The sequence below is a fragment of the Mobula hypostoma genome, chromosome 11 (assembly GCF_963921235.1).
Source record: "Mobula hypostoma chromosome 11, sMobHyp1.1, whole genome shotgun sequence".
Lineage (NCBI taxonomy): Eukaryota > Metazoa > Chordata > Chondrichthyes > Myliobatiformes > Myliobatidae > Mobula > Mobula hypostoma.
Genome location: NC_086107.1, coordinates 59,969,111 through 60,030,058, shown reverse-complemented (window position 1 = coordinate 60,030,058; position 60,948 = coordinate 59,969,111). Strand labels below are relative to the sequence as shown.

Here is a 60,948-nt window from a genome sequence, read left to right as displayed (position 1 = left end):
AAGATAACTTTGCAAATCTTATTTAAATATTCCCTCTCTCACTTTAAATGTATGCCTTTTAGAATTTATACACTGGGAGAGAGACCCTGACTACCTTCTCTATGCCTCTTCAGTCACCTTTTATCTTCTGACCTTCCAGAGAAAACAATCCCATTTTGTCTAACCTCACCTTATTGCTAATGCTCTCTAACCTAGGCAGAATCCCAGTGAACCTATTTTGCACCCACTCCAAAGCCTCTGCATCCTTCCTGTAATGTGGTGAGCACGGCATGCAGTTTTCCAACAGTGGTTCAACCAAAGCTTTGTGGAGCTGCAAGGTGACTTGTCAGGTCAGTGTAAAGTCAATGGGAAGAAAGAAGGATTTACGACATTATTATACCTGAATTTATATCAGGAAGTCCCATTTACCACCATTCATTAACTTGAAAAATATTTTTTAAAAATTTGCTGCTGCTAATTTGTGCAGCTCCTTAAGTAAACTCCTTAAATTAGCATGGCAAAAACAACAGGTAATGTATTTTCAATGATCTTGATATAAGGGTCATCTAACTTCCTTAATTGTGATGATAACTAGCCTTCTCTTTGACTTAGTGCCTAAAGTCCAAAGGGACTTGGTTGGGGGTGGGGGGAGGTAATACATGCAAAATTCCTAAAGATTAATTTGAAGGGTGACATACATCAAAGTTGCTGGTGAACGCAGCAGGCCAAGCAGCATCTATAGGAAGAGGCGCAGTGGACGTTTCAGGCCGAGACCCTTCGTCAGGACGGGTGAGTTGGTAGTGAAGAAGGCAAACGCAATGTTAGCATTCATTTCGAGAGGACGAGAATATAAAAGCAAGGATGTAACGTTGAGGCTTTGTAAGGCACCTGTGAGGCCTCACTTGGAGTATTGTGGGCAGTTATTTAAGAAAGGATGTGCTGACATTGGAGAGGGTTCAAAGGTTCACAAAAATGATTCAGAGATTGAAAGGCTTCTCATATGAGGAGTGTTTGATGACTCTGGGCCTGTACTCAATAGAATTAAGAAGAATGAGGGGGATCTTATTGAAACTTATTGAATGTTGAAAGGCCTTGATAGAGTTGACGTGGAGAGGATCTTTCCAATGGTGGTGTAGTCTAAGACCAGAAGACACAGAGATGAGATGGAATTTCTTTACCCAGAGAGTGGTGAATCTGTAGAATTCGTTGCAACAAGTGGCTTTAGAGGCCAAGTCATTGGGTGTGTTTAAGGCAGAGGTTGATAGATTCTTGATTAGTCAGAGCATGAAGGGATATGGTGAGAAGGTAGGAGATTGCTGTTGAGAGGGAAAATGGATCAGCCATGAGGAAATGGCGGAACAGACTCGATGGGCCAGATTACCTAATTCTGCTGCTATACCTTATGGTCTTATCATATTTTATCCAAGAGAAGACCTTCATAGTTTAACCTTTCAGGTGAAAGGCAATTATTGAGATAATGGGCGGTTTTAATATAATGGATCTTCAGTAAACTAATGAGATTGGATGCAACACTAGTTTTATTATCTGCCAATTTCACTTTCCATTGAAGTTAGTAGAGACTAACATTAAGTGTGGTGCAGAACAAAATTCTGTGGCTTTCTACTCAACAAGTTAAAGTAAAATTATTCTCTTTGTTAGTCCAAAAAGCAAATTACTACAAGTAGTGAACTGTTAACTGGGGTCACGAACAGGCTGCTGATTAAAATTACAGCTTTTAGTATTTCAGACCTTTATTGATTTATTTTTTTTTACTGCAAACCCTTCTCTACCTCAGGAACTCAATCTTTGGTGTCAGTTTTTTTCAACTTCCTTTGAGAATGTTTTTGCTTCCCTTCTAAAATTCCTTAATTGGTTCCATAAGCGAAAAGACCACTTCAGGTAAGTATTGTGAAGGAAAAGTCCAGCATGCCAAATGTTGTATAACTTGTTTTTGGAAAAGACATTTTTTCACATTGGTTTGGATGAATGACGAATGTGTTTTGGCAAGAATTATTTGTTATGCCAGAAAAGTAAATGGCTGGTTTTATTACCTAAACATATAATGAGATTTTATTTTTTTGCCTTTCTGTTTTATAAGAAGTACATTTTGTATTTAAAGATATGGTCTTCACTTTACACAAGCAAGTTGAATATCATAATGAGGGTTTTCTAAAATTGTGATTCTCTCTGCCAGTTGAAAATTGAGCTTGAAAAGATTAATATGTAATTCTATGGAACTAGCTTGCATGTTCCTTTTTAAGATGTGCTATCCCTGTGGCTAAAGTTCATGATCTGTATGTATTGGCCTTGAGACCACATACTAATGTCCTGATGTCTGATGCATTGGAACCAAATGTTTTAAAATGTAATGCTGTATTTGGTTCTGGCTAGTGAAGTAATTCATTATTCTATTGGTTATTGTGAAGAGACCATTAAGTAATGCGGTTGTGTTTACTGCTGCCTATTATTGCACAACATTTCCTGGGTGATTCGAGACTTGCAGGACATATCCTAAATGGTGAATCTTTTTAACAATATCAATATCACTCAATATTGCTGATTAGCTTCTCCTACTGAAGGTTTTATGTATCTTCACCTAACTCTTCCTTTTCATTGTGTGCATGTGATCTAATCTTGATGGAGAATGAAAGAGATTGTGTGCATATAACTTGAGTGACACAGCAAGGAGTGCTGGTGTCTTGCAGTGTTGTATCTTCATCCCCACATTCTAGAGGTGTGTTGGTTGTAGATTGATTACCCAGTGTAAATTAGCTATAAATTGCCTAGTGGTGAAATCTGGGGTGGGTGGGGATGGTTGATGAGAACAAAAACAAGAGAGATGAATGTAGTATTTTTGTAAGTGGGTGATTCATGGTCAATGTGTGCTGAAGAGATTATTCATGTGTTGTGTTTCTCTGTGGCTAACATCGTTCTTCTCTTCAGGAAAACCTAGAGTGTTAACAAATATGCGAGCCAATTTTTGCTGTTTTTTTTGTTACATTGGGTAGGTGAATGCCTTTGGACTATGCCACATTATAGTAATCTTATAGCCAGGCATGAGCATTGAGTCTTAATTCTATAATCTCATGTGAAAGATGAGCCCCTTGGCAAGTTAGTAGTTTCACTGAGGTGTTAGCCTTGGTTGTGAGTCCAAGGCCTTAAGTGAGGTTTTAATCCACAAACAATTGTATTGAAACAAGAATTCTGCCACCACTCTGACGCTGCTACTTGAAAGGATATAACCTACAGAGCACCATGCCCTCTCTGGTCATGGTAATTGTTTATATGGGCCTCAAAAGTTAATGCATCTGTTCACTGCTGCGGCAGTTAATGGGAGTTTGGATCTGAGACATGTAATGGGGAAGTTAACCGATTTTGTCAAAGAATATAAAGTTCTAAAGTCTGAAATGCAACAGACACCCCACCATTCTCTTCCAACAATGAAATGATTGGTAATTTAATTTTTAGGTTTTGTTGACTGAGGGAACCAGGAGTGAATTTTGATCATCAAATGGTGCCAGTGTATCTTTGATGAGTTGCATATGATGCTTGCATGTATTTAGAAAACTGAACCTTCAATAAATGCAGATAAATTCTGGTATTTCAAGAAAAATGAACATAATATAAGATGCTTCATACTATCAATTTGGTGGTGAAAGTAAATATGATAGAATATTCCAAGGGACGTAAATAGTATGGTAAGAACATTTGATGCAAGGGGAGCCAGTGTTACATAACTCTTCTTGCATTTCAGTTATATACTCTAAACTTATTTCACATTAATCAGTCAAAGACCCTTCAAAGTAGCTTAAACCTGTTCTGTGCGACTGTTAACCCAGAAGATGGTTCGAATGTTAATCATCATGAATTGAGACACTGTCTGGTTCTGAAAACCTGTCATTCAGAACATACCATTCCCAGCAAGGCCAAATAAGGCAGGTGAAATGCTAATACAATTCAAAGAACAATTCTGGTTGGCAGATGCAAGATGCAAGAACTGCTACACCAACTACCATAATAGTCAAACAATAACTGAGAAAAATTCAGAAGTATTCTGTGGATCTGGATGTTGGATGTATTTCAATCAATTGAGTCTTTACTTATATTTCAACAAATAATTAATAAAGATTTAACAGTCTCGGATAATTTAATGTTTTTTTAAAGCTCCTGGAATGGAACTATGTATTAAACAATCAGAGAAAGGAGCTTGATGACTTGAATATATGATGTTATCTTGTAAGGTTCAGCTTCCAAGAATGGCAATAAACCAGGACATTTACAAGAATCAAAGCTGACATTGAAAGTTTGCACTGACATGTGCAATGCCAGTGAATTGCCATGAAAGCAGCTGAAAGAATTAAACTTCCAGGAAAGGAACTCAGTGTTTGGGAGAAAACATGGTATCATAAGAACAGATGTAAAAGCTAAGACATTTGGAAGGCTGCTGAACTATACTGTCCACAGCATGGGGGGTGCCAGGTAGAATCAAAATAGCTGGGCTGGGCTCATGTCAGAGATTAAAATGCATAAAATCTGGAACAGGACTCAAACACCCCCCAAACAAATTTTCTGGTTCTGGCCAATCCTCTATGAAGTGAATTGGATACTTAAACTTTATAATGAGGTTATTTGCCCTGATTTTAAAATACAGCACCAGTTTCCACATGTGCAGTGGTGCCATCTCCTCCTCTTTGCTCAACCCCTTTCATAGTATTGACATTATTTATCTAATTGCCTCGTTGGGCAGGTGGGGCCTTTCCAGCCCAAAGAGCCAATGCCACCCCATTACACCCATGTGACCAATTAATGTATGTCTTTTAGATTGTAGAAGGAAACCAGAGGACCGGGAGGAAATCCACACAGTCATGGGAAGGATGTACAAGCTCCTTACAGACAGCGGTGGAACTGAAGCTAGGTCATTGGCACTGTAATAGCCCATTCCTCTGACATTGACGGGTGGATAAGAAATCTAGGTAATAGGGACATAATTTTCCCACCACAAAATCAGTAACCTATATAACTCCATTTTGCTCCTAGGCAATGGTACAAGATGGAGTTTGGGCTTTCATATTTGCTTCATGCACAGTGTTGTTTCCATGACTGGTATTGGGTAACTCTGCTCCCTCACAGTGGTACTGGGCATCCTGCTCCCTCACTGTGGTACTGGGCATCCTGCTCCCTCACTGTGGTACTGGGCATTCTGCTCCCTCACTGTGGTACTGGGCATCCTGCCCCCTCACTGTGGTACTGGGCATCCTGCCCCCTCACTGTGGTACTGGGCATCCTGCCCCCTCACTGTGGTATTGGGTATCCTGCCCCCTCACTGTGGTACTGGGCATTGCTGCTCCCTCACTGTGGTACTGGGCATACCTGCTCCCTCACTGTGGTACTGGGTATCCTGCTCCCTCACTGTGGTACTGGGTATCCTGCTCCCTCACTGTGGTACTGGGCATTCTGCTCCCTCACTGTGGTACTAGGTATACCTGCTCGCTCGCTGTGGTATTGGGTATCCTGCTCCCTCGCTGTGGTACTGGGCATACCTGCTCCCTCACTGTGGTACTGGGCCTCCTGCTCCCTCACTGTGGTACTGGGCATACCTGCTCCCTCACTGTGGTATTGGGTATCCTGCTGCCTCACTGTGGTATTGGGTAACTCTGCTCCCTCACTGTGGTACTGGGTATCCTGCTCCCTCACTGTGGTATTGGGCATTCTGCTCCCTCACTGTGGTACTGGGTATCCTGCTCCCTCACTGTGGTACTGGGCATAACTGCTCCCTCACTGTGATTCTGGGCATTCTGCTCCCTCACGGTGGTATTGGGCATATCTGCTCCCTCACTGTGGTTCTGGGCATACCTGCTACTTCACTGTGGTACTGGGCATATCTGCTCCCTCACTGTGGTACTGGGCATACCTGCAACCTGTCCTGAGAAGGGTCTCGGCCCAAAACGTTGACTGTACCTCTTCCTAGAGATGCTGCCTGGCCTGCTGCGTTCACCAGCAACTTTTATGTGTGTCCCTCACTGTGGTATTGGTCATATCTGCTCCCTCACTGTGGTACTGGGCATTTTGCTCCCTCACTGTGGTACTGGGTATACCTGCCCCCTCACTGTGGTACTGGACATCCTGCCCCCTCACTGTGGTATTGGATATCCTGCTCCCTCAATGTGGTACTGGGCATTCTGCTCCCTCACTGTGGTACTGGGCATTGCTGCTCCCTCACTGTGGTACTGGGCATTGCTGCTCCCTCACTGTGGTACTGGGTATCCTGCTCCCTCAATGTGGTACTGGGCATTCTGCTCCCTCGCTGTGGTACTGGGCATACCTGCTCCCTCACTGTGGTACTGGGCATCCTGCTCCCTCACTGTGGTACTGGGCATACCTGCTCCCTCACTGTGGTATTGGGTATCCTGCTCCCTCACTGTGGTATTGGGTAACTCTGCTCCCTCACTGTGGTACTGGGTATCCTGCTCCCTCACTGTGGTATTGGGCATTCTGCTCCCTCACTGTGGTACTGGGTATCCTGCTCCCTCACTGTGGTACTGGGCATATCTGCTCCCTCACTGTGATTCTGGGCATTCTGCTCCCTCACGGTGGTATTGGGCATATCTGCTCCCTCACTGTGGTACTGGGCATACCTGCAACCTGTCCTGAGAAGGGTCTCGGCCCAAAACGTTGACTGTACCTCTTCCTAGAGATGCTGCCTGGCATGCTGCGTTCACCAGCAACTTTATGTGTGTCCCTCACTGTGGTATTGGTCATATCTGCTCCCTCACTGTGGTACTGGGCGTCCTGCTCCCCCACTGTGGTACTGGGCATTTTGCTCCCTCACTGTGGTACTGGGTATACCTGCTCCCTCACTGTGGTATTGGGCATCCTGCTCCCTCACAGTGGTATTGGGCATCCTGCTCCCTCACAGTGGTATTGGGCATCCTGCTCCCTCACTGTGGTATTGGGTATCCTGCTCCCTCACTGTGGTATTGGGCATACCTGTCCCTCACTGTGGTACTGGGCATACCTGCTCCCTCACTGTGTTACTGGGCATCCTGCTCCCTCACTGTGGTACTGGGCATTCTGTCCCCTCAATGTGGTACTGGGCATTCTGTCCCCTCACTGTGGTAGTGGGCATACTTGTCCCTCACTGTGGTACTGGGCATACTTGTCCCTCACTGTGGTACTGGGTATTCTGTCCCCTCACTGTGGTACTGGGTATACCTGCTCCCTCACAGTGGTATTGGGCATCCTGCTCCCTCACAGTGGTATTGGGCATCCTGCTCCCTCACTGTGGTATTGGGTATCCTGCTCCCTCACTGTGGTATTGGGCATACCTGTCCCTCACTGTGGTACTGGGCATACCTGCTCCCTCACTGTGTTACTGGGCATCCTGCTCCCTCACTGTGGTACTGGGCATTCTGTCCCCTCAATGTGGTACTGGGCATTCTGTCCCCTCACTGTGGTATTGGGCATACTTGTCCCTCACTGTGGTACTGGGCATACTTGTCCCTCACTGTGGTACTGGGTATTCTGTCCCCTCACTGTGGTACTGGGTATACCTGCTTCCTTACTGTGGTACTGGGTATCCTGCTCCCTCACTGTGGTACTGGGCATACTGGCTCCCTCACTGTGGTACTGGGTATTCATGCTCCCTCACAGTGGTAATGGGCATTCTGCTCTCTCACTGTGGTACTGGGCATCCTGCTCCCTCACTGTGGTACTGTGCATACCTGCACCCTGTCCTGAGAAGGGTCTCGGCCCAAAACGTCGACTGTACCAATGTTGCCTGGCCTGCTGCGTTCACCAGCAAATTTTATGCGGTCTCTCACTGTGGTACTGGGCATATCTGCTCCCTCACTGTGGTACTGGGCATTCTGCTCCCTCACTGTGGTACTGGGCATATCTGCTCCCTCACTGTGGTATTGGGTATCCTGCTCCCTCACTGTGGTATTGGGTAACTCTTCTCCCTCACAGTGGTATTGGGCATTCTGTCCCCTCACTGTGGTATTCGGCATACCTGTCACTCACTGTGGTACTGGGCATACCTGCTCTCTCACTGTGTTACTGGGCATCCTGCTCCCTCACTGTGGTACTAGGCATTCTGTCCCCTCAATGTGGTACTGGGCATTCTGTCCCCTCACTGTCGTATTGGGCATACTTGTCCCTCACTGTGGTACTGGGTATACCTGCTCCCTCACTGTGGTACTGGGTATCCTGCTCCCTCACTGTGGTACTGGGCATACTGGCTCCCTCACTGTGGTACTGGGTATTCATGCTCCCTCACAGTGGTACTGGGCATTCTGCTCTCTCTCTGTGGTACTGGGCATACCTGCTCCCTCACTGTGTTACTGGGCATCCTGCTCCCTCACTGTGGTACTGGGCATTCTGTCCCCTCACTGTGGTATTGGGCATACTTGTCCCTCACTGTGGTACTGGGCATATCTGCTCCCTCACTGTGGTACTGGGTATACCTGCTCCCTCACTGTAGTACTGGGTACACCTGCTCCCTCACTGTGGTACTGGGCATATCTGCTCCCTCACTGTGATACTGGGCATTCCTGCTCTGTCACTGTGGTACTGGGTATCCTGCTCCCTCACTGTGGTACTGGGCATATCTGCTCCCTCACTGTGATTCTGGGCATTCTGCTCCCTCACGGTGGTATTGGGCATATCTGCTCCCTCACTGTGGTACTGGGCATACCTGCAACCTGTCCTGAGAAGGGTCTCGGCCCAAAACGTTGACTGTACCTCTTCCTAGAGATGCTGCCTGGCATGCTGCGTTCACCAGCAACTTTATGTGTGTCCCTCACTGTGGTATTGGTCATATCTGCTCCCTCACTGTGGTACTGGGCGTCCTGCTCCCCCACTGTGGTACTGGGCATTTTGCTCCCTCACTGTGGTACTGGGTATACCTGCTCCCTCACTGTGGTATTGGGCATCCTGCTCCCTCACAGTGGTATTGGGCATCCTGCTCCCTCACAGTGGTATTGGGCATCCTGCTCCCTCACTGTGGTATTGGGTATCCTGCTCCCTCACTGTGGTATTGGGCATACCTGTCCCTCACTGTGGTACTGGGCATACCTGCTCCCTCACTGTGTTACTGGGCATCCTGCTCCCTCACTGTGGTACTGGGCATTCTGTCCCCTCAATGTGGTACTGGGCATTCTGTCCCCTCACTGTGGTAGTGGGCATACTTGTCCCTCACTGTGGTACTGGGCATACTTGTCCCTCACTGTGGTACTGGGTATTCTGTCCCCTCACTGTGGTACTGGGTATACCTGCTCCCTCACAGTGGTATTGGGCATCCTGCTCCCTCACAGTGGTATTGGGCATCCTGCTCCCTCACTGTGGTATTGGGTATCCTGCTCCCTCACTGTGGTATTGGGCATACCTGTCCCTCACTGTGGTACTGGGCATACCTGCTCCCTCACTGTGTTACTGGGCATCCTGCTCCCTCACTGTGGTACTGGGCATTCTGTCCCCTCAATGTGGTACTGGGCATTCTGTCCCCTCACTGTGGTATTGGGCATACTTGTCCCTCACTGTGGTACTGGGCATACTTGTCCCTCACTGTGGTACTGGGTATTCTGTCCCCTCACTGTGGTACTGGGTATACCTGCTTCCTTACTGTGGTACTGGGTATCCTGCTCCCTCACTGTGGTACTGGGCATACTGGCTCCCTCACTGTGGTACTGGGTATTCATGCTCCCTCACAGTGGTAATGGGCATTCTGCTCTCTCACTGTGGTACTGGGCATCCTGCTCCCTCACTGTGGTACTGTGCATACCTGCACCCTGTCCTGAGAAGGGTCTCGGCCCAAAACGTCGACTGTACCAATGTTGCCTGGCCTGCTGCGTTCACCAGCAAATTTTATGCGGTCTCTCACTGTGGTACTGGGCATATCTGCTCCCTCACTGTGGTACTGGGCATTCTGCTCCCTCACTGTGGTACTGGGCATATCTGCTCCCTCACTGTGGTATTGGGTATCCTGCTCCCTCACTGTGGTATTGGGTAACTCTTCTCCCTCACAGTGGTATTGGGCATTCTGTCCCCTCACTGTGGTATTCGGCATACCTGTCACTCACTGTGGTACTGGGCATACCTGCTCTCTCACTGTGTTACTGGGCATCCTGCTCCCTCACTGTGGTACTAGGCATTCTGTCCCCTCAATGTGGTACTGGGCATTCTGTCCCCTCACTGTCGTATTGGGCATACTTGTCCCTCACTGTGGTACTGGGTATACCTGCTCCCTCACTGTGGTACTGGGTATCCTGCTCCCTCACTGTGGTACTGGGCATACTGGCTCCCTCACTGTGGTACTGGGTATTCATGCTCCCTCACAGTGGTACTGGGCATTCGCTCTCTCTCTGTGGTACTGGGCATACCTGCTCCCTCACTGTGTTACTGGGCATCCTGCTCCCTCACTGTGGTACTGGGCATTCTGTCCCCTCACTGTGGTATTGGGCATACTTGTCCCTCACTGTGGTACTGGGCATATCTGCTCCCTCACTGTGGTACTGGGTATACCTGCTCCCTCACTGTAGTACTGGGTACACCTGCTCCCTCACTGTGGTACTGGGCATATCTGCTCCCTCACTGTGATACTGGGCATTCCTGCTCTGTCACTGTGGTACTGGGTATACCTGCTCCCTCACTGTGGTACTGGGTATACCTGCTCCCTCACTGTGGTACTGGGCATATCTGCTCCCTCACTGTGATACTGGGCATTCCTGCTCTGTCACTGTGGTACTGGGTATACCTGCTCCCTCACTGTGGTACTGGGTATACCTGCTCCCTCACTGTGGTACTGGGTATACCTGCTCCCTCACTGTGGTACTGGGCATATCTGCTCCCTCACTGTGATACTAGGCATTCCTGCTCTGTCACTGTGGTACTGGGCATACGTGCTCCCTCACTGTGGTACTGGGCATATCTGCTCACTCACTGTGGTACTGGGCATATCTGCTCCCTCACTGTGGTACTGGGCATATCTGCTCCCTCACAGTGGTACTGGGCATATCTGCTCCCTCACAGTGGTATTGGGTAACTCTTCTCCCTCACAGTGGTATTGCGCATACATGTCCCTCACTGTGGTACTGGGCATTCTGCTCCCTCACTGTGGTACTGGGCATATCTGCTCCCTCACTGTGGTACTGAGTATCCTGCTCCCTCACAGTGGTATTGGGCATTCTGCTCCCTCACTGTGGTACTGGGTATCCTGCTCCCTCACTGTGGTACTGGGCATATCTGCTCCCTCACTGTGATTCTGGGCATTCTGCTCCCTCACGGTGGTATTGGTCATATCTGCTCCCTCACTGTGGTACTGAGCATTCTGCTCCCTCACGGTGGTATTGGGCATTCCTGCTATCTCACTGTGGTACTGGGCCTACCAGCTCCCTCACTGTGGTACTGGGCATGCCTGCTACCTCACTGTAGTACTGGCCATACCTGCACCCTGCCTGAGAAGGGTCTTGGCCCAAAACGTCGACTGTACCTCTTCCTGGAGATGCTGCCTGGCCTGCTGCGTTCACCAGCAACTTTTATGTGTGTCCCTCACTGTGGTATTGGTCATATCTGCTCCCTCACTGTGGTACTGGGCATTTTGCTCCCTCACTGTGGTACTGGGTATACCTGTTCCCTCACAGTGGTACTGGGCATCCTGCTCCCTCACTGTGGTACTGGGCATTCTGTCCCCTCACTGTGGTATTGGGCATACCTGTCCCTCACTGTGGTACTGGGTATACCTGCTTCCTCACTGTGGTACTGGGTATCCTGCTCCCTCACTGTGGTACTGGGCATACCGGCTCCCTCACTGTGGTACTGGGCATACCTGCTCCCTCACTGTGGTACTGGGCATACCTGCACCCTGTCCTGAGAAGGGTCTCGGCCCAAAAAGTCGACTGTACCTCTTCCCAGAGATGTTGCCTGGCCTGCTGTGTTCTCCAGCAACTTTTATGTGTGTTTCTCATTGTGGTATTGGGCATTCTGCTCCCTCACTGTGGTACTGGGTATCCTGCTCCCTCACTGTGGTACTGGGCATATCTGCTCCCTCACTGTGATTCCGGGCATTCTGCTCCCTCACGGTGGTATTGGTCATATCTGCTCCCTCACTGTGGTACTGGGCATATCTGCTCCCTCACTGTGGTACTGGGTATACCTGCTCCCTCACTGTAGTACTGGGTACACCTGCTCCCTCACTGTGGTACTGGGCATATCTGCTCCCTCACTGTGGTACTGGGTATACCTGCTCCCTCACTGTGGTACTGGGCATATCTGCTCCCTCACTGTGATACTGGGCATTCCTGCTCTGTCACTGTGGTACTGGGTATACCTGCTCCCTCACTGTGGTACTGGGTATACCTGCTCCCTCACTGTGGTACTGGGTATACCTGCTCCCTCACTGTGGTACTGGGCATATCTGCTCCCTCACTGTGATACTAGGCATTCCTGCTCTGTCACTGTGGTACTGGGCATACGTGCTCCCTCACTGTGGTACTGGGCATATCTGCTCCCTCACTGTGGTACTGGGCATATCTGCTCCCTCACTGTGGTACTGGGCATATCTGCTCCCTCACAGTGGTACTGGGCATATCTGCTCCCTCACACTGGTACTGGGCATATCTGCTCCCTCACACTGGTACTGGGCATATCTGCTCCCTCACAGTGGTATTGGGTAACTCTTCTCCCTCACAGTGGTATTGCGCATACATGTCCCTCACTGTGGTACTGGGCATTCTGCTCCCTCACTGTGGTACTGGGCATATCTGCTCCCTCACTGTGGTACTGAGTATCCTGCTCCCTCACAGTGGTATTGGGCATTCTGCTCCCTCACTGTGGTACTGGGTATCCTGCTCCCTCACTGTGGTACTGGGCATATCTGCTCCCTCACTGTGATTCTGGGCATTCTGCTCCCTCACGGTGGTATTGGTCATATCTGCTCCCTCACTGTGGTACTGAGCATTCTGCTCCCTCACGGTGGTATTGGGCATTCCTGCTATCTCACTATGGTACTGGGCCTACCAGCTCCCTCACTGTGGTACTGGGCATGCCTGCTACCTCACTGTAGTACTGGCCATACATGCTCCCTTACTGTGGTACTGGGCATACCTGTCCCTCACGGTGGTACTGGGCATACCTGCACCCTGCCTGAGAAGGGTCTTGGCCCAAAACGTCGACTGTACCTCTTCCTGGAGATGCTGCCTGGCCTGCTGCGTTCACCAGCAACTTTTATGTGTGTCCCTCACTGTGGTATTGGTCATATCTGCTCCCTCACTGTGGTACTGGGCATTTTGCTCCCTCACTGTGGTACTGGGTATACCTGCTCCCTCACTGTGGTACTGGGCATTCTGCTCCCTCACTGTGGTACTGGGCATCCTGCTCCCTCACTGTGGTACTGGGCATACCTGTCCCTCACTGTGGTACTGGGTATACCTGCTTCCTCACTGTGGTACTGGGTATCCTGCTCCCTCACTGTGGTACTGGGCATACCGGCTCCCTCACTGTGGTACTGGGCATACCTGCTCCCTCACTGTGGTACTGGGCATACCTGCACCCTGTCCTGAGAAGGGTCTCGGCCCAAAAAGTCGACTGTACCTCTTCCCAGAGATGTTGCCTGGCCTGCTGTGTTCTCCAGCAACTTTTATGTGTGTTTCTCATTGTGGTATTGGGCATTCTGCTCCCTCACTGTGGTACTGGGTATCCTGCTCCCTCACTGTGGTACTGGGCATATCTGCTCCCTCACTGTGATTCTGGGCATTCTGCTCCCTCACGGTGGTATTGGTCATATCTGCTCCCTCACTGTGGTACTGGGCATATCTGCTCCCTCACTGTGGTACTGGGTATACCTGCTCCCTCACTGTAGTACTGGGTACACCTGCTCCCTCACTGTGGTACTGGGCATATCTGCTCCCTCACTGTGATACTGGGCATTCCTGCTCTGTCACTGTGGTACTGGGTATACCTGCTCCCTCACTGTGGTACTGGGTATACCTGCTCCCTCACTGTGGTACTGGGCATATCTGCTCCCTCACTGTGATACTGGGCATTCCTGCTCTGTCACTGTGGTACTGGGTATACCTGCTCCCTCACTGTGGTACTGGGTATACCTGCTCCCTCACTGTGGTACTGGGTATACCTGCTCCCTCACTGTGGTACTGGGCATATCTGCTCCCTCACTGTGATACTAGGCATTCCTGCTCTGTCACTGTGGTACTGGGCATACGTGCTCCCTCACTGTGGTACTGGGTATACCTGCTCCCTCACTGTGGTACTGGGCATATCTGCTCCCTCACTGTGGTACTGGGCATATCTGCTCCCTCACAGTGGTACTGGGCATATCTGCTCCCTCACACTGGTACTGGGCATATCTGCTCCCTCACAGTGGTACTGGGCATATCTGCTCCCTCACGGTGGTATTGGGTAACTCTTCTCCCTCACAGTGGTATTGAGCATTCTGTCCCCTCACTGTGGTATTGGGCATACATGTCCCTCACTGTGGTACTGGGCATTCTGCTCCCTCACTGTGGTACTGGGCATATCTGCTCCCTCACTGTGGTACTGAGTATCCTGCTCCCTCACAGTGGTATTGGGCATTCTGCTCCCTCACTGTGGTACTGGGTATCCTGCTCCCTCACTGTGGTACTGGGCATATCTGCTCCCTCACTGTGATTCTGGGCATTCTGCTCCCTCACGGTGGTATTGGTCATATCTGCTCCCTCACTGTGGTACTGAGCATTCTGCTCCCTCACGGTGGTATTGGGCATTCCTGCTATCTCACTGTGGTACTGGGCCTACCAGCTCCCTCACTGTGGTACTGGGCATGCCTGCTACCTCACTGTAGTACTGGCCATACCTGCTCCCTTACTGTGGTACTGGGCATACCTGTCCCTCACGGTGGTACTGTGCATACCTGCACCCTGCCTGAGAAGGGTCTTGGCCCAAAACGTCGACTGTACCTCTTCCTGGATATGCTGCCTGGCCTGCTGCGTTCACCAGCAACTTTTATGTGTGTCCCTCACTGTGGTATTGGTCATATCTGCTTCCTCACTGTGGTACTGGGCATTTTGCTCCCTCACTGTGGTACTGGGTATACCTGTTCCCTCACAGTGGTACTGGGCATCCTGCTCCCTCACTGTGGTACTGGGCATTCTGTCCCCTCACTGTGGTATTGGGCATACCTGTCCCTCACTGTGGTACTGGGTATACCTGCTTCCTCACTGTGGTACTGGGTATCCTGCTCCCTCACTGTGGTACTGGGCATACCGGCTCCCTCACTGTGGTACTGGGCATACCTGCTCCCTCACTGTGGTACTGGGCATACCTGCACCCTGTCCTGAGAAGGGTCTCGGCCCAAAAAGTCGACTGTACCTCTTCCCAGAGATGTTGCCTGGCCTGCTGTGTTCGCCAGCAACTTTTATGTGTGTTTCTCATTGTGGTATTGGGCATATCTGGTCCCTCACTGTGGTACTGGGCATATTTGCTCCCTCACTGTGGTACTGGGCATATCTGCTCCCTCACTGTGGTGCTGGGCATATCTGCTCCCTCACTGTGATCTGGGCATATCTGCTCTCTCACTGTGATACTGGGCATACCTGCTCCCTCACTGTGGTGCTGGGTATACCTGCTCCCTCACTGTGGTACTGGGCATCCTGCTCTCTCACTCTGGTACTGGGCATACCTGCTCCCTCACCGTGATCTGGGCATATCTGCTCCCTCACCGTGATACTGGGTATACCTGCTCCGTCACTGTGGTGCTGGGCATACCTGCTCCCTCACTGTGGCACTGGGCATACCTGCTCCCTCACTGTGGCACTGGGCATACCTGCTCCCTCACTGTGGTACTGGGCATACCTATTCCCTCACTGTGGTACTGGGCATACCTGCACCCTGTCCTGAGAAGGGTCTCGGCCCAAAACATCAACGGTACCTCTTCCTAGAGATGCTGCCTGGCCTGCTGCGTTCACCAGCAACTTTTATGTGTGTCCCTCACTGTGGTACTGGGCATCCTACTCCCTCACTGTGGTACTGGGCATTCTGCTTCCTCACTGTGGTACTGGGTATACCTGCTCCCTCACTGTGGTACTGGGCATACCTGCTCCCTCACTGCGGTACTGGAGATCCTGCTCCCTCACTGTGGTACTGAGCCTATCTGCCCCACTGCAGTACAGTCGTAAATGACACGTTCATCAACAATTTTATTATCTCGATTGTAGGCCTCCTTCTAAATTCTGTGCTCTACACACCTACTATATGCTTGAGACTTTCTTATAACCAGAGGATAATGCTGTTTTTGGAGGAGCTGACAAACAAGTGTGATTGTCTTCTGCATTGTTCTTGCAGAATATGAAGTAAGTTCTTCTCTCTCCCCCCCCCCCCACCCCAAGTTCCGTAATATAGAGCAGTCAGAGTGTGAGCTTCCGAAGGAAATGGCAAGAGATTCGTAGGAGGAAGGGGAGGATGATGGTGACCAGCAGTGTTCTATAGAACCACTTCAGAGATAGGCACAACAAGGATAAACAAATTAGCTGAGAGCGATGCACTCGGGAGTTACCCAGGCACTGGCAGACTAGTGCAGTACTTAGCAAATGCTAGATCTGTCCTGTTTCGGAGGACCGCCATGATTGGAGTGCTTTCCGAATGTTACAAAATTGTTGCACGGCAAGATGGTTAGTAAGCTGTTAGGCGTGACTGCTCAAATAGTGTAAGGATTTGCAGGAGGTTGTGTGGAGACAGGAGACCATGGTGCACACACCAGGGGATCAGCAGCATCCACATCGGACCACTTACTGATTCAGGTGACAGTTCAACTGATTCAAGTGAGGGCATTGATGGGTCTCACAAATTCTTTCCCCTAGTTTGCCGTCTCACCCTGATCTAGCTGAACGCCCAGCAGATGAGAGAAATTTCAAGGAGCAGTGATACGTTGCCTGGGAGCAATTTGATGTCTTTGAGGGGCACAAATTCTAGCCATAAGCAGAATAGTCTTTTCCACATCCTCTTTGAGCAACAGGGGGATACTTGTGAACAGTTTGCTCTGCTCAATAGACGCAGGAGCTGTTTTTGGTTCTCCAGAAGCCAAAGGAGTCTTGCTCCAGGGAAGCTGGCTGTTCATCACTAATATAGAGGTGCCATATGCAGCACATTACACACTTATTCCTCTTCTGGACCCCAACCCTGCAGGGCGTTAGGGGTTCCCCAACCCTCCACAACACACTTGCACATTTCACTGGGAATCAAGTTCATTGAAGGGACTATATTTACCATCTTAGCCACTCCCGGCTGACAATTGATGCACTTTGTTGGTGATAATCATTATAGCATGGGATAGTCATGTACATTGGAGAACTTTTATTTTGCAGGTTTCTTACAAAATTGATCTCCATTAGATCTGTGCAGCCAATGTCTGTTTCTCTCTTATGCACTGTGCTGTCAATGTCTACCTCTCCCATGTGTCCTGTGCAGTCAATGTCTACCTCTCCTGCATGTCCTATTTAGTCAATGCCTACCTCTCCTACATGTCCTGTTCAGTCAATACCAACCTATAAGGCCATAAGAGAGAAGTGCAGAATTAAGCCATTTGGCCCGCCAAGTCTGCTCTGTCATTCAATCATGGCTGATCCTTTTTACCCCTTCCTTAGCCCCACTCCCCGGCCTTCTCCCCTTAGCCTTTGATGTCCAATCAAGAACCTATCAAGCTCTGCCTTAAATGTACCCAATGACCAGGCCTCCATAGCCCATAGTAATAAATTCCACAAATTCACCACCCTCTGGCTAAAGAAATTTCTTCTCATCACTCTTTGAAATGGATGCCCCTCTATCCTGAGGCTGTGCCCTCTTGTCCTAGACTCCCCCACCATGGGAAATATTCTTTCCACATCTACTCTGTCTAGGCCTTTCAACATTCAAAAGATGAAGAGCCCAAAACTGCACAATATTCAAGGTGAGGCCTCGCCAGTGCCTTATAAACCCCCAGCATCACATCCCTGCTCTTGTATTCTAGACCTCTTGAAATGAATACTAACCTCTCCCATATGTCCTGTGCAGTCAATGCCTACCTCTTCCTTTTGTCTTATGCAGTCAATGCCTACCACTTCCACTTCACCTTGGTTGCTTTCCACTTCATTCTGCTCCCCTTGCCCCTACCCTTTTCCCAGCTCTGCCCCCTGGCCTCAGGCTTTTTCTGTCTGTGTGCCCCTAAGGCTTCCATCATTGCTAATTTTTATTAAGAAGAATATGCTTCATGCACCAACTGAAATGGAGTTTCTAAATCCGCAGGTTTGAACTGCAAGCAAAGGGGATGAATTTAAACCAGGGAAGCTGCAAGAATGTGGACAGGTGGAGATTTAAAATGGCCATAGGTACCTGGTTTCAGCAATCCAATTGGCTTCCATCTCCGAACTTGTTCAGGAGGTACCTGTTTTTAAAATACAGCTCGGGTTTCAAAGACCGTGCTAATGAGTGACAAAGGGCATTGCAAAGAAATATACCTTCCCTTTCCAGATTTTCCTGCCCACTGCAGTCCTCCCACCACACTCTCCACGTGCCACCTTTCCGATATCTCCACCTTTGAACCTCGGTGTATTTTTACAGGAGTCCAGTTCACTCTGTTTCCTACAGCAAGAGATCCTGCATCTGTCTGTCAGACTCCCAAACCTCCATTGCACTTGTGCAGATGAATTAAAGGTACTTCTAAAATATAAATTGATGGTTGATAACAATTAAACTTTTGACAGTCCATAGAAAATGTTTGTAATCGAGTCTTACCCTTGTGTAATGGCTGCAAAACTTTCCCAGTATCCAGACTTGCACAGCTGCTGAAAAGTGCTTCAGTCCTCTGACAGAACCTTCTTACTATCAGAGATGAAAACCTACTTAGAGAGAACCAAATATGGTATTGAGGAAAGATGGCAGCAACTTTAGAGGTCAACAATACTTCTAAAAACTTTGCAAACCAGTAAGAATTTGGAGGTGGGATACGTGTTTTCAAGGCTTGAAGGAACCATGTTAAAGCTGAAGGCGAAGGGAAAAGTAGAGAGGAGAGAAAACCAGGTTGAATGGTGAGCAATTTTGTGGGAGTAATCCAGGGAGCACGAGCAAAGATAGGATAGTCAGCTGAAACTGGAGGAAGAGTTGCGACAGAGGGCAATAGAAAAAGTTAAGCCATGTGCAGTAGAGAGAGGAGGCAATTAGTAAAGGTCCCATAACTATGACAATCCATCATTTTCTCACTCTTTTTGATGAGACATTAAATTGAGGCCAAACTTGCTCTGTTAAATGAATACCAAATATCCCATGGCACGTCTCAAGAAGAGTGGGTATATTGTAATTAGTGGTCTGGAAAATATTTATTCCTCCATCACTACCACTAAACAAATGATCTAGTTGCTGTTTGTTGGAACTGGTTATGGACTTTATCTGCATTTCCTGCATCACAGCAATAAAGTATTCCATTGGCTGTAAAGCACTTCAGGATGCCTTGAAGGGGCAGTGGAATGCCTTATATTAGTACAAGGTCTTATTTTTGGATGTGAGGGTGAAGGAGCTGGAGAGAGTGATTTAAGATGATGGTATGTACTGGGCAGTCTTCTACTGCCCTCTGTCTCAGCTCTTTCTTTAGTTTCAGCTGACTATCCATCTTCACTTCTGCTCCTGGATTACTCCCACAAAATTGCTCACCACTTATCGGGGCATAGGATCAAGAACTAATTTTGGCAGATGAGAATGTGCTTTATGTGGTCCTACCAGACATGGAGGTGAATAGATAAACAAATTGCTCACCATATCTTTTCAAATTACCAGTTCTTGGGCTGAAGAGCACAAAAATAGGGACCGTCACAGGGGGAGCAGCCACTGAAATAGTTTTGATTCAGATCAGGGCACTGAAGATGAAAGTGTAATTGGCATTGAGGAGATGGGTAGCGATGGAAATGCTGTGGTGAATGGGAGAATAAATTAAAACAAGAGAGCAGGACCTTGGCAAGATTATTGCAAAGATGCTAACCAATGTTGTGCATCATCTTGGTCCTGAATGGCCAAACCCTGATTCTACACATCAACCAAAGAAAATTCCATGTCATTTCAGTCATGCTGCTCCACTTATCTAGTGACCTAAATCCTACTCTGTTTGGGCTACCATATTGCATTACATAAGCCTTTATACCAACTATAATAACATGCAGAATCTCACTATGTAACATTTAATATGTCCACATTTAATCAGCTCACTGCAATTCAACCCTAAGTAATTATCCTGTGTTTTCTTTGCATCTTGTGCCTGCCATGTTCCAATCACAAGTTAGCAACTTGTTGAACTACAAGGAGCAATGTCAAACTGACTCTACTGCAGTAGGGGTATAACTTTGGCCACAGATATGGCACTATAGTTGGATTTACAAGCTTCTCTGTGGGTTTGCTCATCAGCCTTCATTTATAAGTTGCCCTGACAAAGTACTCTGGGAAGTCTGATTTATAATCCTGGGGAGTTGGACCATGAGCTTGAAGGCCAGTTGACTCACCACATGTAAAGCATGTAAAGATCCGGAATCTAAATTGGAGGGTGTAAGTCTCAAATGTCACATTCTCTCCTGAATGAGCAGGCACAACGGCTGAGGCCCGTGCAGGTAGACTGGATCTGAAAATGGAGGGCCGGGTGGCAATTGGCGAGTACTCACAACAGCAGGGCTCTTGACAAATGTGTTGTTTACGTAAAACGTTGAAGGTGTCTGAAGGTACCATTAGGTGTGGAAGGTACCATTGGCTTGATGTGATGGATCGTCAAACTTCATTTAGCGACCAGGATTACATCTTTGGGAAATAGTATTAGGTAAAACACTAACCCAAGAACCTTCACCATTGCCATACTTACTTACTTACTTATTTATTGAACTGCATCGTGGAATGGGCCCTTCCAGCCCCCCAGAAATCCTTCGATTTAATCCTGGCCTAATCACAGGACAATTTACAATGGCCAATTAACCTACCGACAGAGACGTCTTTGGACTGTGGGAGAAAGCGGAGCACCTGGAGAAAACCCACGAGGTCACCGGAGAATGTATAAATGCCTTACAGGCAGCAGCAGGAATTGAACGCCATGTCATTGGTACTAGAAACCATTGTGCTAGCCACTATGCTAGCATGTCACCATCATAGTACCATGTCACAACTTGGTACACTGTTGAACTCCATTACACTGGAGTGCTGCTTAGTATACCGTATCAAGTGACATTGTTAATAAATAATACTCCATAAAAAAATATACTATACCACAACATACTTAACAGTATTGTAGCACACAGTCTCAATTTTTGACCACAATATTTTATGGTACATTGCTGCCATACACCACACTTTAGATTAACACATCATCGCGTACTAAATACTGTTTTGATTTTTGAGAAGAGTGGATGAACCCACGAGTACATTGAAAACTTAAATTGAAGAAAAATTCCTTTCATATAATCCTTAGCTAGCAATCATGTGTGCAATCACACCCTGTTTTTAAGGCAATGATCCAGATTGGTGCCCTTACTCACAAATAATACTTTGTAGGTACTCAAACTATTTATTGAATTCCGTACAGTTTTGAACAGGGGCCTTTGTCCTTCAGATACAAGTCTATGAAAATTATAAAATATTTATCCTGAAACTTCGATGCCTAAGTTTTGCTATCCCTCTAACTCATGAAAGGCTCGTCAGGAATTTTTCAGTATACTCTGATATTCAAATAGAAATCCCTGTTACCTCACACATACACAACACACATATAAACACAATTGTGAAATTGATAACACTGCTATTTTGGAATGCTGGTTACTGGAAGAGAGAGATTTGCAGGAGAGCACACTTGGTAACCTGCTTTTCCTACCGTACCTAGAGAAGCTGAAAGCAGACCACTATGCTTTGTTTTATTTCCTTCTCGGAGTGCAGTTACATAATTGTTTTCTTTACTTCATCCAGCTGGTGAAAGATCTATTGGCTTTCTGGGGCACAGAAAGCAGCCAGCTCGAGTAACTCATTGATTCTGAAGAAACACTAAACTGATTGTGCCAGGAAACACTGAGTTAATTTGATGGTTATATAAAAAACTATTCCCTTTCAACTAAAAATGTTACAATATGTGATGTCACGGATTTTCCAGTTAGCAATATGAACCGTGATCCTTGAAATTAACGCAAGAGGGCTTTCCCATATTAAATCTGCTAAACATTTTTTATGAATGCCTTGTACTGTGGTTATTCCAAGACTTTACTTAGAAACAAGCTCAACACATAATTGTGTTTCTGAAAACACTCGCTGTTGACTCCTCTCCCAGAGTAGTATAAAGAATGTATCTGTTAATGTTTAAGATTTTTTCTCGTAAGTGGTCACATTTTTAAAGGCACCACAAATATTTATGGAATAATAATATTTAAAAAAGTCCAGTCCTGCTCACTTGAAAACCATTGCATTGGCCGCTGTTAACATTTCCATTTTGATTGGCAGAGGTTTGTTCTGTGTTGTTTGTGTCCTTGACATAGATAAACAAATGTAGAATTAAATGAGATGTGAAAATGGAAGAAAATTGAAGTTTGTGGGATGTATCTTAATATTAACCACTGTAAATTTGCAGATCACCCTCCTGTTTTATACCTCTGATCATAGTTCTTCCAATTTACTTCAGCAGGTATAAAATATGGGGCAGTGTGATCCATCACTGAAAAGTGATTACGCAGAAAATAATGTTCCTTCTCTGATCCCTATGCTCCCTATCTGTCACTGTCTGTTGGCACAGCTGGTAGTGATGTCGACATTGTCTTCAGACAGTTACAGATCCTTTTAGTCTAATCAACCTTACACAATCCTCATCACGAGCATTTGGTCAGTAATGCCTATGTCGGGAGAACTGTCCCACAGACTGATGTACAGTTGTTGTACTTTGAAGGGATATGGGCTTCGCAAGTTGAGCCAGAATTTTTATCGACCATCCCTAATTGCAAGAGGTGATGAGCTGCCTTCTTGAATTGATGCATCCTTGAGGAGTGTATGCCTGCTATGCTGTAAGGGAGAAAGTTCCAGGATATTGACAGTGACAATGAGGAACAGCGATATATTACAAAGTTGGAATTGTGTGCGACTTGGAGAGCCACTTCCAGCTGCTGACGTTGCCATGCTTTTGCTGCCATTGTCCTAGCTGAGAGAGGTTGTGGGTTTGGAAGATGTTTTGATGAATTGCCGTAGCTGGTGCAACTGTGGTCAGTGATGGAGTGAGCAAGTAGGTACCCGTCAAGCAGGCTGCTATGTCCCACATTGCGTCGTGTTTCCTGAGTGTTGTTGAAGCTGCACTCATCCAGTCAAGTGGGGAATATTCCATCACACACCCGACTTGACTTGATGGTGCACATATTTGGGGAGGTAGAAGATGATTTATCTGCCACTAGATTCCTTCCCTCTGGCCTGAGTTTGTGGCCACATTGTGCATATGATTACTCTGGTTAAGTTTCTGGTCAAGGGAAACCCTCAGGATATTGACAGAGATGGATTTGGTGATGCCAATGACTGCCAGGGGATGATGCTGGATTTTTCTCATTGGATAGACATTGACTAGCACTTGGTGAATGTTACTTCCTACCTATCATCTTAGACCTGGATAATGACCAGGATATGGCCTTGACAGTAAGGCAGCATTTAACTGAGTATGCTATCACAGAACCCTGGCTAAACTGGAGTCAAAAGGAATCATAGAGAAAACCTTCTGTTGGTTGGAATCATACCTGGCACAAAGGAAGATGGTTGTGTTGGTTGGAGGACATCTTTGCAGGAGTTCCTCAAGGTAGTGCTGTGGGCCCAGACATCTTCAACAGTTTCCTTCAGTTGTCAGGAATGTTCACTGATAATGCACCATTCATGATTCCTCCAAAAATGAGGCAGTCTCCATATCCAAATGAGCAAGTCCTCCTCACAATTTCACCCAGTTGTAGCATCATGGGCAGACTTGAAAATATTACATTTGGTTTCCTTTTCCAAATCATTGATAGAAGTTATGGAACAGCTGAGGCCTAAACACTAATCCTTGCTGTTTCTCACTAATCGCCTCATGCCTTCCTGAAACAGACTCACCTGCAACTCCCCTCTGTCAACCAACTTTCAATCTATGCCAGTGTATTACCCCAATACCATATGCTTTAATTTTTCATAAGTCTTTGTCAAAGGCTTTCTGAAAATCAAAGTACAACATTACCACTGGTTCTTCCTTTATCTATACCACTTGCTATATCTTAATAAAACAGTATGTTTGTCAAGCACATCCATCCTGACTTTGATTCTTTTAATACATTCCAAGTGTCTGTTATTCCCAACCTTAATAATAGTCCCTAGTATTTTCCCCACTACTGATGTTGGGCTGACCCTGTCTGTATTTGCCTGTATTTGCCTTAGTCCTCTTAGGCTGAGTGAGACTAGAACTAGAGGGTGAAAAGTGAAATGTTTAAGGGGAATTGGGGGTGGGGGGTACCTTCTTCACTCAAAGGGTGGTGTGAGTGTGGAACAAGCTGCCAATGGAAGTAGTAGAGATGGACAATTGTAACATTTGGAGAAGTTTGGATAACTACATGGATGAGAGAGGTATGGTGGGCTCTGGTCTATGTGCAGGCAAATAGGACTAGGCAAAAGACCATTCTGGAACAGACTAGATGGGCCGAAGGACTTGTTTCTGTGCTGTGGTGCTCTATGAATCTGTGTGTTTGTAGGTCATGTCTGCAGTGGTAGAACAGCTGACAGTGTAAGCAATCTGTAAAGTGTGGCTATGAGGGCATGATGGAGCACAATAATTTTTGTTCACTCTATCTTTTCAACCACATTTTAGTGCTACCAGACTAAAAGACCTCTTTTTATTAAGTCTGATGATGGGCCTCTCATCTGAAACACTATTTCTTGTTCTATGGATGCTGCCTGTGCTGGTTATTTTTTTAAAGTATTTTCTAGTTTCGGTTTTTTTTGTTCTTATTCTACATACTCAAGTCTAATCTTCCAGGCAAACCCACCATATTTCCATTAGTAACTCATTACACACAGAATATCTTAATGTGCTTATAACTGCCCTCGATATCCTATCATGGATGTCTCTTTTGTTCTACACACCTCTTCCCCATCTCCCCTCCTACTGAAAACCCCACTTGCATCTCTCTTCCAGTTCTAGGACAGGTCCTGGTCCTGAAACATTGCATGTTTCTTTTTCCATCAATGCTGCCCGAATTGCTGATCTTTTCCAGAATTTTTTGTTTTTGTTTTATATCATTAAATTTGTTTGATTGATGGTGATTACTTGCATTTGTTACATGCCTTGGGTGGCTGAAAGAGAAGGTACGGCTTCGTTGAACATTGTGTCGTACTCCCACTCAGAAGGCGGTGAATCTCTGGGATTCTCTAACCTGGCGGGTAGCGGAGGCTCGATCATTGCAGGGGAGGTACATACCACTTAGAAAGATTGGGGAATTGGGGGCAATGGATTTTGCATAAAAGAAGATATGAGAGCAGGGGCAGCTATGATCATAGTGAGTGATGCGGTAGACTTGAGGATCCAGGCAGTCATCTCTTTTTTCTAAATTCTTATGTCTGCTTGTCTATTTTCTGCGCATGTTTGTCCCCATCAATTGCACTCTACTTAAAAAGTAAACCTACTCTGTATAGTGTTACCCTTAGAAAATAAAGTAATTCTGGCAATGAATTATAGTTCTATGGCTTGGTGGGTTTGTAGAGTTCAAGAAACGCTCATTTGTTACTTGTGATTAAAAAGTGTGGGCTATATTTATTATAAGTTCTGGTGGCCTCTGCAGTCTTTCTGAACAGCATATTCTGCTATTGAATTAGGCTATGAGAAAATCTAAAAGTTATACTTTGTAGTTTTTTAAGAATTTCCATGATTTACTTGCTAGTTGTGTGAACCAACGTAATCACATTTAAGTCCATGCCAGATAATACATCTCCATTGTGTAAATATTATATATCTGTTGATCTAAAGTATTGCTTCAGTTCACACTGTAGTAGTTAAATTCAATGGGGCCTGTTTCGGGTAGCAATTATTCTGGTACGTTCTCAGTTCTTGTTCATTTGGCTACTTCACACAAAGCAAAGCATTGTTTGAGGCCTGAAACACTCTATTTGCAAATCTGGTTTGGAAATGTGACCATTGACGGCCAGTTTTGCAGGTAGGATACAACTTGGAAGTGTTTGTATTTTCTTTCTAGGTGCCTTAGGAAGCTACATGTTGCCTTAAAGGAAGAGCACAAGTAGCCTCAGTGAAATCCCCTATGCTCATCACATGTCATGCCTTTCTTTCACGCAAGTTTCCATTCAGCAAATCAGGGTTATATTTCCTTTGACTAAGCAGTACAAAAAAAAGTCATTTGACCAGTGAGAGGTCCTACTAAAACCGAAAAAAAATACAAACTAAGCATTCTTCTTCTGACACAATCTCTTGGCATTGAGGATTATCTGCTTCCATTCCAATACTATGGGTCCTCAGGTGGTTCATTAGCCCCAGACTAATATTCGATCTTTAGACCCTGTCATAGATAGGACAGGATGCTATTCAGGCAAGTAGCTTGGGAGATGCTGCACTCCTACATTTTACATGGAGTTTCTTTGTGCCTCTGGACATTTTCATCAGCATGTAGAATACTTCTTTTCCACTTTGAGCAGCCATGGGCCAGGGGATTCTCAGGAGTTCATACATTTTCAATGAGGCTTTTAGAACATCTTTGTATTGCTTCCTCTATCCGTGCTTCCATGGAGCTTGGAGTTGGGTGGTTTGGGAGTCTTGTGTCAGGTATTTGACTGACGTGACCTGCTGACTGGAGCCAACTCAATAGACTGGGAGAGGATGCTAATAGTGGTTTGCTGCTCCTGCCAGTGGACTTGGAAGATACCATTGGCATTTCCTCTTCAAGACTTTGAGGTGAACTACAGAAGGTTGTTCATGTCTCATAAGCAAACAGTGTGGCAGAGATCAGCACTGCCTCATAGTCAATGAAGGGGTTTTAGTTCTTGACCCTCACAATGCTCTTTCACCAATGGCCAAAAACAAAGAAGATATTTCCTATTGTTGAGTGGTGGTTTTGTAGCTGTGGAAATGATCCACATTTGCCGGGGTCTCGTTGGGAACTTCATTGTCTGAGGCTGCTGTAGTGTAGTGATCTCAGGATAGTAGACAAGATTTATTTTATGGAAGAGTGAGGTCTATTCCTTTATATTCCTTTGAGTCAATAGTGTCTTGGAACTCAGCCTCTGAATGTGTCTATTTGTAAGTGTCATCTGTGTACTGGATACTGCAGCTCCATGATAAAAGTTGGAATGACCTTTGTTCTGGAATGAAGGTGATGTGGGATGAATGTGGGTTCAGATTCTATAACACTAATCATTACTTCTCATTGCTGTGTCTAACTTCTGGAACTGCGATGAGCTTTACTGCACAGACAATAGAAAGTTACAAAGTGTACTCAACACTATTTCTCAAGGCAATTAAGGGATAGGCAGTAAATTCCAGTCAAGGCACTGAAACCTTCTTCCTGAGAGTGAAATGAATAATAAAAATGATTGTTAACGCAACACACATGTATCATGCTAGACAAAACTTTCAGAATTTGCCAGTAAGCAATTTAATCACCAAGTATGTCTAGGCTTGGGAACACTTCATCTGATTCTAATAAGCACCATCATATTTTGGAGCAGTTTCAACTAAATACAAACTTCCTAACCTCCTTTCCCCATCACCACAACCTTATAACCTCTTGGGACAGAACTGAGCAACCCCATGTTCAGTTAAGGTAAAATAAAAGTACTTAGAAATAATCCTTTCTAATCCTTACAAGTATTTAAAATCATTCCAGGAAAACATTTGGCCCAAGTATAATTTGTAAAGAAAATTGAAAAACTGCAGATGCTGGAAACCTGAAATAAAAACCGAAAACGCAGGAAACACTCAGCAGGAAACAATATCTGTGGCAAGAGAAACATTTAACATTTTTGGCCATTAACACTTCATCAGAACTGGGAAAGAGAGAAAGTAAGTTTGTTTTCATTGGTAGAGCCAATGGAGGAGGGATGGGTAGAACAAAGGAAATATCACTGATAGGGTGAGACCAAATACATGCATGTAGCAGTTATGAAACAGTTAGTATCAGATTCTGCTGCTTTGTCTGTGTAATGTTTTGCTAATTGTAGGGCTGTGCAACACGCCCAGGAAGCCATATGACAAGACAAATAGGGAAAGAAAATCTGAGTCGAAATGGTGGCAGGCAGAAAGAAAGAGTGAGTTATTTGAAGTTACGAAATTGAGTATTGTCAGAAAGGCTGCTACATGCCTTTCAGGTGGATGAGGTGGTGTCCACCACTGTTACATTGTGCTTCAATACAATAACAGAGCAGGAGACCACAGCAGGAAAGTCAGAGTGGGATGGTGAGTTTAAGTGATATGCTCAGGGTCACCCTTGTGGATTGAGTATAAGTGCTCTGCAAAACAATCATCCAACCTGTGATTTTTCTCTCTAATATAGAGGAAGCCAGTGTCCCTTGCATTTGCGGGATGTGCAGCATCCCTTCCCACAATCCAGGGACCTAAATTGACTTTCAAGTGAAGTAGCATCCTAATCTGTTTCTGAGCATCCTGAGTTCACAGTGTGATCTCATTTTATCCTTTGTGAGTTAAATCGCAGACACTTGAAATGAACCTGGGACCAAAAGCATCGTCACCATGTCATTGATTTTCATTCACAAATGGTTTTTTTCATAGAGATTGAACTGCATTGCACACAAAAAGGTGGCATTGTGCATTCTGATTTCTTGCCAGTTAACCCTTATATGCTGTGCTGTACTGTCTGTCTCAGTCATGAACTCAGCCACCCCCCCCCCCCAGTTGAAAGGGTGAAGATACCAGCACCAGTGACAAGATTGCTGCTGGCTGGAAAAAGAATTTCCTGCATTTTCACTCTTTAATTTCAGATTTCCAGCAGTTGTTTTTGATTTTCACACATTTAATCTGTTCTTATTCTTGTTTAATTAAAAATCTTGTCTTTGGGTTCTTTCCATTCTGATAAAATATGAATAGGTGAGCTTTTTAAGCCTTTCATTATTGATTATTGATTGATGAGTGATCAAGTTGTACAGTGCAGACAGAAAGGCTATAGCCCACTAAATCCACATCGCCCATTAAGTATACTTCCACATTTATCTGCACTTGGTCCACAGCCTTCTCTGTGTTGAAGTTCAAGCATTCATCAAGGTATTTCTTGTTTTGAGAGTATCTACTCCAACCATCCCCTTGAACAGTGTGTTCCAGATTCAAACCGCACTCTAGGTCAGCGGTCCCCAACCACCGGGCCGCAAAGCATGTGCTACCGGGCCGTGAGGAAACGATATGACTTGGCGATGTAAGTCAGCTGCGCCTTTCCTCATTCTCTGTCACGGCCACAGTTGAGCTTGAACGCACACGAGGTCATTACGCATGCGTCATCCATGTCAGCGCGGGAAGAAGATCAACTCCTCGAGCTTGCAATTGACGGCGGGCTGAAAAATATGTTTGACATAACATCTCTGCCGGCAGTCTGGATCAAAGTCAAGGCTAAATATCCTGAGATAGCCACGAAAGCACCGAAAACGTTGCTTCCATTTCCAACATATCTCTGCAATGAATGCAACGAAAACTAAATTACGGAATAGACTGGACATAAGGAACCCCCTTCGAGTATCGCTGTCTCCCATCAACCGTCGATAGGACTGTCTTGTTGCAGGGAAACAAGCCCAGGGCTCCCACTGATTCAGCAATATTGGTGTGTAGCAATGATTTTATATGTTCATACGGGGAAAATATGTGCTGTGTGTTAATATCCAAACGTTACTTAGAATATTATGATTCTATTGACTTATAAGTGACTTGTAATTGACTTATCACTATATTCCTGCGAGGAAAACATGCACTGTGTGTTTAATATTAAATTTGTTTGATAAACCCTTTCAGAAACGAAATTGAGTGTATTAGCCACTTATCACCTATATTCCGGTCGTGATTAACAACCCCCCGCCCCCCCCCCACTGCCGAACAGAATTACCAAAACGATTTGTAGAAAAAATTTGGCACGTACACGCATGCGCACTGGTGCCCGTGCCCGTGCAAGACCTCATGGTCATGGTAGTCCTGGGACAAACTCAACATATTTGACTGCTACTCTTGTCCGTTGGCAACCCTACCCCCTGTCCCCCCCCACCCCCGGTTGGCCGGTCCGCAAGAATATTGTCAGTAATAAACCATTCCGCGGTGCAAAAGAGGTTGGGGACCCCTGCTCTAAGTGAAAGATGACCCCCTCTGAACCCTTTACCCAAGACCTATGCTTCTCGCATTATACATGTTTCCTACTATCTACCCAATCTATACCCATCATTATTTTGTGTAATCCTCTCCTTTCCAAGGAAGACAAGTACAGCTTATCTAAACTCTCCCGATAATTGAAATCCCTCATTCTGGGCAACTTCCAGGTAAATCCCATTTGCATTTTCTCCTGTCCAGTCGCTTCGTTTTGATGACCTTGTCAGATTGTTACGAGTCTGTGCTGCTCTGAAGTAAACAGATGAAGCCAAACTCGGATGCTAAGTTGCTTCATAACTATAACAGTCGATAGGGTAACAAGGCTGAGATTGTATCTTGTAGTCAAGCTAATACTCGTCAGATGCTTGAACTGGAAGTCACGTTTTTATAAATTATAGTCATCAACAAAGTCCATGATTAATTACAGCTTCCAAACTGGCCATTTTTCTCCTCTTATTATGAAGCAGGACTAGAAAATTTGGTTATCCTTCCTAGAAAGAAGATGATTGATAGTGATGAATGATTCCAACAGTCCACTTATGGAAGGGATTGTTAAGGAGATCTTTGCTCAGTTCAGTTTTATGTTGTTTCTAGTCATTTGTATATAATAACAGCTGGTGAGCTCCGTGAAGTAAACTATGTGAAGTTAAATGAGTTTATATTTTATGCTCACACAGCTTTAACACTGGAGACTGTATATGGGGACAGCAAGAGCACGCTGACCTTGTGGACGTCTCTAGCCCATGATAACTTTCTGCTGGTTTGCGTGATTTATTATTGGAGGGACAAATGTATGGGAACTAGGATAATGAAAAGAAAATGCCAAGAGCTGAGGAAACAGCATTTCCAATATTTCTAGCTGTATGTTCTGTATATTTCTAGCTTCTTAGTTTTTCGGCAGCCTGACTTCCATGTTCAATTCTTGCTGCTGCCTGTATGCATGCCCCATGACCACGTGGATTTCCTCAGGGTGCTCTAGTTTCCCCCCATAGTCCAAAAGTATACAGGTTGGTAGGTTAATTATACGGTCATTAGGCTAGGTTTGAATCGGGGGATTGCTGGGCAGCATGGCTTAAAGGGCTGGAAGGGCCTATTTTGTGGTGTATGTCAATAAATAAATAAATATTTCATAGGCTACCTCTTACATTGGAATATGATTTATCTCAATAGTGAGCTGATCTTAGTATGAGATGACCACGACTTCGTTTCACAAACACGAGAAAATCTGCAGATGTTTCTTTTCTTTGTTCTCTTCCTTCACTTTCTCTCACTCCTTTACAATAGAGTGAGGTAGTTAAGGGACTGAGTTAGTTACTATTATATTTTATTAATATGAACACCTAATAAAATGGCTATAATTACAAGATTCATGCCTCATTCTGGACTTCAGAAGAACCTCTAGGTCACAACATCCCCGAATCCAATAATAGCCAATTAACTTACCAGCCTATACGTCTTTGGGATGGGGAAAGGAAACTCATGGAGAACATGCAGACTCCACTCAGACAGCACTGGAAATCAGAACTCAACTAGGGTCTCTGATGCTGTGAAACAGTCATACTACGAACAGGCCACTCGATATATTGAGAAAAGTACTCGCTTTACATATAGCATGAAATCAGAAGGCACAAGGAATGTGTGGATTGAAAAATATCGTTGTGGTGTAGCAAGTAAAATGACAATAGTGAAAACAAATTATTTTCAAACAAAGTTGACCTACTTCCAATTTGTATCTCCCTTTGAATTTGTGACTCTAAAATTAGTTGGCAGTCAATTTAACCAGTGGTAGATTAAGTCTTAGACATGGTATGTCACCAAAGACACTCACAAATTTGTACAGATGTACTGTGGAGAGCATTCTAACTGGCTGGATCACCGCCTGGTACAGGGGAGGGGGCTTATGCACAGTATTGAAATAAGCTGCTGAGAGTTGTAAACTTAGTAAGCTCCAACATGGGCACTAGCCTCCATAATATCCAGGCCATCCTCAAGGAGTGATGGCTCAAAAAAGCAGTATCCACCGTGAAGGACTCCCATCACCCAGGACATGCTCTCTTCTCATTGCTACCATTTTTGCATTACTTATGTAATTTAATTATTTATTAAATGAAGGTTTAAGTTATCTTGGAAAATTCAATGCCCATGCCATTGGGTTGTAGACGACCCAAGAGGAACATAAAAATGCAAACACGAGGAAATCTGCAGATGCTGGAATTTCAAGCAACACACACAAAAGTTGCTGGTGAACGCAGCAGGCCAGGCAGCTTCTCTAGGAAGAGGAACAGTCGACGTTTTGGGCCGAGACCCTTCGACAGGACTAACGCCCTGACGAAGGGTCTTGGCCCGAAACGTTGACTGTACCTCTTCCTAGGGATGCTGCCTGGCCTGCTGCGTTCACCAGCAACTTTTATGTGTGTTGCTCCAAGAGGAACATGAAGTGTTGTTCCTCCAGTTTGCATAGTGGCTCAACATAAGTTACCTGAACAAAATCACAATGAAGGCAGTGCCAAGTGTTGTGGTATAGTTTTATATTTTTAGCATCCGCAGTCTTGCTGCAACTGAAGTTGGCTTGTACTTTTTGTGATTCTGTGATTTTCCCCTTTATTGATGTACTGTAGGGACCGAACAGACTGTCACATCAACCTTAGGGGAGGTTTGTCAGGAACTGCAGAAGTGACTGGTGCCCTCTCAGTCAGAACAGCCAGTCAGGAAACACCAGCTCCTGATAACTCAGGTGTGCTCATGTGAAGCATAGGCATTTAGTAAGTTACTAAAGAATATTCCAGGATAAGCCTATCACAGCTAACTTGCTGAAGTCATGCTGCTATAGTTATCACTGAGAATAGAAATCTTCACCAGCAATATCTGCCAGTGTGAGGTTTGTTACCTTCCCCTGAGAATGTTGGAGTAGCTCTGTGGGGAGAAAGAGCCAGTGTGTCTCTCAGGCAACCTGATCTCCTTGTTGTCGGTCTGTTGCCCACCTTTCGCTGAAAGCATGCCACTTCTTGAAAGCTTCTTAAGGATGTGTTCACTTATTGGACTTTAGGTATAATAGGGAAAACCACCTTTTAACTGCCTTTAAGAAGGTGGTGATGAATCACCTTCTCAAACCATTACAGACTTTCTGGTGAAGTATTTTCGCAGTGCTGTTGGATTGGGAGGTTCCAGGAGTTAGACCAAGTAATAATGAAGGAACAACAAGACTTTTCCGGGTCAGGATTGCGCATGGCTTGGAGGTGCGCTGCTTTCCACATTGACAGCAGATGTTGTGGGATTGAGGGATGCTGCTGAGATAGCCTAGCTGAGTATGACTACATGATGCACACTGCAACCACGGCGTGCTTGTGGGTTTGGGAGGGGAATGAATATTTAGAATGGTAGATGAGATCTTCTGACGAGTTGGAAATGGAATTGACCCTTGTGCCATCATCAGCATCTCCATCTTTATGATGCATGGCGTTTGGGCTTGGGACTGCCCTGTGAAACTCCCCCAGTAATGTCCTGTAACTGGGTTGGTCTCCTATTGTCCATATAATGAGTTTAGGATGAATAACAATAATAAATATCCACAGTTGTTATTGAGATTTATGAATGGCCAAGTGCTGGCAGAAGCTAAATGAAATGACTTTGAAAGGTCCTAATGCAAATTCTTTAAAAGTTATTCAATCCACGAGCTGTCTAAGTCCTACCCTTAGCCCTGTGCCACAGGAGTAGAAGGAGCTCCACATCGAACATGCCTTCGGAACTAAGGCCGTTTTTCATTTAACTTGTTATTTATACTCCGTTCAGTTTTGTGTGGGTGCATCAAACATCCATCAGTGAGCCCCATTCTGGTTATGTAGTGTGAGTGTAGCTAATTGATAGCTGGTGAAGCAGGTCGCTATCACTTTTAGGTGCCTCGCCTTCGGATCTGAAACTGGGGCTGCTCCATCTCCTGACCTTTCAGGTGAGTAACTGCAGAGTTTGTTGACCCAGTAAAAACAGGATTAAATGTAGTGTGTGGGAGTTGGGGTGAGGATGATGCCAAGAAGACATAGATCAGAAGAATGACTCAGATCTGCCTGTATTTATTGACTAATACAGTTAACAATAATAAACTAACAGATATGAGTCAGAGACAATGTGGGAACCACGCAAACAAAAATGGAAGAGAGTTTCAGAAAGACAGGTTTAGTTTTCTCTTTAAGGGCGTTTACTCTTGCCAGCTAAGTGGGATAGCCATCTCTCCATAATAATTATTTCATTGTGTAACAATTCATTATTGAACAAATGCATTTTTAGCTAAGATATTAGCAGGAAAAAATACAAGACCAAGTTATACAGTTTAAAAAAAAGAATCCCACTGGCAGGGTCACTAACTGTGGCTGAAGCAGGCCTGTTTTATCAAACAGCTCTAGTATTTTTATAACTATTAGTTTTGTGAAACAAAATAAAAAGGCAAACAAGCAAAATTTTTCTGCCCCAACCATGTTTTACAGAGATGTCCTGGAGATGAGATTAGATTCAACTTTATTGTCATTGTGCCGAGTACAGATACCAAGCCAATGGAATGCATTTAGCATCTAACCAGAAATGCAAAGAATAGTGTTATTTACAAAATAACTGAATAAAAAGTAAGTGCTACAGCACACAAATATAAAAGTACTGAGACAGTACAATACGGGTGCAATACTGCTTAGCGCTGTGATGTGAGGTTCAACAGGGTCACAGCCTCAGGGAAGAAGCTCTTCCTGTGCCTGCTGGTGCGGGAGCGGAGGCTCCTGTAGCGCCTACTGGATGGGAGGAGAGTAAAAAGTCCATGGTTAGGGTGAGATGCATCCTTGATAATGCTTTTCACCCTACCCAGGCAGTGTTTATGGTAGATGTTCTCAATGGTGGGCAATTGGGTGCCGATAATCCGCTGGGCAGTTTTCATCACATGCTGGAGTGCTTTGCGGTCTGATACGGGACAATTGCCATACCACACTGAGATGCAGTTGGTGAGTATGCTCTGAGTGGTACAGTGGTGAAAGTCCGACAGTATCCTGGGACAGAGGTGAGCTTTCTTGATGCTCCATAGGAAATAAAGGCGCTATTGCGCCTTTTTGATCAGGATGGAGGAGTTCAGGGACCAGGTGAGATCCTCGGAAATGTAGACACCAGGGAAATAAAGCTTGATACACACTCCACTATAGCTCCGTTGATGTAGATGGGGACGTGAGTGCGGCTCCTAGCATGCCTGAAGTCCACAATGATCTCCTTGGTTTTCTGGGTGTTACGGGCCAGGTTGTTGTTGGCACACCACGCGGCCAGGTGCTGGACCTCGTCCCTGTAGACCTTCTCATCATCCCAATAAGTTGGTAATACAGCTTTGCAAGCTTAACATTACGGCAAGCAGATCTCAAGCTTGTCCTGTCTTAGTGAAGGGAGCATGCTGTGGCAGCAATTCACTCCATTCTGTTCGGAAGAAGATAACACCGGTGAACAATGCAGCCAAAGGTGATATCTTCCTGTTGGTTCATGAAACTACTTCTTTCACTCCTTTTACATCTTCTTTTCTTTCAAATGTGGTCCTTCCACTGTTGGGGCCCGTGATCTACATTTTGGTGGTGGTGCTTTCAGACCGATTGAGCGATCCGGCAATTTGCTATCTCTGAGGGTGTTCTGAGAGGCTTTGAGTAAAGTGTGGCGGCCTCGAGGCTAAGAAGCCTGGAGCCTGGGGTGTGGGCCTATGATTGACTCCATTTCTTGCTGATTAAAGTGCTGAGGAAGATTGAAATCATCGAGGCGAATGCAGAAGGCGAGCGGGTGTTCTTCGCCGTCTACCAGCCTCTTGCTCATTGCTGCAACTCACAACAGTCCGCGTCTGTGTATCACCAGCAGGATGAAATACCAGCATGAGGACACAGACATTCATTGGGAATTTACTCTCGCAGGTGAATGGCACTATTACCTGGTTCAGTGAACAGCAAATTCTAAGGGCAATGTTGAACAGCTGATATGGCAGTGAAATGGTGGGTGTAAAACACAAGAGTTTATGACGGTTTTCTGTTCAAAGCCTGCCAGATTATCCTGTTGCATCAGACTTATTTCCGCATTGGCAAAGGCAGGGCAAAGTATTATCCCCAGCATTTTCTTAGCTCTATACTGGGTTGTCTCCACATGTTTCAGCTGTCCTGCAAGTTTACAATGGAACTTAATTTAATTTGTGTATATTTATTTTTGAACTGGCATTGCTTTGTCCGGATATACTTGCACAAGAGCAGAGTCACTTGGGTTAGGGCACAGCTGCATCTTCAATCTCATGGAAAATCCAGCACTTAACTTCTGAGTCAGATCAAATACAGTCTTAAGTCTGCTTCCTTCAACTTGTTTTGAATATCCAACTTAATTGCTTGAAAGGGGTCAAGTGATTAAATAGGGTATTCAAAACAAGTTGAGGGCAGAATATATGTGACTAGGCGATGAAAAAACTGAATCCACAAAGCGATAAAATAAATATTATTGCAGGAGTGAAGGTTTGCTGAGGCCTCCTGTCTTGACAAAACTTATCACCAGTGACCAGTGACAGTGACAGTCTTCCTTGCAATGATCAGTGATTATTGTTCTTCATGGATATGGTGATCTGTAACTATTGTTCTCCATGCAGTGAGTATTCAGTGTTTGATTGGTGTATGTACCGTAACATAAGATAATATCATTGATTATACTTCTAAAATTCAAAGTACATTTATTATCATAGTATGTATATGTTACACAACCTTGAGATTAGTCTCCTTACAGCCAGCCAGAAAACAAGGAAGCCCAAAAGAACCCAATTAAAAAACAAAGACTGACAAACACCCAATGTGCAGCGGGGAAAATAAAATTATTCAAACAATATTGGCAAGTAGATAGTGTCCTGAACTGAGGTCCACAAAGAGTGTCTGTGCACAGACCCTTAGTTAAGTGCAGAGCGGAGTAGCGAGCTGAGCTGGCCTGCCCCTCGCCTTGGGCCCTGACACCCTGATCTTTTCAAAATGGCCTGGTGGTCTACATATGGTAATTGGAGATGGTATTTCATGCATTGACCTGTGACATCTCCTTGCTGTGATTGGTGAGCATGTGGTGTTCATTGACAGTTGTCTAGATGGTGATTGGTGACTAACCTTCTCCAGACAATTATTAGTGACCATCTTCCATGGGGTAAGTGGTAATCAGTGACTTCCTCTTGACAGTGTTTGGTGACCATCCATTTTCCTAACGCGAGGAACTGATAGGGTAAAATAAACTCTCGTGGGATGACGTCAGCATTACCATGCTGATGCTGACCAGATCATTGATCTGTTGTGTGGAATTAATTTTTCTCTCTCCACTACCCCGGCCTGAGATGCTGGGCACTTCCTTTGGTTCTGCATTCAATGTTTTTACATTATGTTATGTTCTTTCTCTAATTGCCTCCATTTTGGTTCAAGAGTCTTATGGTTGCTATCCACTTCCTCCTGACTCTCATTGCAACTTTTATTTTTAACGTGTTTTCTCATTTTCCTGGTTCTGAAAGCAGCATCCATCATTGGGGAGCTCCATCACCCAGGACATGCTCTCCACTTGCTGCTGAGGTCAGGAAGAAGTTACAAGAGCCTCAGGACTTGCACCACAGATTCAGGAATTTACTACTCTTCAACCATCAGGGTCTTGAACCAAAGGGGACAACTTCACTCAACCTCACTTGCCTCATCATTGAAACAGTCCCACAACCAATGGACTCACTTTCAAGGACTCTTCATCTGCTGGTCTTGATATTTATTGCTTATTTATTTATATTATTGTTTCTTCTTTTTGCATTTGCAGAGTTTGTTGTGTTCTGCACTCTGGTTGAACACCCTAGTTGGGTGGTCTTTCATTGATTCTGTTATAGTTATTATTCTATAGATTTGTTGAGGGCGCCCACAGAAAATGAATCTCAGGGTTGTATTTGGTGACACATATGTACTTTAATAATAAATTTTACTTTGAACATTGAAGAAGTATTTTCAAACTGAAGTATTAACTCTGTTACTCTTTCCACAGATGTTGCCTGATCGATATGTTTGCATCACTTGCTCTTTTTACTTTCCCCTACATGTTTGCTGATTGCCCTTTTGTAATTGATCTCCATATATTATGATAGCTTTGCCATTACATCTTAAAGTTCATGTTTGCATAAGAAATTTTACATTAAAATAGCTGCATAATATAAGTGAAAACCGAAACGTTACATTCAAGCTGCCCACTATTGATGGACTGAATTGATATGTAAGAGAACAAAGATGTAATATTAAAGCAGAGGTTTAAGAGGGAGCTCAAGGTAAGCAGAAAAGTAGCCTGACACCGGGAGCATGTTCATCATGTTACTTAACTTCCAATGGACAAGTTTGTGCTTAGGAATGAAGTGAACTGTAAGACATGTTTTCCACAATTTAGTGAAGTAACAGTACCTAGTCACTGTATTATCGATGCATATAAAACTCCCTCCCAGTGGCACTATTGCTAGATCAAATGTCTTACTTTTTTCCTCTTATGATTACCTTTTATTCAGTGGTTTGAAAGTGCTCAGTGTTCTGTTTTAAGGATTTATAATGTTTGGCAAACTGTGTGTGTTTGTGTCAATTGGGAGTAAAGAGACTTTCATAGTCTGTGTTGTTATTTCAGGGAAAGATTAAATGCCAGTTCAAAAATAAATATACACAAATTAAATCGTTACGTTCCATTGTAAACATTTGCTGGCCTGGTGAAAATTCAGAATCCATTCAAATGTTGGCATCAATTCACATGACAATCTAAATGAATTCTTAAGGCGTTCTTGGTCAATTTCAGGTCACCATGGACTGAAAAAGCTCAAATCAATTGCTACCAGCAATAAGTGGAGAGGATTAATTTGTGCAATTATTGCAATTATGTGTTTCTTTTAACCTTTCATTCATTCAGTGCTTATATTAGCAGCATTGTACAATTGCTAATACTATTGGCTTTTGTTCTGAGGGGTGCTTATTCTTAATTATATTTTCATTTCAGAGGACTATGCAGCTGAGAGTGGCAAACATTTAAGATAGAGAAAAAGCACTTTATATAGTGCCTTTCACATTTATGGAAACATAAAAGCATTAAACAGCCAATGAATCACCTGAAACTAAGTTATAATTAGTGTTGCTCTGAAGGTACTCTGGCAGCCGATTTGTATACAGTACAGTCCCACATGCAGGAAACGAGATAAATTAGATGGAATTATGTAGACATAATGGCATAGAGACAAATCAATTCAGCCAACTGTTCTACGATGGTGTTTATACTCTAAATAAGCTTTCTCTGAACTTATTCTCTCTCACCCTACCAACATATTCTTCCATTCCTTTATCCCTCATTCCTTTCTCTGGCTTCTCTTTAACTGTATCTCTGCTGTTTTCTTTAACCAGTTCTTCTGGTAGCAAGTTGCTCATGCTAACTGTTCTTTGAGTAATATGTTTGTTCTGAATTTCTTTTGGAGTTGCTGGTGACTTTATTCTCATCAAATTCTCATCAATTATTCTCAGATTCTACCGTTCACCCACAAACTAGGGACAATTGACAGTGGCTAACCTACCTATCAATTCGCTCATTTTTGAGATGCAGACGGAAATCTGTGTGTATACAGAATATATGCAAACTCCACACTGATAGCACAGGAGTGATTAAGATAGTATATTCATTACAATAGAAATGGGTGTGAGGCAGTAGCTCTGTTGGTCGGAACTCTCTCATACTACCACCCGGCCTTCACTTTCCTAGAGAATGGTAATGCAGCCTGTTCAGTCTTTCCTATTAATTAAAACATTTTTGTTCTGGCATGATTCTTGTAAATCTTGCTTTGCACCTTTCTTTCTGGTTTTATACCATTTTTGTAAAATGTAGATTAGATTAGATTATGAAGACACTCAGTCCTCGTTTATTGTCATTTAGAAATGCATGCATTAAAAATGATACAATGTTCCTCCAGTATGATATCACAGAAACACAAGACAGACTGACTAAAACTGACAAAAACCACATAATTATAACATATAGTTACAACAGTGCAAAGTAATACCATAATTTGATAAGAGCAGACCATGGGCACGGTAAAAAAAAAGTCTCAAAGTCCCGATAGCCCCAACATCTCACGCAGACGGTAGAAGGGAGAAACTACCATGAACCTCCAGCGCCGCAAACTTGCCGATGCGGCATCCTGGAAGCACCCAACCACAGTCTGACTCTGAGTCCGTCTGAAAACTTCGAGCCTCCGACCAGCCCTCTGACACCGAGCACCATCTCTGCCGAGCGCTTCAACCCCGGCCTCGGCTGCCAAGCAACAGGCAAAGCCGAGGATTTGGGGCCTTCCCCTCCGGAGTTTTCGGATCACACAGCAGCGGCGGCAGCGAAACAGGCATTTCAGAAGTTTTACCAGATGTTCCTCCGTGCTCTCACATCTGCGTCCATCAAATCAGAATTGTGCACAGCCTCCTACTTGACAGATTACAGATATTCATCACCGGAGAGGCCGCACGCGCTGTGTCGCGCCGCCATCTTCTCCTCCCTCTCTCAATAGTTTTTCCTAACACTTTCTTTGACTTTGAATGCTATGCTACTTAGTTTTTTTAAATAAGCTTTTTAATCTGTTTTAATAGCTGCAGATGATTTGCCCTTATATTCTTTTGGTCTCATAAGTTTTATATTCCCCCTACTAAATGCATAGTTATTCAGACTGATATGCATTATTGCACAAGTTTATTCTATCTTTTGCAATCTTTATTCTGTATTTTTTGTTGCTATAATCTTCCTCATAATAAGGTATAAGAGTGGAAGTAGGCCATTTGGCCCATCGAGTCTGCTCTGCCATTTCATGTGGCTATCCCTCTCAGCCCAATCTCCTGCTTTCTCCGCGTATCCCTTCATGCCCTGACTAATCAAGAATCTATCAACCTCTGCCCTAAATATACCCAGTGACTTGGCCTCCATGGCCACTTGTGGCAACAAATTCCACACATTCTGTGGAATCTGTGGAAAAATCATTACCTTAGTATTTATCACAGGTTTGAAACTGTCTGAGATCCTCATACAACTTGTTTATGAATGACAGCAGTGGTGACAGTATTGTGAGACACTATATTTCATAATTTGCCAGCCTGGGTAACCTGTTTTAGTGGCTAATTATTAATTGATTGCATAAAATATTTTGGGGCCAACTGAATGGGCAGATGTTAGCTACCTTGCCCACTCATCAATGATTCAGTTCTAGATTAGTGTATGTCTATAATTCCTATCTTGCCACTTTATATTCTCATCAGAGTTGTTTGCAACACTCCCAATGATCTGGAGCTGGTAAGGTGCTCTGACTCACAATAAGCAGGGTATAATAAGCAAACAAAATAAATTTTGCTTGGAAAACAGCCTATTAAAAGCAAAGGAATCAAGAACATTATAAAACAGGGTAAATTCTCTTGAGAAAAATTGTAACAAGTAGAAACTAATTATTTGTAAATTATGTGCATTTAATTATTCTAACTTACTTACTGGAATGTAGTCACTAATGCCTGACTGACAAGCTAACTATTCAATTGTTTCCACTCTGACTGTCACTGTATGTAAACCGCACTGTCACTGTATGTAAACCTAAAATATCTGGAAGAGTACAGTAAATTAAATCTTCGATTTCAGATACTGAAGTCTTTCATCTTGAGGACATACTAGGGTAGAAGTGACAGGAAATCGAGGAAGAGCAGATTGTTTGAAGAACACGTTGGAAGCAACCTGTAAAACAATGGCAATTTAAGAGAAGGATGTATTCATCCTGTAGTAAGATAAGTCTGAATTTAAAAGAATATCAGTTGATGATTTTCTTACTTTTGTGTACAAAGGACAAAATAATCCTTGTTTGGAAATAAAAGAGAACTTTATTTAAAATTATGGTGTTGTTACCATCTTTAAAAATTCATCTTACCCCTTCATGTTGTCATCAGAGTTGCTGACAACACTCCCAATGAGCTGGAATGGACCTGGTAAGGTGCTCTGACTCAAAATAAACAGGGTATAATAGTCTTGTTAGCTTAAAAAAATCATGAGATACCAAAGCAAGATTCCCAGATAGATTCTACTTGGTTGAATTTGTTCTAATGCCATCTTTGCTCAGCATATGGTGAATCACTCTTCTGTGAGTTTGACAAGTTGTAGACTCAAACTTCGCAATGGCACCAGCATATTATCTGGGCTGACACTTCAATGGGGAATGGAGAAAGTAGGGTATTTCAGGTGACCCTAGACTTAGTTTTAATGTAGCTGGAAATTAAGAACTTCATGTCACAATTTGTAGTTAAGAACAAAATTGTCCTGAAGTCCACAAAAACCACTATTTCAATGATCTGATGTTTCTGGGAGCAGGTCCAAATTGGCTGCTCTAATTGCCATTGTAACAGAGAATTCACAAGTTTTTTCCTCAAGTTCACAAGATCACAAGACAAAGGAGCAGAAGTGGGCTATTTGGCCCATTGAGTCTGCTCCGCAGCTCCCCCATGAGCTAAACTATTCACCCATCTGGTTCCAATTTCCAGCTTTTCCCCCATATCCCTTGATACCCTGACTAATTAGATACCTATCAATCTCCTCCTTAAACACCCTCAATGATTAGACCGCCACAAATGTATGTGGCAACAAATTCCATTAATCCACGACCCTCTGCTAAAAAAATTTCTCCTCATCTCTGTTTTAAATGGGTACCCTCTAATTCTAAGACTGTGGCCTCTTGTTCTGGACCCACCCACCAAGGAAAACAACCTTTCCACATTTACTCTGTCCGACCCTTTCAACATTCGAAATGTTTCTATGAGATCCCCTCTCATTCTTCTATACTCTAATGAATACAGTCCAAGAGCTGACAAACGCTGCTCATATGTTAACCCTTGCATTCCAGGAATCATCCTTGTAAATCTTCCCTGAACTCTCTGCAACATCAGTACATCCCTTCTAAGATGGGGGGCCCCAAAACTGCACACAGTATTCCAATTGAGGTCTCACCAGTGCCCCATAGAGCCTCATCAACACCTCCTTACTCTTATACACTATTCCTTTTGAAATGAATGCCAACATAGCATTCGCTTTCCTTACTGCTGATCCAACTTGGTGGTTAACCTTTAGGGTATCCTGCGTGAGGACCCCCAAGTCCCTTTGCACTTCTGAGTTTTGAATTTTCTCCCCATCTAAATAATAATCTGCCCGATTATTTCTTCTTCCAAAATGTACAGCCGTACATTTCTCAACATTGTATCTCATCTGCCAATTCTTTGCCCACTCTCCTGAACTGACCAAGTCTCTCTGCAACCTTTCCGTTTCTTCAATGCTTCCTGCTCCTCCACCTATTTTGGTGTCATCCGCAATCTTAGCCACAAAACCATTTAATCCATAATCTAAATCATCGATATATGGATTTACTGCTATGATCACATGTCTGGTGAGGTAGAGGTACAATGAAAAACTTGCTTGTAGCAGCATAACAGATAGATGGGTTCAGACAACACACAAAACATACATTTTAGAAGACAGTGAAGAAAAAAAAATGTCTTTGGAAGCTCCAAGTCAAGAAGAGAATTCCTGACTCTCAAGGAATACGGTGGCTAGGGCATCTATAAAGTTCTCACACTACATTAAATATCATTGAATATCCTCCAGTAGTAGCCATTAGGTCCTTATTTATCAATCTTCCTAATATTTGCCTCACTACCTTATTGACCAATCGTCAACTGATCTAGCTTAGGCAATTCACTACGCAACTCTTAACCAAAGCTTGCCCTTTATCATCTCTGCACAAACATCTACCTCACTATGTTGACCCCAGGCCTACAACTTAAAACATGAATTCTACTGTTCCCTCTATACCAATACTCACTCAGACCACTTCTCTGATTTATTACACCAATATAGGGGATCTCCCATTGGCTGGACGATTGATCCTCCTTCTCCCAGCATGCACACATATTCAAGAGGTGCAGTTGTTCAGACCAAACATCAGAATGGGGAAGAAATGTGATCTTAGTGTCTTAGACCATGGAATGGTTGCTGGTGCCAGATGGGGTGATTTGAATATCTCAGAAACAGCTCATCTGGGATTTTCATGCACAGCAGACTCTAGAGTTTACAGAGAATGATTTGAAAAACAAAAAAAAACTAACAGTTCCGTGGGTCTATGGGCAGAACTGCCTTGTTAATGAGAGAGAACAGAGGGGAATGGCCAGACTGACTCAAGCTAACTGGAAGGTAACTCAAACAACCACATATTACAACTGTAGCGTATCTGAACGTACAACCCTTCAAACTTTGAGGTGGATGAGCTATAGCAGTAGCAGACCATGAACGTTCACTCAGTGCCACTTTATTGGGCATCTTCTGTACCTAATAAAGTGGGTCCTGAGGGTATGCTCCTGGTCTCACCTCTAACTCTGAGTTTTTTGTTAAATAGTTCTTGGAATTTAACTTGCAGTGTGGCTCACACCCAACAATTTTCACATATCTTTCAAAGTTGTCCTTAATGTCTCCTGTTGGGTATTGTCTCAGTTTATTGTCATCTGCTTGTACAACCAAATGTAACAACGTTCCTCCACATCACAGTGCACCCACAATACATACGTATGCACACACAACACATTAAACAGAATATTGCCACAAATAAGTAAATAAAATTTAATATTATTAACATTTATTTAAAATGTTAATAAAATATAATTTAAAAAAAACATGTGAAGTGAGCAGCTCAGGTAAACGGTACATTGTTTGCTGTTGTAGTGACGTGACCTCAGTGGTGGCAGAGTATCCATTAGTCTCTCAGCCTGGGGGAGGAATCTGTTACCCAGTCTGGCAGTCCTAGTCCTGATGTTCCTGTACCTCCTTCCTGATGGTAGTGGGTCAAAGAGATTGTGGGATGGGTGATAGGGATCCTCAACAATGCTTTGGTCCTTCGTATGCAACACTTCCAGTAAATGTCACAAATAGCGGGGGAGACCCCTCTATATTCCTGGTGGTTTTTACAATCCCCTGTAGTATCTTGCAGTCTGAAGTCTTGAAGATTCCGTAGCACATGATAATGCAGCCATATAGGACATTCTCGATCGTGCTCTTGTAAAAAGTTGATAGGATGGGGGCGGGATGTCTTGCATGCCAGAATCTCTTTAAAATGTCTAGACGCTGCTGTGCCTTCTTAACTGATGAAGTTGGGTTGCGGGTCCCCGTTAGATCATCTGTTCCGTGCATGCCAAGGAAATTCGTGTTTTTCACACTCTGCACAGCAGTGCCATTGATATGCAATGGAGAACGAATGACCTGTGCCTTCCTGAGGTCCACAATCATCCCTTCTATCAACAACCACATTGAGACTCAGGTTATTGTTCTCACACCATTTGAAAAACCTCTCTTTCTCCTCTCTGTGTGCCAACTCATCATCATTGCTGATGAGACCAACCAGTGTACTTGATGATGGGGTTTGAACTGGATCTGGCTGTGTAGTCATGAGTCTTGAACCTTGAAGGTGAACATCAGCAGGCTGAGCTCACTGCCCTCGGCTGTACCAGTGTTCAGCCTGATGGAGCTTGAGATATTTCTACCAACTTGGACTGACTGGGGTCTTTCCATCAAAATGCCCAAGGTCCAGTTACAAAGAAGGGTGTTAAGTCCCGATGAGGATACTTCAGCCACCAGCCTCCGAGGGATGATCATGTTGAATTCCAAGTTGAAGTCGATGAAAAACATCCTGGCATATGAGGCAGCATTTTCGAGGTAGGTCAGTACGGAACAGGAGGCTTGAGGCTATGGCATCAGCAGTGGACAAAATTAAGTGGTATGTAGTTGGAAGAGGTAAATGGAAGATGGGATTTTGCACGATTCATTACCAGCTGCTCAAAGCACTTTGTGATTGTTGAGATCAGTGCCATCGGGCAGTAATTGTTTAGGCCAGTTACCATTGCTCTCTTGGTCACTGGAATGATGGTGGCTGCCTTGAAGCCTGCAGGGACAGTGGACTGTTGCAAAGGGATGTTAGGGATGTCTATTAAGAGCTCTGTTAGCTGGACCGTATAATCCCTCAGTACCTGACTAGCTATGTTGTCCAACACCGCAGCTTTGCATGGGTTTGCGCTGGCTTATGTTCTTCTAGCATTATTTAATTCACAATATGGCTTCAGGTAGTGGGCTTTGAAGGTCTCAGAGTCCAGTCCTGAGTGTTTGCAGAATTCACATATTTCACCATCAAGTCTTTTGTCTCCCTCTGAATTCAGTAATTTTCTCAGAGCCATTTCCAGTCCTCAGCTTGATCTCTCTGTGAAGGTGAATGTAAGGGTGTGGGAGATGATGGTGTGGATTGGATGGAGCTGTAAACCCATATTACTTTCTTCCTCCTTAAGGCAACTTGCTTTGGATCACCTGGAAGTAAAAGTTTTGTAAAAATGTTATATTGTGAGACAACTACTGTGATACCAAATGCACACTATCTGAAAATACATGAGCATGATTCTCAGGAGGTTCAATGAATTTGTGAGCCACGGTACAGATAAAATGCAGATTATCTGGAAGAACTTGGAGTCACCTCTAATTATCCATCTCCAGCAGGTTCAGTTCAATAAGGGCTATCAAGTCTCTTTTCTCATGAATGTCGGTAGACAAAACATGAAGATGATTGGTGAATATATTGTTTAATATGGTGAATAGTTGAAGTCTAAAATGGTAAAGTTTGTATTGGGGGCTGATTTAAATACAGCATTCAAAAAGATTATTGTAGAGTTTGGAGGTCAGTGAGTGTAAGGAGAAGGTGGGTCACTCATGCATAAAACTGATAAGACGTGATGGGCTGAGTGGCTATGTGTTTTGTTGTTCCTTTCAATGCCTTGTGGTGCATCGAGCACCAACCTTGCTATCCCTTTAGCATTTTTGTCTTTTTTTTTTATGAGGCCAAGTTGCCACCTCAACACTTAACCCAGCACAGATGGAAAGTGAGCAAGGAACCAACTGGGTTCGAACCTGGGACCACTTGCCTTAAAGTCCAGTGTGGATGCCACTACACCACTGGCTGGCTGAAATGGCCACGTGAATCTGTGATATTATCTTTGTTCAGGGAAGCTCTATCTATGCCATGAAAATCCCAAATAAACCTATTTCTTCTGATCTGTAACATGGACATTCAGGACAGGATTCAAATTACACAGTCATTATCTTTGAGATAATCTTCTTTGCCACCCAATTTGCAACCACCCCTTCTACCTTTATCTTCCATTCACCTAATTTTTTAGCCATTTAAAACCCAATATCCATAACCTTTTCCAACTCTTCCTTTATGGTACCTCCTAACTTCAACCCTCAACTATCTGAGGTGCAAAAGATGGAATCCATACGGTTTGCTTCTCCCTCCCACCTTTTATTTACTTGCCCATGGCATCTGACTGGGGCTCAGTTGTGCCTTGCCTGAGCAGCTTATGGTCTTTCAGTTCCATAAAGTGGCCAATGTATTTGCTCTTTTTTGGCAGGGGAGCGTTCAAACTGAAGGGGAATTAGGAAAATGTGCAATTTTGGTGCAGGGTACTAATGACTGATGAAGCATGTATAGCTATTTGCTCTTACTCTGATAATATCTGAAGTCTTCCTTCTAGCTTTTCCCTGCATGGGGAAACTTGCTCTCTCCCTAATTGTGTTGCTGCAGAGCAGCATCCGGGAGCAGATCAGCTCCCTCTTAACTGTAGTTACTGGGCTGGACAGGGTGACTGGGGGAAAAATGGGAGATAAAATAACTTGTAAGTGAGCAGTTCATACCTTTACAAAAAAATAATAAAGTCACTGACTAAATGAGAGTTTAGAAGGAACTTTTCATGGAGAATTGTTTATTTAGGTAATAAACTGGCACCTTGGAGAACGAACACTGAGTCTACAGAGTCTTTCAAAAAGGAACTGCATGTGTTTTTGTTAGATGATTTAAAACTTAAACTTAAAGCAGACTGGTAGTAGAAAAGGTTATGGTGTGGGATGAGAGAACAGGAGAATAATGGAGGAGTTTCACCACAGATCTGTCGGAAATAATGAGCTCAATGGAAATGGAAAATGCTGGCAATGAACAGCAGGGAAGCAAGCACCTGAAAGGAGAAGTGATAGCTTAAAGTTTCAGTGTAGAATATTCCCTGAGACCGCATTAGGAGGAAAAGTGAGAGCTTTGTGATCAAACAGAAAGAGGGGGAGGCTGGAGGACACTGAACCGTGAGGATCCAGAAGTAAAGAGAAGAATTAATGGGTTTAATAGATTTCAGTGAGCTTTGTAATTTGTGTGCTATTAATGCAGAATATTCAGTTCTCAACAATTAGAGTCATATTTATGATCCGATATTAACCTTAGGCACTTTTGGCTTAGATATGAATCTTATAAGTGCCACATAACACAGAAGTAGAACTAATGATTTTAATTTTCATATCCCAGAGCAGTAAATTTTATCGTCTTGTACTAGCTTTCTGTCTCTCCCTCTCTCTCTCTGTGAGATTGCCAACTTTGTGCTGTTTTATTGCCAGTTTCCTGTTGTCAACATAGTCCTTCGATGAACTGCAGAAGTGATTCGCCAAAATCACTTTGCTTACAAACTGTATGGCCATGTTTAGCTGAAGAGTCTAGATTTAAGCCTGACTTTAAAGTCACTGACCTAGCATAGGGTAATTCCTTCAGAAGAGAGGAGATGAGTCAGAGGTAGGATAAAGGGCACATATGTAATCACATTCCTTTCAATATAGCTGTACATTCATCTAGATCAGGGGTTCCTAACTTGGGGTCTATGGAGTCCTTGGATAATGGGAAGGCTCCATGGTATAAAAAACGATAGAAACCCCTGGTCTAGATCAATCTGTGATAATTGTAATACCCTGACTGGAATTTCAGAAATATTTTTGATTTTATCCTCTTTGTTTTGCTGTTTCACAGTGGTTCAGTAATATCAATAAATATTTGTGATTTCCTGCTTAGCAACTACCCTTGTTTTTGCTTCATTTATTTGGTTCCTTATAGTCAAGGGTGGTAATAGGGTTAAGCCTCCACTACCTATTAAATACGTCCAATGGTGAGTGTCTCAAATATCCTCTGACAACCAAGTCACACTCCCGGCCTTCACTAAGCTTGGCAGAACAGTTTATACTGACAGGAGAAGGGGCAAAGTTGGGTTACTGGCACCTTAAAACGAGTCAGTTCCAGCAGATAGGGCTTGGCAGCTCATCTAGGAGAAGGAAAGCTCTGATCTCAAACCTCCACTGCCTTGTGGCTATACCCACTTATGGGAAAGGCTTCGGGAGTAAACTGGGGACAACTCCAGACCTGCAGTCCCTAAGGCCGTCCTATGTTGAGTTCAACACTGACTGGCAACTCCTGTGTTGGTGCCACACTGTCTCTGCCTTTCCTTTGGATTCATCAGCTGCGTGGAGAGGGAGAGCCTGTTACATGAGAACAGCTTGCTCATATCGTACTGCCCTGGCTTGCGTATCAAGGTCCAGGAATGACCCCAACCATTAGAGGAGCTGTCTGAAGCTGCACTAAACACTTTATGGAGTGGTGAGTTGCTTGTTCAGGGTTAGTGCCAGCCATGGGTCCTTTACATGGAGCACTGAAGGAATGCTCAATTGTTTAAATAGTTCAGAGCTGTAATAGGTCTCATAACACTTTTCACTGACCCCATTCCCCTCATTTCAAAACGTAATGCTTTATATGTGAAGCACTGGAAAAGACTTAAAAAGTATAACTAGAATCATAGAAAATTACAGATTTACTGCACAGGAAGACACCATTTAGTGCACTGTCCTTATGCCAGCTGAAAATGGATTTCAGGTTTGTCACATTTTCCAGATCTTGTTAACAATTGTTCAGTGTAAGTATGGCAAGATTTTCTGAGAGCATTAGAGATTGATTAAATAAAGCACTTGCTCTTTAACTTTAATACTATTTTTTGTCTGGGTTTACAGTTTCGCAATCAATGCCAGGGTTACTTCTTGGAAATCAGGTCTTTAATAGGTATAAGATTCCATCATGGATTTGGACTATAATTTCAGTGTCCCATCTAACCTCGATTTGTAAGATGACTGAAAATCAATCCTGCCAGTGAAAAATATTATGATTAAATAATTCATTTACGGACTATTGAATTAAGGCTGAATTTAAAATTGAGCTTCTCTACACTAAAAGTAACACACACACAAAATGATGGAGGAACTCAGCACGTCAGGCAGCATCAATGGAAGTAAATAGATCGACGTTTCGCGCCAAGTCCATTCTTCAAGAAGACAGTAGAGTCAGTATAGAATCTGTTCTTTATTCTAATGTTCTTATAATGTAGTTGTATTTTACAGGACCTCATTAAAGTAAATTGAGAAGACAAATTAATGTAGATACAAAAGTTATTGCAGCACTAATATAGATGGAGTTATGGCAGATGGATATAGCTCACCAGTGATTTCTATCAGGTTTCATCAAAAAGTGTAACAATATAGTCAAAATCTTCAAGAACACACAGATTGTCCTGTGAGAAGTTTGCTTCACTTTTTTTTAGTGGCACATAAGGCAACCACAGTCTAGCTGAGAATTCAGTTGTAACATTGCCAGGATGAAAAAAAAAATCATCGAAATCAGAGGAAAATTGTATGGAAACATTTACAAACACTGAGTTAATAGAAAACCGTGTTTTCTTCAGCAATTTGCCTGGGCCTAAAGGTCATTATGATCTTAACAGCCCAGTACACTGACACAATCATGCCCTTCATTATTCCTATGGGGCACATGGGACTTTCCTTACAGTAAAATCTAGTCCAAGAAGGTAAAACAGCAACACAGGAATAATTTAGAAACTAGCTGGAAAATGCCCAGAGCCACAATGGAAATCAGTGCATATGGAACAAACAAACTTTAAAACAAAGGTATTCAGATTGTGGTCATTGAGTCATTTAGAAGCAGGCGGGTGAATGAACTGAGCAATACCAAATGTATTGTCTGCAATCAGTCATGCTGAAGAACTAAGCTTCAACTGTGCAATCTCAGTGAAATGTATTTTGAAACCCCAAACACTGATGTCAAAATATGAATTTCCTAAACGTAGAACTGGGAAAGCATAAATGTTTCCACATGCGTACTTTGGCAAGAGGAGGGTCTTTCATGGCCCTAGGAAAATAAAAAATGTTTAATACGTAGCCATTACGATGAATGTGATCCTTGACTGTTGCAAAGCATCTACAGGTAAATCAAGGGAAATTGAAGCCAAAATTTTCCCCTCCAACAGGTTATATCACAAACAAATGCATTTAGATTTTCCCTGAAATCTCTGACATCTCTCAGAGTAATTGCTTCTTGAAATACCAGAAAAGTAATGTAGTCTTCCATTACATCATTTAATTGGATGGAGTGGAAGGTATATTCATTTATATCAATTACTTTAAACATATCTGGTCTCTTTCCTTTAACACAGTGTGCTGGCAGGTTCAGGGTATTGCTGGCATTACATGGCAGGCTGACTTTGGGTGAATTAGGGCATTGAGGAGGAAGCTGAAGACGGATATGATAAAGAAGAGGGCCTCAGATAGATGGCTCCAAAGAGCTGAAGATTGAGGACTCTGAGTCTTCCAGTAGATGGGTTCAAAAGGCTGACACACAGCAGAATTATTTGGAACAGTGGAGGGCGTGAGTGGGAATGTAAGACCACGATTAATTAATGTGGCTGAGAGGACCATTAGTAGGAGGGATTTGAAGGTAATTTTGAAAAATGGTGCTTTCTAGAAGTGAAGTCCTCTGATCTGGTAAACAGTATTATTGACTTTACATCTTCCACAGCCTTTATTGAGAGCTCCTTTTGTTGAAACTTTTTAAACTGCATTCACGCATTTTGTTGCCCTGGTGTGTAACTTGTTGTCCTTTGGCAGGTTTGTTCAGTTTGAATGTGCGGATAGGAACTGATCTGATGTCCAGTGGGGTATTGAGCTTCTGTTCTGTTTCTGGACTGTCACCAGGTCTGACAGTGGTGTGTTAATATGCTAAGAAGGAGGTTGACTGCTCTATTTGTTTATTTGTTTAATCTATTTTCTATCTATCTATTTATTTATGCAACACGTAAAAATGGTAATGATAGCAGCACACGGTGCCCAGTTACACCCGTGTGACTGATTAACCTACTGATCCATACATCTTTGGAATGTGGGAGGAAACCAGAGGACCCAGAGAAATCCCATACGTCACGGCGAGAACATGCAATCTCCTTACCGATAGTGGCAGGACTTGAACTCGGGTTGCTGGTGATCCTCAGCTTTATGCCAGTGGTGGCTGGCACACGAACAGCAAATCTATTGGAAAAAGGTAACTGAGGGAAAATGTTTTAGTTATCTTACTTTTATATGTTTTTAAATTATTTGTGGAATGTTAAAAGTGTTTAGATCAATGTTTGTTTTGGCTATTTGAATAGCCTTTGAACGTCTCTGACACTCAGTGACATTTAAAGACTGTTCAAAAGTCTTTGACAATCCATAATCTGTTGAAAGGCATCAGGAAATTCCAAACGGGATCTGCTGGGAGAGGACTTCTCAGTGCTTGGAGCAAGCTCTGCTTCTCAGTGTGAAGAATCAACAAACCTGATCCTTCGCCCCCAGGAGAGGTACGTCCAGTCAGGTAGGTCCAAATAGTGAGCTGAATCCTGCACCATCCAGTCCAGTGTTACACCCTGTGGGACAGGCACAACGTAATGCTGAAGCAACATTCCACCACCCACCAATGAACTCATTCAAGCTTGACAGGGTGTCATCTTTATTTCACAAAAATGTCCCCTTCTCAAGCTCATTATGCTCCAATACTTTCTTCAGACAGTTAAGAAGTTTTGAAATATAGCTCCGATGTAAATCAAGGAATTCTACAACCAACTCCCACAAACAGCAATGGCTAGATCGTCAACCATCAGGGTTGTTGGTTAGAAGGATCAGTATTGACCAGGACATATATTAACTTTATATTTCTTTAATGCATCAGAACATTCTGGAAATACCCAACAGGTCAGGTAGCATATTTGCAGAGAGAGGGCCGGAGTTAACACTTCGAAAAAAGGACATTGCCTGGCCTTCAGATGTGAGAAAAGTTAGAAATCAAACCATTTTCAGAGAAGGGGAGGATGTAGAGAATAAGAAGACCCTCTGTCATAGGGTGGAGACCAAGAGAGGCCAGCTGGCACAAGTGGCAGGGGTGCCGGCTGAGGAGAAGTGCTGAAACCCATAAAACACAGACGATCTGTTTGGAAGTAGAAGAGAAAGATTCAAAATTGAAAAGGTGAGAGAAATGGGGGTGGGGGGAAGGTTTATAAACAGGAAGAATATGTTTGAACTGTGACATACACTCTGTAGACACAAAATATTGCACACGTTACAAGTTCCTTACTTTGTCAGTCCCTAACTCATAATGTAGGTTTCTGAACAAAAAAATGATTACTTACTTGTAGAAGGCCAAAGTATCTTACTGATGAATTAACAGTTCCCTGCAGTACCTAAGTATTGACTACCAAACCCCCTCAACCCTTTTGTACCCTTGCTATTTGTTGGGTCTGCCTAGGCTTCATGGATATTCATTGCTTTCAAAAAATACTTACTGACATAAAAGAAGAAAGAGTTGAATTAAAGGGCTCTTTTCATATTTGACCTCAGGACGGCAGAAAGCACTTCGCAGCTAATGAAGTACTTTTAATTTGCAATACAGAAAACAAGCAGTTAAAGTGCCTACAGTAAGATTCTACAAACTGCAATATGATAATCACTAAATTATATATTCTTCAACATCACTGCACAAAAGAGCACAGAAAATTGGAGCAAGAGTACGCTACTCGGCTTCCTAAACCTGTATCATCATTTAATATAGCAGGGCTGATCTGAGTTAAGCCTCATCTTCTGTTCTAGAACATAGAAGAACAGTAGAGGCCCTTCAGCCCATTATGCTGTGCTGACCTTTTCACCTATTCAAAGATCTATCTACTGCTTCCCTCTGACATAGCTCTCTATTTTTGTTTCATCCATTTACCTATTTAAGTCTCTTAAATCTCCCTAAAGTATCTGCCTCTTCCACCTCCACTGGTAGTACGTTCCAAGCATCCAGAACTTTCTGTGTAAAAATACCTACCTCTGACATACCCCTATACATTCCTCCAGTCACCTTAAAATTATGCCCTCTTGTGTTAGCCGTTTCCACCCTGAGTAGCTGTCCACTCTATCTATGCTTCTTATCATCTTATAAATGTCCTGTGCCATTTCCTCCAATTCCTTGATCTACTAAATATATATCTCTTTTATTCTTAAATAATCCCACTCACCTAACCACCACAACCTTCTGAGGTGGAGAGCTCCTGAGATTTACCACGCTCTCGAGAAGAAGTCCCTCCGTATCTCAGTTATAAATGATCGCACCATAATCTTGTAACAAGGAATAAATATTGGCCAGTACTGCACTGAAAATAAATGGACGTTTATAACTGAGTTTATATATAGATGTTTAAAGAAATGAAATCTAAGAATTTTCCCCGAGGCAAGTGTGGTTTATAATTGGGTTCTATTCACACATATTATTCATCCATGTTCTTTGTAGCTCCAATGTGTACATGTTTTTTTTCTGCACATGCTTAGTGATTTGTCTTCTTTCACCCTACTCCCCAGGGGTGCAAAGATCAATTAGGGCTCTAGGATTCACATCAGACTGGGAATGCAGCTGGATACCTGGTGAGATACCAGGATTGGACAGATCATTTGGGGTATAAACAGCAATTATGTAAGGTAGATACGTGCTGGAGAAAGAACAAATAATGTAGAATCGGGGAATTCTTCTTTGTAACCGTGTTTACTCATCCCAAAAATGGGAGTATAAGTGAATCATATCCACGTTAGATCAGCCCTGACTGCATAACACTGCCATATTTTCCCTCTTGACCTCATTCTTTGAGTTTAATGCAAACGTAAACCAGCACTGCCACACCTTGCCTTTCTGACATTTATCATCACTGGTTCCCAAAAAGCAACTTTACAGAAACTTCCTTTCATTGGGGAGGTTAGTGCTAAGCTACTCCTACCAAAAGCTTGATTATTTGACATAACACTTTGAAATCTTTAAACAAGAGAAAATCTGTAGATGCTGGAAATCCAAGCAGCACACTCAAATTGCTGGAGGAACTCAGCAGGCTAGGTAGATGAGAAGTCAGATTAAGAAAGTGAGGGAGGGAAGGAAGAAATACAAGGTGATAGGTGAAACTGGTGGTTGGGGGGATGGGTGAAGTAAAGAGCTGTGAAGTTAATTGAAGATAGAGATAAAGGGCTGGAGAAAGGGGAATCTGATAGGAGAGGAAAGAAGGCCATGGAAGAAAAGGAAGGGGGAGGAGCATCACTAGAAGGTGATGGGCAGGTAAGCAGATAAGGTGAGAGAGGGAAATCCCTCAACATTGAAATCTTTGCTGGGGTTCTTTCTCACTTTTACCATTTCCTCATTCTGTTCATTAGGATTGTGCATTAGAGCTGCCTTCCTCAACAAAGGTGGATGAAAAAGATCCACAGGATTTTTTGGAGCACAAATGTGTACTTCCTGGTGACTTCCTCAAATAGCAATTTTAAAGTAGGTTATCATTGCATTAAAGTAGGTAGTCACTGCAATTTTTTGAGTGCTATATATTTTCTGTGTGCAATATTACTGCTCTTTTTGTTGTATTTAAAGTAGTGACTTCACTTCAATAATATTTTATTGCTGCAACATTGATGAAGCTATGACTCGTGTTGCAAAAGTGGAAGTATTTTATATCTAAAAGCAAACAACAGGAATTCTGCAGATGCTGGAAATTCAAGCAACATACATCAAAGTTGCTGGTGAACGCAGCAGGCCAAGCAGCATCTATAGGAAGAGGTGCAGTCGACGTTTCAGGCCGAGACCCTTCGTCAGGAGTCCTGACGAAGGGTCTCGGCCTGAAACGTCGACTGCACCTCTTCCTATAGATGCTGCTTGGCCTGCTGCGTTCACCAGCAACTTTGATGTATGTTGCTAGTATTTTATATCTTTTGTCTCCCTTTGTTGGAAAGTTGAGCTAAAATTATTTTAGAGGAACTTGAAAAACTGGGCTATATAACTGGAAAAGATAATTACAAAGGTAGCTGCATTATCAATATAAATCCAGCTGGTTCTTAAATAATGTTTGAGAAAGAGGTTGCGCATTGTCTCAGTCTGGCCTGCAGTCTAACACTGCAAAGTTGATGCTTAAAGGATTACTTGAAGGTCTGCCATCATCATTCTGGCGAGGTTGAGGATGGGCAAAAACTATGTTCTCAATATCATTAACTATGCTAAGGGGAAAGAAAATCAAACAAAAAAAGTCTGAGATTGAAATGTTCCTGTCTCTTCACCCCTATGGTAGTGTAAGGGCAGAGAATGCTCATAATACTTAATGAGTTAGGCAATATTCATGGAGAGACAAATCTAATATATTTTCTTTGCTTCTGTCTCCATAGGTGCTACTGGACCTGATGAGTGTTTTCAGTAGTTTCCAGTTTTATTTCACATTTCCAATGAAACACACTGGTTCCGTCAGCTGCGTAAATCTAGGGAAGACAATCTCTGGCCTCACCAAATGTGTGAGATTGAGGTGCGAGCCCACCCTGAAACCTCCTGTTTGTGTGGATGCTGTGTGATTTGTTACCCTGTTACAAATAAATACCATGAAATAACAAACACTACACCACAGGCAATTGAACGATTTAGCTTTATAATTCTTAATTTGACTAAAGAGTTAGTAAAGAAAAAGCAAAACAAAAGAAAAGGGACTATTTTAATGGAGCTCACGGTTTCCCCTTTGTCAATCCTCCTTCGATCTCCCCAAGCTTCGTCAGATCATGGCCCCTCTCCGGTTTGAGTCCTAAGACGACTTCTCTCTGGCACCTTCTCCCTTCATCTCCTGCTGAACAAAAGACCCGGCTCACCCCGGTGTCAGGCACACGACACAAAAACACACTCCCTTCATTGGATGGCTCACATTCCAAAGCACCCGTTATCTCTAACCATAACCCAAACACTGCTCCTACAGAAAGACCATTACATTAGTAGTGAAACCTTTTCCAGAGAGTTACATCAGGATTCTTTTGAACTGATGGATCATTCAATTCTATCTCAGTAAACAGTGTAGTTCATTACTAATTTATTTCCAAAATATAACGAGTTGCTATTTCAATCATAACCAAAGCTTTAAAATAGGCATCAATCTGGCTTCACATCATGCAACATAACAAAAATGTTGCACATCCTATTTGATTCTGTCCACTTTCCGTTATCACCCCTAATTTAAAATATCCCCAGGGCATAGAACTACTCCACTAAATATTTTGATATCTCTGGAAAGACTGAAAAGAAGGTTCATGTTTATGGTATCAGTTCACCTTTAATTAGCTCACCTTGACCCTTTGCATTTCAGTCAGACCAGACCATGATTTTGATGGACTGCTCTGTCAGCTTGCCTTGTAAAAGAGTTTACAGATTGGGCACCTCCTCTTCCCCCACCCCCCCAGCAGCCAGACGCCAAGCTTACTCCGCAATGGTGGCACAAGAGCCACTGCCAAGTTTAGAAGCATCACTGAATTTGAGAAATAGAAAGAATCAGTGGCCTTCAGCTGGGTTCAAGTAGAATAATTGATGACTGAGGTTTGTTATTTTCATGGGAATAGGGTGGAAGTCACTGAATGGAATTAAAACCCAGTTTAAAGGCTAGGAATCCCCTGTAATAAAATGTGGAATTTGACTTGTTTAGTTACCATAAAAACATTGGCTCTGCTGTCTGTACTTGAGTTGCTGAAATACAAATACAAACCAGCTGGGCTATCAGTGACACTGAGTAAGTCTGCAGTAATGTCTGGCTCACAGTGACTGGGCTCCGATTACAGTTGGGCTTTCTAGAATTTAATTTGGGTGATAATCCACATTTATTTCAGCCATTTTAGGTTCAGTAATTTTGGGTTTGTTCCAACAGAATGCATAAAAAATGACGATAAAAGGTAAAGGGGACCTATCTGCACCACAGGTCCACAGCAGATACCATTTCATTGGCTCTTTATTCAACCCTGGAACACCTGGATGCCAAAGGTGCATGAGTAGAATGGCCTTTATCAACTACAGCTCTGCATTCAATACTATCAGCCCCTCAAATCTAATCAATAAGCTTCAAGACCATTGCCTCAGGACCTCCTTGTGCAATTAGATCCTCAATTTCATCACTTGCAGACCCCAGTCAGTTCAGCTTGGCAGCAACATCTCCTCCACAATCTCCATCAGCACAGGTGCACCACAAGGCTGTGTGCTTAGCCCTCTGCTCTACTCACTTTACACTTACGACTGTGTAGCTAAGCACAGCCCCAGTGCAATATTTGGTTTGCTGGCGACACCATCATCATTGACAAATCAGCACCCAGGAGGGAGATTGAAAATATGACTGAGTGGTACCACAGCAACAACCTATCACTCAATGTCAGCAAAACCAAAGGGCTGATTAATGACTTCAGCAAAAGGAAACCAAGGTCCATGAGCAAGACCTCAGAGGGAGATCAAAGGTGGAGAGAATCAGCAACTTTAAATCCTTAGTGTTACCATTTCAGAGGACTTGTCCTGGGCCCAGCACCTAAGTTCAATTATGAAGACAACGTGGCAGTGCCTCTACTTCCTTAGAAATTTGTGAAGATTCGGCATGATGTCTAATACTTCAACCAACTTTTGTAGACGTGTGGTGGCAACTATATTGACTGGTTGCATCAAAGTTTAGTATAGAAAACAACAATGCTATCAAACAGAAAATCGCACAGAAAGAATTGGATAAGACCCAGTTCATCATGGGTAAAACCCTCCCCACCGTTGAGTACATCCATACAAAATGTTGTTGCAGGAAAGCAGCATCCATCATCAGGGGCCCAGCAATGCAGGACATGCTCTCTTCTTGCTAATGCCATCAGGAAGAAGGTACAGGAGCCTCAGGACTCATCCTACTAGGTACAGGAACAGATATTACCCCTCAACCATCATGCTCTTGAACCAGAGGAGATAACTTTGTTTATCTTCACTTGTCATCATGAACTGTTCCCACAACATATGGACTTACTTTCAAGGACACTTCATCTCATGTTCTCCATATTTATTGCTTGCTTATCTAACTATCTATCTATCTATTATATTTTTTTTCTTTTGGATTTGCACAGTTTGTTGTCTTTTGCACATTGGCTGTTAGTCTGCCCTGGTGGATACAGTTTTTCATCAATTTTATTGTGGTTCTTGGATTTACTGAGCCTGGCTGCAAGAAAGCAAATCTCAGGGTCACATGTGGTCTCATATGTGTACTTCGATAATAAATTTACTTTGAACTTTGATAAATACTTGAACTTTATTCATGGCACAAATGTACGGATATCCAAGCACTTAAGGGTTGACTGTTGATTATGTTGATAGTACAGACACCAAAATGTTAGTGTACAAAGCAGTGGTAATCCCAATGCTCCTGTATGCATCAGAAACCTGGACAACATACCGATGACATCTGAAGGCACTTGAAAAGTTCCATCAACGCTGAAACATCTTAAATATCGGCTGGGAAGATAGAAGAACCAACGTCAGTGTGCTAAATGAAGCAAAAACAACAAGCATTGAAGCCTACGTCATCAAGAACCAACTAAGATGGAGCGGTCATGTTGTTCGGATGAAAGACAAACATCTGCCGAAACAAATCTTCTAACCCCAGCTTAAAGAAGGCAAACGTAAAAGAGGCGGACAACAGAAGAGATTCAAAGATGTCTTAAAAGCCAACATGAAGAACTGTAACATTGACAACAACAATTGGGAAACCAATGCCAAGGTCAGGAAACTCTGGCAAGCCATCATCCGAGAAGGAACAGCAACTTTCAAAGCCAACAGATGTGCAGAATTAGAAGAAAAGAGAAGAAAATGGAAAGAGAGGCACCAACAATCAAAGCCCGATCTGCCATCTGGAACTACCTGTCCTGAATGCGGAAGAACTTTCAAAGACAAGATTGGACTCATAAGCCACTTGAGAGCCCATAAGTAGATCAACAGAACGAAGGCCATCATCCTCGACTTCGAGGGATAGCCATGACGATGTTGATAGTCTCATGCTAATTGCACTGGAGAAGGAGCATTGGAAATGCATCAGGATGCTGTCTGCAATGGAACATCTCAGCCTTAATGAAAGACTGGATAGGCTGGACTTGAATTCTTTGGAGTAGAGTAGATGGAAAGTGGACCTGATTGCTGTAAATATGAAGGACATAGGGTACATAGTAAAAATATTATCTTCCTTTGCAGAAATGTCTGCAACTGAAGGACATAAGTTTAAGATAAAAGGCAGAAGACTTAGGAAGGATTTGAAGCAATTCTTCTTCTGCAAGAGGTTGGATGAAGACTGAAATGCACTGCCCAAGAGGAAGGTGGATTCAGGGACCCTCACAGTGCTGTTTATGGAGCATTTAGAATACCATAGTATAGAAGGTTATGGCCCAGTGCTCGAAAGTGGGATTAGGATACTTGTGGGTTGAAGACCCTGTTTCCAAGCATGGGATCTTCATTGCAGATACATGCCTGCAACCTTTTAAGCTTGCACCACTATTCAGTTTTA

General features: G+C 43.6%; 1 long non-coding RNA gene across 1 annotated transcript; it reads left to right on the top strand.

Annotated features, from left to right (window-relative positions):
• The first annotated feature begins 4,819 nt into the window (after nt 1-4,819).
• On the top strand, nt 4,820-42,050 carry LOC134354302 (uncharacterized). The gene is made up of 3 exons (XR_010019766.1): nt 4,820-4,952; nt 18,244-18,378; nt 41,969-42,050. It is a non-coding gene; the product is annotated as an uncharacterized LOC134354302 (long non-coding RNA).
• Nucleotides 42,051-60,948: the final 18,898 nt, after the last annotated feature.